This window comes from Jaculus jaculus, chromosome 17 (assembly GCF_020740685.1).
Source record: "Jaculus jaculus isolate mJacJac1 chromosome 17, mJacJac1.mat.Y.cur, whole genome shotgun sequence".
Classification (NCBI taxonomy): Eukaryota; Metazoa; Chordata; class Mammalia; order Rodentia; family Dipodidae; genus Jaculus; species Jaculus jaculus.
Genome location: NC_059118.1, coordinates 9,149,872 through 9,221,960, shown reverse-complemented (window position 1 = coordinate 9,221,960; position 72,089 = coordinate 9,149,872). Strand labels below are relative to the sequence as shown.

Genomic DNA, 72,089 nt, shown 5'->3' with positions numbered 1-72,089 from the left:
GTCTTCGCTCTTTAGTCCTGACTGAAACTGTTAACTAGTCAGGCTCTTGAATCCCCGAAGCCAGCGTCCCCTGCTCCTATTACATGCTGACTAGGCACTCTCTGATTGTCAACTGGTGGCCCTGGTGGTGTGAGGCCAAGGAGAAGTGCTGAATTAATAATCCCATCATCTTTGAAGCTAGAATTCAACTTTTAATCAAGCGCATATCTGTTCTACGTCCTAAGGTTCATTTTATAGGTTAATCTTGGTTAATTGAAATTGACCCTGAAATGAACTAAAACCTCTTATGGGTGTGCAGGGGAAAAAAAAAATTCTGTTTCCTAACTAGGCAAGGCTTGGAGCACATCTCTGAACATTAGGAACACTTAACACGGTCTTGCTTTCTGAGGTTGTCAATAGTGATTTACACACAGACACACACACACACACACACACACACACACACACAAAGGCAGTGGGCAATGGTGGCTCGGGTCTGTATGTCCAGCATGTAGAGGCAGAGGCGGGTAGATGACCAGAAAATTGAAACCCTCCTGGTCTATATTGCAAGTTCCAGGTCAGCCAGAGATGCAGAGTGAGACCATGTCTCAGTTTGCTTAAGGCAAAAGCAAAAGCAAAAGCAAAAAACCAAATCACAGTAGTGATAACCCCACTGAAAAGGGTTCTCAGTGAAATGGGAGGAGGAAAGAGGGAGTGTAAGAGTATCACCTGAGGGGAATAGATGAATATGAAATAACTTCATAAAGTTGTTAAATAAAAACCATAACAACACGCATATAAACATGCAAAAAAGAAGCAGACATAGGATTCCCCATGTTTCTTTCCTTATTATTATTATTTTTTGAGATAACTATTGTGCTATACAAGCCAGGCTGGCTTAGAAGTCAGCATTCTCAGGCCAGGTGCGGCACACAAGCCATTAATCCCAGCATTGGTTAGGAAGAGGTAGTAGCATTGCTGTCAATTCAAGACCACCCTGGGTCTACATAGTGAGTTCCAGGTCAGCCTGAGCTAGAGTGAGACCCTACCCTGAAAATAAATGAATAAATAAATAAATAAATAAGTCAGCATTCTTCCTAGCTCAGCCTCCCAAGTGCTGGGAGTACAGGAGTTGTGCCACCATACCTGGCTTAGTTGTTTTTAGGAATTAAGAATAAAATTGGGCTGGAGAGATGGCTTAGCGGTTAAGCGCTTGCCTGTGAAGCCTAAGGACCCCGGTTCGAGGCTCGGTTCCCCAGGTCCCACGTTAGCCAGATGCACAAGGGGGCGCATGCGTCTGGAGTTCGTTTGCAGAGGCTGGAAGCCCTGGCGCGCCCATTCTCTCTCTCTCCCTCTATCTGTCTTTCTCTCTGTGTCTGTCACTCTCAAATAAATAAATAAAAAAAATTAAAAAATATATTTTAAAAAAAAGAATAAAATTAATAAAATTAAACCCATAATAACATTAACCATTTTCTGTCAATATTATCCCACATGCCACACAGAACATTTTAACATGAAAAATCTCAAGAGTGGCCGGGCAAGTGTGAGGCATCTTATGCAGTGGTACAGCCACTGGGAGAACGCGTGTGCTCTGGTACCTAATCCCCGGCCAGCGCCCAGGCAGGCAAGCCTGACTAAACGCAGTGCGTCACAACCCCCACACAAGCAACAGACAGATATCGAAGTAGAAGAGGGACTATTTGGTAAGAAGGGGCTCCGCAGAAGGGAGATAGGAAGTGGGCAAGGAAGGGAATTATGACCAAAATGCATTATGTACATTTATAAAAATGTCAATAAAAGTGGCTTTTATGGCCTGGAGAGATGGCTTAGCAATTAAGGTGCATACCTATGATGCCTAAGTACCCTGGTTTGACTCTCCAGGTCTCATGTTATCCAGATGCATATGGTAGCACATGCATCTGGAGTTCATTTTCAGTGGCTAGAGGCCCTGGCACACCCATTCTCTCTCTCTCTCCCACTCTCTGTCTCTAATAACTAAATAAAAAAATAATAAAAAAATCTTAGAAAAATGGCTTTTATGAGTGGCTCAGCAGTTGTGAAGACTTATACCACCTAAGAGTGAGGGTCTTATGGGTAAGAGAATGCCAGGTTCTACTCCCTAGATCCCATGAAAAAAAGCTGGGCATTGCCACACCCATCTGTAACCCCTGTCTGCTTGGGTAGGATAAAGATCAGAGGATCTCCAGAGCTCCAGGACAGCAGCTCTGGAATGGGGGAGAGGCCTCTTCTCAAGGAAATACATGGAAGAGTTATAAAAGAAAATGTACATCTTGACATTCACCCCTGGTCTCTGCAGCACACGTGTGTGTATACTCCATATCACATACAACACACACACACACACACACACACACACACACACACACACACATCTCTGAAGAACAAAGAAGACTGATCACTATATAGAAAATGTAAGCAAAGAATGCTGACAGAACTTGAAGACAAAAAATATGTAAAAATGCATTCCTTGGCACGTCATACTGTATCATAATTTAATAAGTTTCATTTATTCACAGAAAGAGAAAGAATGGGCACACCAGAGCCTTCACCCACTGCAAAAATACTCCACACACATGTGCCAGTTTGTGAATCTGGCTTTTCATGGGTTTGGGGGAACCTAACCCAGGTTGTCAGGCTTTTGAGGCCAGCATCTTAACCACTGAGCCATCTCTCCAGCCCCTTGAATCATTTTTTTTTGACATGAAGTTATCAATATACATGCTTATATTGAACAAGAAAGTAAAGGTTGGCTATATAATTTACTCAAGGAATTTCTTATTACAAATATTACCAAGAATCTAATTTCAAAAATTGTCAACAAGATAAGTGACATGATGGTACTGAACTTGGCAAATCCGAATAAAGGAAGGGAAAGTTGGAAAGAATTTCCAAAACCTTTATCTTTTCCCAAGTCATTGCCTCCCAGCCTGGAAAGGATATGTGACCCTTAACCAAGTGATATGTTCAAAATATGGACAAAGGAAACTTCATTTCAGTAGGAAAATGCACTTCCGGTGGGGGGGGGGATGTGACTGGCAGGCAACCAGAGCAGAGATAGGGGAAGAGAGAGAGAGAGAGAGAGAGAGAGAGAGAGAGAGAGAGAGGGACAGAGAGAGAGAGAGCGAGAGAGAGGGAAGGAGAGAGAGAGAGAGAGAGAGAGGAAGAGAGAGAAGAGAAGAGAAGAGAGAGAGAGAGAGGGAGGGAGGGAGGGAGAGAGAGAGAGAGAGAGAGAGAGAGGGAAGGAGGGAGAGAGAGAGAGAGGAAGAGAGAGAAGAGAAGAGAAGAGAGAGAGAGAGGGAGGGAGGGAGGGAGAGAGAGAAAGAGAGAGAGAGAGAGAGAGGGAAGGAGGAAGAGGGAGGGAGGGAGGGAGGGAGAGAGAGAGAGAGAGAGGAAGAGAGAGAAGAGAAGAGAAGAGAGAGAGAGAGAGAGAGGGAGGGATGGAGGGAGGGAGAGAGAGAGAGAGAGGAAGAGAGAGAAGAGAAGAGAAGAGAGAGAGAGAGAGAGAGGGAGGGAGGGAGGGAGAGAGAGAGAGGGAGAGAGAGAGGGAGAGAGAGAGGAAGAGAGAGAAGAGAAGAGAAGAGAAGAGAGAGAGAGAGAGAGAGAGAGAGAGAGAGAGGGGGGGGGGATCCTATTAGATTTTAGGTAAGGTGCCGCTCTATATCCCCTTTTCCAGAGCTGTGACATGCATCCCATGAGCCTTTGTAATCTCCATGGTTAACCCCCCCTTCCCCAAAGTGACGGTTTCAAGGCTTTTGTAAGACACACTACCTCGCCCCAATAAGAGGGATGAAAGCCTGGTTTCCACCTGCAGCCCTGGGAGGGAATAGGACATTCCCAACCTCGCTTCTCAAAGGAAGTTTAGTCAGTGCCCTGGATGCCCAGCGCATGCGCACTGGGGCCACGCTTGCCCAACCTCCGCATCTGTCCCATGCAAGGCCCTCTCAGCGAATGGCCCTCCCTCCGCTCCCGGGATCCTTCCTGGGTATTCCCATGCTTCTTTTTCCTTTTGCTTTGAAACCTGCCATTCTCTCTCATGGCATTAAACAAATCCTGAGGCCCCAAGAAATAATTTGCCTCAGTGCCTCTGGAATCTGACCTTACAGATTCAAACTTCATGATTGGAGAAGGGAACCAAAAGCTTGGGTTTGGGGCTGGAGAGATTGTTCAGTGGTTAAGCTGCTTGCATGCAAAACCTAGTGACCCAGGTTAGATTCCCCAGTACCCACTTAAAGGCACATGCACAAAGTGGCCCATGCATCTGGATTTCCTTTGCAGTGGCTAGAGGCCCTGGCGTGCCTATTCTCTCTCTCTCTCTTTGTCTCTCTTTCCTGTGTCTCTCTTTCTCTGTGCAGATAAGCAACTAAATACATACACAAATAAATAATTGAAAATATTTTTAAAAGCTTGATTTGAGAGATGCTTTCTCATTAGGTTAAGTGCTTCTCTTGAGGACCCTAGTTCCATCACCAGAACCAAATGAGAACTAGCCGTGGGGTTTGGAGGAGACTCAGCAGTTAAAGATGCTTGCTACCAAAGTTTGCCATCCTGGGTTCAAGTTCCCCAGTATCTACATAAAAATAGATGCTCAAAGTGGTACACAAATCTGAAATTTGTTTGTAGTGGCAAGAGATCCTGGTGCCCATATTCTCTTTCTCTCTTTGTATCAAAGAAATAAGTAAAAATAGTTTTTAAAAACTCGTTGTGCGCACTGGCTTACACTCACTCCTGGGGAGGTTGGCTGGGAGGATTCCGGGCCTCACAGCTGGGAAATCTCCTTGACTTGCAAATCTACAGACCAAGGAGATATCCTACCTCAGAAAAGGTGGTCGGTGCCTGAAGAATCACACCCAAGGTTGTCCTCTGGCCACAAGTATATGGTATATGCACACACACACACACACACACACACACACACACACACACACTTGCTGTGATCTGTGATGTTACTCAGTACAGCAACTGGAATGCCCCCGAGTCACCTAATTGTCAAAAGGAGACGGGGGAAGCATTAGTGTTAATTAAGATCAACACAGATGAGAGATTGATGACAATCACAATTCTAAACATGTCATTTTAGAAAATGAATGCAGATCATTTCTATCACATGGATATCCAACAAAGGGTTTTTTCATCATGGTGCATATATTTCTTTTCTTTTCTTTTTCTTTTTTTTCATTAAAGAATAGGAAACCAAAGTCTGTCCTATTGTGTTCCAGACATGAATCGATTTTGTGGGTTTAACTTATAACTATTACTTCAATTTCTTCATTCAACGACTTTGCATTTATAGTCTCCCTTGAAGGAGCATGTGAAGGCACCTTCATTTCATCTTATGAATGAGTGCATGCTCATTTCATTTCTTCCTTCCCAGTGGTATATCTGGCTGGCTGACAGCTTTGAACTGGTTTCATCACCCTGCTGGCTCCCTCATTAATGGGCTAAAATAAAACTTCGGCATATGTTCAATATTGATTTGTATAATTGCATGAAGTTCTTTTATTAAACATTTTGAGAACTGAGCATTTTGGTGGCTACTCAGCACAGCTGTGGAAATTAGGGCTTTAATCAATATAGGAAGCACACATGTCTTTGATTAGGGAAATAGAAATTTTAAAAGCTGTCATCTTGGCCTGGAATTTGTGGACCAGTTTTCTACAAGATAGACAACAAGCTTTTATCCATATCGACCACTATTTTGTTTGCCCCCCCCCAATTACCGAGGCACTTAGGCTCTGAGTTATAATTGTCCCATATTCAACAAATCAACACACTGTCCTTTTAGGCTTAACTATTTTTCCTTCAATTCCTTTTTAAAATATATATTTTATTTTGACAATTTTACATATGTATATATTTTGATCATATTTACCACCTTCAGTCTTCTTAGCCCCCTCACTCTTGCTGAACCCCTTCTTCTTCCCAACTAGTCCCCCAACTACATTCAGGACTTTTTGGGGTATGCGTGGTGTGTGGTGAGTGTCTACACATGTGGGTGCACACGCACATTTTCTGTGTGCACGAGTGCAGAGCAGAGAAAAGGACTTCAGATCCCCTCCTCTTTTTACTTACCTGCCTCTTTTCTTAAGAGCAGTCAGTCTCTCACTCAACCCACAGCTTCTGTTTTTGCTGTTTTATTCTGTCAACAGGCCCTAGAGATTCTCCAGTTTCACCCATCCCTCATAGAACTGGGGTTACGGACTGTGTGGCCATGACCAGATGTTTATGTTGTGCTCGGGAATTCCACTCGGGTGGTCCCCGGCCCGCCTGAACCATCATGCTTGCACAGAGTGTGCTCGTAACTGCTGAGCCATCTCCCCAGACCTCGTGCCACACGCGTGTGTGTGAACCACTGCTTTTAACTTGGTTTGGGTCGCTTCTGTGAGCAGTGGTGGAAGGTTAGTTGCAGGAGTTTGTGCATCTTACCCGTGAGTACCGCACTGTAGATAATCTCTCCCTCTCTCCCCCAGAAACCATTACTCATTTAGTTTTAATTATCCTGGCAAGTTGCTTTCTGCTTAAACTTCCTTCTTACTACCTCTTTTAAGCTCAGTTCTTTCATAACTATCCATGAAGGCATACCTGGAATTAGGCCACAATTTCACTGAAAAAAAAAAAAAAAATCTTTGATGGTTCAACAACAATAACAACAACAACAAAAGCACGTGGTTCTTGGATATCCAATCTATCTTCCTAGATTACCTTTTATGTTTTTACTTGTTTTCAAGGCCTCAGGTGTCACCAGAGAGACACTCATATGTGTTTCAATAGTCTATGGTCTCTGGCACCTGTGTGCCCCTGGAGGTCTCTGTGCTTCTGCTGACGATGGACTTGGGCAGCACACTCCTCCAGCTCTGAGGGAACAGGCCTTGAGAAAGGCGTTCAGCCTGCCAAGGTCTTGCTTTCTAATTTATCAAGACGCAATGACGCTGCACAGCATTGTGATGGAGATAAGTGGTATCTCTGATGGATTTATGTGTTGACTCAGGCTGTTATTTATTCAATTGATTCAACTGGGTGAAAGGAATAGGCAGTCACTATACATCTGTCCACAAACCCTGGGATTATCAAGTCCAATTCATCAAAGTCTCATTAGCCAAGTTCCAGATATATGTCATTTGGGCTGGAGAGATGGCTTTGCGGTTAAGGAGTTTGCCTGAAAAGCTCAATGACCCAGGTTCAATTCCCCAGGACCCACATAGTGCTAGAAACACAGTGATGCATGCATGTGGAGTTTGTTTGCAGTGACTAGAAACCTTGCTGTACCCATTCTCTCTCTTTCTCTCTCTTCTGTCTCTGTGTACAAACAAAAGATATACATCACTTATAAAATAAGTGGGGGAATGGCTCAGTGGTTAAAGGTGATTGTTGAAAAAGCCTGTTTGCCAGGGTTTGACGATTCCGCAGTACCCACATAAAGCCAGATACACGAAGTGGCACATGCATCTGGAGTTTGTTTGCAGTGGCAGGAGGCCCTGATGTGCCCATACCCTACCCTCTCTTTGTCTAATATATAACCAAATAAAGTTTTTAAAATTATGTACTTTTGCAGCATCGAAAGAGTGATACACTGTGAATGCTGGTTAGACTAAGTTATGACCCAGAGGCAGACAGCCTTCTGCTGAAGAACACTTGCTCCAGCATTGTTCAGCCAACAGGTCCGCATAAGTTCGAGATCCCTGCATGTCAAGAGTGCAGTGACAATGCATTTCAAAGGTTTTATAATTAGTGTGCTATATCAGGTCTAGTGGTGCAGGACCAGCTACCCAAAGGCTGAAACAGGAAGATCACAAGTTCAAGGTCTGCCTGGACATGAGAGGGAGAGAAGAGAGAGAGAGGAAGAGAGTTCAAAGCTACTCTTGGCAACTTAGTAGAACCATGTGTTAAAATAAAAGGAGGGCAAGGGATGTAGTTCAGTAGTAGAACGTTTGTCTAATATGTGAGGCTTTAAGTTGGATTCTCACTATAGCAAACTGACAAGGAATGCCAGCATGGGGAATACGGAGTTATTTCTGACTCTATGGCATGGTGAATTTTAGAGGTGGGTCAGCCCTGGTGGAATCAAAAGTGGCAAGTGTCCGTGGGTAGAAAGAGTGTTCAGCGCTCCCTCTCAGGCTCAGGTGTGCATGCTGTATGTAGGAAGCAATGTGACCTACCATTTCTTCTTCAGACAGGATGTCTCAATGGACCCGGGCTCACCAAGAAAGTCAGGCTGGCTGAGCAGTGAGCCCCAGGGATCCTCCTGTCTCTGCCTTTTCAGGGTTTGGATTACACATGCATGTCACCACCCTGGATTTTCTGATTGTGAGTCCTGGTGATCGAATTCAAGCCCTCATTCTTGCAAGGCTAGCACTGTTAACAACTGAGCTGTCTCCTCAGCCTGAAGAGTAGATGTTATGTATAGAACTTCTTAAAAATTTGTTTGTTTGAGAGAGAATGAGAATGGGCATATCAGGGCCTCCAGCTACTGTAAAGGAACTCCAGACACACGTGCTACCTTGTACATCTGGTTTACATAGGTCCTGGGGAATCAAACCTGTCCATTGGTGTGGTAGGCAAATGCCTTAATCACTAAGCCCTCTCTCCAGCCCCTGAATAGAACTTTCAAGTCCCAACCATTGCCACTTTGTTCACCTGTCTAGCTGGCTATGCTATGAACTTCTGGCACATTCTTCTGCCTCTTTTTTTCCATTCTTAATATAGCTGTGGTAATATTGTATATGCCAGCTATACCATCCAGCTTTTATGTGAGTTATGGAGATTTGAACTCAGGTACTTTGCTTTCTCCGCAAATATTTTACATAGCGAACCATCTCCCAAGCCCAGGCTTATGTTTTGAACCTGGACCAGCAGGCTTTTCAAGCAAGCACCCTGAACCAATGAGCCATTTCCCTAGCACCCTCTTCTCATTTTTTTATGACATCAAAGGCATTCCCCCCACGTTAAACTAAAGGTCAAGAGTACTGTGAAAGTACCTTGTTGAAGGGCTGATATCATGGCAAAGCTCCCTCTTCCTTCTGACCAAAGGACTGAGGCACATACCATTTTAATGATTTACTGCCTTTAAAAAAGTGTCCCTCTGTGGCCAAAGTCCCATATCTTTATATTTAATTCAACCTTGGCTTTGACACAGCAAATCCCTCAAGATCTGGCTGGGATATGACAAGATTTCTCCTTAAAACCAGCCAGAGACCACTGGCTCATTTCACTGCTGTCAGCATCTGGAGAACTGACTTGTTCTGTCTGGGTCAGAGCATGAGTGAGCAGAGGTTGAGCCCTTTTCCTCCTCCTCCTCCTTCTCCTCTTCCTCCTCCTCCTCGCAAATTCCCTGAACCACTTGGCAGGTGAAATCACCACAAGAAATCAAAGGCAGGCTTTTGTTCCATTTATAAAACAATATAGGCTTCCTCCAGGGCTAAAACCACACCTGCATATTCACTTAATCCTAATAGCTTCTAAGCACATATCTCACAGTGCCAAAATAACCTCATTGTGATTTCATGTGTTTTCTCCATTACATTGAAAAGTAAGTAGAGAGAGACATAATTAGCCTGATAAAATGGTTTAAAAAAATAGGGGCCTGGAGAGATCAAGAGATTTGCAAAAGTCACTCAATGTATTCCAAGGAGATGATTAAAGTGCAAATATTCTACCCTCATCACTATGCTTTTATTATTTATGACCAGCCTTCATCATTTCTGCCAGTTTTCAAAACATATTTGAGAATCTTATAATAAAAGCACAAGGCAGATAAAGAAGATATATATGAAAATTTGAAATCCTGCAACATGGGGTAAAACACCCAAGGAACATGGGAAGTCATGGTTATCTGAGCTTGAAACTACAAATGGCTTCATGCTCCCTACTTTCTACCACCACCAGAAATCAACATGAATCTTAGGTCTGTAATTGTTGAAACCATACTTCTCTTCAGAAAACAGTAGGAATTGCTGGCCTAGAAGACAAAGAACAAATATTCTAAAGTGATAATGAAAAAGGAAACACGCACACGTGCGCGCGCACACACACACATACACACACACACACACACACACACACACACACCAAAAACCAGTCTTCCTGCGGCCATTTCTTCATGTCATCCTTTAGGAAACCTGGGTGTGCCAGTAAACAGTATCTTAGCATTGAGCCTTCTGTCAGACTGGATGATCTTTCCAAGACTTTATTTCCACATGTGCTATATAATTATTCCTCCAGAAGCGGACCTCCTCTTCTTTTTCTCTTGAGCTTGGGCTAAGTCATGGGCCTTTTCTTGGTTGAAGGGATGTTTTGTTACAGCTGGAAATCAAGCAGATTCTTGTCGCAGCATGCTGTGCTGAGTTCTACTCTGCCGTCTGCCACGACTCCACCACCAAGAGCACATCCCCAGTACACAGCAGCTGAAGGAATGGGAGCTGTGCACACCGACTGAGACCTGCTAACCGGTGTCAAGAAGCATGTCCATCACAACATGTGTCTGTGCAGGTCACTTACATGCCATCCACTGTTCACCCCAAGGTCTTGGGTAGTGAAGGGGTGCTTAAAGCCATCAAGTTTCAATGCGGCTTAATTTTCTGAATTTTTTTCAAATTGGGATTTATCAAAATACAATTGATAGGAAAAAGCTATTCGCTTTTTTTCACATATACCATATGTGAATGTAAAATGCCCCCCCCCCCCCCGGAAAAGCCTCATGTGTTTGAACACTTAATCCCTGGCTGGTGAAACTGACCTGGTTGGTTGTAGAAACTTTAGGAGGTAGAGCAATCCTGGAGGAAGTGCGTCACTGATGAGCGGCCCTGAGGGTTCTAGCTAGGCTCCGCGGGCTGCTCTCTCTCGGCTTCCTTCCTACCTGCCAGTGTGATGACATGCCACCAGCTTCCTGCTCCTGCCATGCTGACTCCCTAGTCTGATGGATTCTTCTCTCTGGAACTCTAAGCAAACCTAAACTCACTCCTTGCTTCTAGTTTGATCTTTGTCCCAGCAATGAGAAAGCCCCTGACACAACATATGGATTCTTAACAATGCATAGAAACATGTAACTACCACCAAAAGCATAGCATAATTTTTTTAAAATCCCTTTAAAAGTTTTTATCCCTCTTGGAAGCCATCACCCTAACCTGTTCCCCAGAATCTTCCAGCCCATGAGCCATACTCTGGAGTTCTCCCTTTACTACATTGTCATGTCAACCAGTGCATATATAAGATATGCTCAGCTGCGCCTGACTTCTCCCTGCATTGACTAGAAATCAATTCATAATGTTGCATGCATAGGTAATTTGTCATTATTGCTGAGACTCTTTCCACAGTGTGGCTCTACTTCAGATTCCATACACATTCCACAGCTTTGAGAACATTGCGGCCACAGGAATAAACATTTGTGCAGATGGAAATCTCAGCTGATGTCCCTATGTCAAAAGGTGGGATAACCAGAATAGAGCGCAACCAATTCCTTTAGTCAAAGTCATGCATGCCTGTGGAGGCTTGGGCATGAGAATCCAAAGACCAAGGGCTAAGTACTTATTTTTATGAATACGTTCGATGAATTCTAGAGAAAAGTGACTGGATACAAGGGTGTAACCCAGTCGCAGAAGGTGAATTCACTGCTTTTCTCACTGCTGTGAACAAATACCTTCCAAAAGTATCCTATAGAAGGATATATTCTGGCTTGTCATTTGAGGGGGCAGTCCATCAAGGCACAGAAGCCATGGTGGCCGAGTGTGAAATGGCTGTTCACATTGTGTTCATAGTCAAGAAGCAGAGAGATAAATGCTGGAACTCAGCTTGTTTTTCTCTTTTTTATTCAATCTGGAACCCCAGCCCCTCAACAGTACTGTCCCCGTTCGAGTGGGTCTTCCTACAGCAGTTCACACAGTCTAGAGACTCCCTTTCAGACATGCCCATTGGTTTGTCTCCTAGGTTATTACAGAACCTCTCAAATTGGTGATCAGGGTTAACTATCACACCAGGGCAACTCCACAAGATGTGTCTATTAAGATGCTCTATTTTCTGTGTGGAATTCCTGCTTTACTGATATAGGCTAGAAGCCATCTGGATTGGGACTCTTGTTATGAACTGCTGTGGGACAAAGGAATAGGATCTTCTTGGACAACTGGTAGACAGAATGGAAAGGACAGGCTAAAATGATTCTTAAAGTAACATTTTAAAATTTTGTAGCATGCTTTGATCTACAGAGTTTTGATTTCTATGGCTTTGTTTGGAGAAGAATTCTGACTTATATGATTAACTTAGAACAAGACTGGGAGGGCCTTAGTTGTACTTCCCATTGCTATAAGAGAATACCTGACAAAAGCAACTTAGGGAAGGACAGGTTTATTGTGGCTCATGCATTGAGGGGATAAAGGCATTATGGTAGACGGGTGAGGTAGCTGGTTAGATTGTGACTGCAGTCCAGAAGCAATGGTTATTGAATGTTCATTCTCAGCTCATTTACTAGCCCCCCATTTTTTTCATGTGTAATATGTGTGGTACGTGCATGTGTGTGTGTGTGCATGTGTGGTATGTGTAGATGTGTGAAACCTGTGTGTGGTGGCTTGATTCATGTGTTCCCCCATAAACTTAAGTGTTCTGGATATTAGGTTTCCCAGCTGATGGCAATTGGAAATTAAAGCTTCCTGGAGATGGTGTATTGTTGGGGGTGGGCTTATGGGTGTTATAGCCAATTTCCCCATGCCAGTGTTTGCCATATTCTCCTCTTCCTGATGTCCACCTTATGTGGGTCAGGGGTGATGTCCACCCTCTGCTCATGCCATCGTTTCCCCTTGCCATTGTGGAGCTTCCCCTCAAGTCTGTAAGCCAAAATCAACCTCTCTTCCCACAAGCTGCTCTTGGTTTGGTGATTTCTACCAGCAATGCGAACTGGACTGCAGCACTGTGCATGTGCATATGGAGCCCAGAGAAGAATGCCCAGTATCTCCCCCATCTCTCAACTCTATGTTTCCTTGAGATGGAGTCTCTCATTGATTCCAGAGCTGTTGTTTTCATGAGCCCCAGAAATTTTCTGGTCTCAGCTCCCTGCTGGGGCTAAGGGACTAGGATTATAGTTGTGCATAACCACACCCAGCTGCTTGCATGAGTGCTGGGTTACAGAACACACCCAACGTCACCAAAAATCTAGCCACCACACACATGTGCACACTCGCACCTATGAATAAGCACACACAGACTTTACACACACATGCACCTCTAAAAATGGCACCATAAAAGTAAGCTGAAAAGAAGAGACAAGTTGCTCTGTGTTGTGATAAATACTTTCTTCTCTCAGTCAGGGAAAGATTTCTAAAATATGTTCTCATTTAATACTGTTTCAAAGGTGAAGTCAGTCGCCTTCCAACAGACGCCCTGCCAAGTGAAATCATTTAAATGAAAATTCTATTTTCCAACTACAGGGTGCCATTTGCGTAATACATCTTAATTATTGTCAATCCTACAGGAAATCAAGCTAAGGAAAAAAAAAATTGGCTTTATGCATTGCCAATTGCCTCCTAGTTTAATTGCCAAAATAGGGTTGTTAACACTGGACCATTTGGGCAGTAACCTGTTCTTACTTCTACAGACTATAACATGTCCAGGATACAGGGAGTTATTTGTTCATGACATTTATTTGTTTATTATTTATTTGTTATCTTCCACAGGAAATTGGCTTCACATTTTGTTTTACATCCCAGACAGATGTGAAGCAAATATTTTACCAAAGCTGCCGCTGACTTTCAAATGTCCTAACTGTATCTTAGTAATATTTATCCAAGTCTTTTTTCAGGCATGTTTGCTTCAAGGAAGTAAAGATTTATGAGAAAAACTTAAAAAATCAGTTTTCAATGCTGTGGTCCTCTCATGAATAACAAAAAGGAACCTGTCCCTTTTTAAAATTAATTAATCAATTTATTTGAGAGAGAGAAGCAGAGAAAGAGAGACAGACAGACACACACATACACACAGAGAGAGAGAGAGAATGGGTGTGCCAGGGCCTCTAGCCACTGCAAATTAACTCCAGACGCATGTACCACCTTGTGCAACAGGCTTACATGGGTCTTCTGGAATTAAACTTAGGTCCCTTGGCTTTGCAGGCAAGCACCTTAACCACTAAGCCATTTCCCCAGCCTGAACTTGTTCCTTTTTGATTGTTGCTTTCTTTACAGAGAAAAAGGATAATGAAACCTGAGCAGACACTGAGGAGTCAGGCTTGTCCCAATAATATGAACAAGTGTCTTTACCATCACAGCTGGTGACACCCTGGGAGGAAAGTGATGCCTTGTGATCAGCATCATCCTGGCAATGTCTGAAACCTCCTCATTTGAATGGACTATGAGTTAACCTTCACCTCTGAGCTTTAGATCCATGATTTTCATGCTCGGTCTGTAGAATTAGCCCCAAGATAGATACTTCCTTGCTAAATGTTATTGTTATCTTCTCCTTGCTAAGACAAAACACCCATCTGAAAGCTGACATCTTCATATATCTGAAGCAGGACAGGGACAGTAAGAATGAGCTAGCTCTGACCACCTGTGGGCTGAACTAATAAACTTCAAAGTCAATTCCCAGTCACACACCTCCTCCAGCAAGGCTCCGCCTCCCAAAGGCCCCACCAGTCACACACCTCCTCCAGCAAGGCTCCGCCTCCCAAAGGCCCTACCAGCTGGAGGCCAACCATGAAGCTTAATGACAGACACATGAGGCAATGAGGGACATTTTACACTCAAACTACCACACATGGGGTATATCCTGGCTAGGTGTCCTTCTATAAATGGCCTTTTCTCTTCCTCATGCCTAACCTGTTTGTTTAGTCTGTCTTGAGGTAGGTAAAACATAGAAAGTTGCACTTTCTAATAAATTCTGATTGTTGTTCTCCAAGTAAGGTTTGTTCTCTTATTACAAATGTCATAAATCTTATCTAGCCTGATTTCAGTCTTGTTCCTCTGCCCCCACATTGCCCCCACATTGACTCACTGGTAAAGTTCAGCAAGAGAATAGGATATCTGCCTTAGAAATCAATGGCAGCTCTCTGGTGATATATCCAAGTGGTAGGTGGCTTGTCTAGTCTGTACAAGACCCTGAACTACCAAAACTATAATTATGCCAAGACCTAAGAGAATTATGATGGCTCACTTTGTGCTCCTCTCCTGTTCGCTCTGTATTAAAGACATCTTGTCTATTGCTTGTCACCTTTGTCCAGGTCACAAAGGGCAAGGACATGTTTGTTTGAGAGTCATTCACGTTTTCAACTGACAGGTATATTCTTTGTATGCAACGAAAAAAGAAGAAGGAGAAGAAGATGATGAAGGAGAAGAAGGAGAAAAACCCAAGAGAGAACTTGGGCTGACTAGGGTGCCAATTCCTGTAGGATGAGGGGCAAGAATGTGCTCCTGTTTGGAAGTCTGTGGCACCTAACAAAAAGACAGAGGCCTTCCTGTCTACTGATGGCTGGCGTCCCTTTACAAAACTTCCATCTGTGATGCCTGCTCTATGGCAGGCCTCACTGAGAAGGCATTACAAATATGGGTTCATTTCACAAGTCCTAAGATATCGTTATTCTTATTACTTAATTTGGATGAAGAAACTGAGGCGTGGAATTTCCCAGCACAGAATTGGCCAGAAGTCTTGTCACAGGGTATGACACAGTGCCACTACCTTCAGCGCTGACGCTTGGTCTTTTCCCCATCCCTCTTCTTCCCCCTCATGGGTTTTCATCTGTGCACCATAGACTTTTCACAAAATGTCTGGGATGGTTTTCAATGAAATATCCCCTGTAAGCTTAGGTATTTATTTTTTCACTCTGGGATCTTACCTGGAGGCAAATTTTTGAAATGTTATGGTGTCTTTGGAAGAGGAGGCCTTGGAGAAGGTTCAACTCTGGGGGAAGCCTTTGGGGTAACACAGCCAAGTTGCAATCTGAGACCCGTGTCTTCCCAGTGACGTGGAGATGTGACACGGGCTTGTTGCTCAGGACTGTCACGCGTCCCCTACCCTGAGAAGACTTCCCCTCAGAACCTGAAGCTGAAGCTGTGTCTGGTCAGGCATCTTGTCCCGGCAGGTAGGAGGAAACTGCTGCAAACTCTATGGTGCCAACCATCCTTCTGCCACAGTTGTCAGAGGGATGATCTCTGTCTGACCCAGATGCCAATAACTGGAACAAATTGTCATTCCTTGAAGGAGCCATTCATTTTACTTTTTCAAACATGTCATGGGAGTTAAGCAACCCTTCCTGGTGTCCCTCTGACCAGATTTGCCAAAGATGGCCTGTCAGAAGCCGGAGGATCTTTTGAGAAATAGGCGTCATCTCTATGGAGATATACCAGTTCCCATTTCTTGCACGCAACACAGTATAACCCTCTAGAGATCTGTGGCCATCAGGAAAAGCGCCTGATCTGAAGGGACATCCATCTCCTTTCCCAGTGGGGACACACCATTTTCTCTAACTCGCTCATCTGGAGCGATAGAAAACTCTAACTAAATATACAAAAAAATAAATAAATAACGGGCAGAAAATAATCCACAGTGACTTATGCATCTTTCTCCATCCATAAATAACTTTATATTTCATTTCTGGCAGCAAAGCTGAGCCAGAAGGTAATGAGCCATTGTGGAAACCCCATCTGTTGCTTATAAGGGGAAAGGCCAGATTTATGGTGGAAGAATTGGGAGTCTAAGCCCTGTTATTCTTAATGGAGGCTGCACATCTAATTGGTCATGCTGAAAATATGCTCTATTATATCCTTTCTGTGGCCAGATGGATGTGCTGGGCTACAGTGTTATGAAGAAAAATGGAAGTAAAGAATCTGAGAGCTGAAGTGGCATCAGAGCCTGCAGGGAAACGGCCGTTCTAATGAGGACAGGGAATGATTTTCCACAGGTCTGACTTAAAGATGTTTTCCAAAGAACCCTGTTCAATGAAGGTATGTCTAAATGCAATCACAGAACACAGTCCCCTGGATTGAAGAGTGGGTCATTTCAAGTGAAGCCCTCCAGTTCCATCATCAGAAACACTTCTGTTCCCCCCCACCCATTTCTTTATAACTGGCCCATTGATAATCACTGCTTTGAGATTCCCTCAAAATAATGTTAGGAAAAAAAGGCAATTGAAAACTATTCCTCCTGGAATTCTCATTGTCAGCACTACACAGGAAGGCCAGGATGTCAAAGGTAGGTGTGTCTTATGCACTGATTTCTCTCTAAGCAAATTTCATTGTAGATTTTGTGCTAGAAGGTTCTTGAAAGAAGTATTAGTGCATGTGGTGATGAAACAACTTAAGCACTGTAGAGTCTCAGTGAATGACAGAGAATCATGTAAGAGATCAGTGACTCAGAGATTTGGGGGACATTATGAATGCAATCTCAGAGACATTATTCAGGGTGTGCTAATATTCCTGCTACTCCCCAGCTCTCAGTTTACCAACAAAGGGTTAACAGTCTCTTGGAACTTTCCAAGGAAACACCAGAAAGTTACCTCTTAAGGGATGAAGGGTGTAGTTAGGCTCGTGGTTTGAGATCCAAGTCCAGCGTGCTGGGAAAGCATGGCTGGCAGCGTCACTGCTGGCTGAGGCAGCAGTTGCCCGAGGCTGTGGCTCATGCAGAGCAAGGAGCCAAGGTCAGACAGGAAGTAAGACTGGGCCATAAGATGTTAAGACCCTCCCCCAGCGGCCCACTTCCGTCAGGTAAATCCTACCTCTTACACGTCCCATAACCTCCCCCCCAAAACACCTCAAGCGGGTGAACAAGTGTTTAAACACATGAAGCTCTGGGGACATTAAGCCATGACAGAATGGAAGAAGGGGTGTCTGGTTGGGGTGAGGGGGGGTGCCGCATTTTATCATGTCATACTCTCCAAGGTTCCCTGTAAGAGAAGAACCAAGAGGACCCAGCAGAATGCATCGTGATCAAATCTCAGGTCATTCAAGGTATGTTACTTCCGCTCCATCCCACTGGCCAAAGGTCCCCAACAACAGAACACATGCTGCAAAATGTCATTTCACACACAGCCAGAAGGAAAAGCGCTGGGTTTGGTGAGGTCAGGAACTGTGGATGTCTGAGATTCTCATCAGATCACTCCCTTTCTCTCTCTCTCTCTCTCTCTCTCTCTCTCTCTCTCTCTCTCTCTCTCTCACTTTCTCTCTCTCTCCCCCCCTTCCCCTCCCCGACCTCAAGTGCACCAGCTACGGAGGTATGGGGTTTTTAGGGGCCTTAGAGGATGCTTCATTAACTGAAGTTGCTCTGCCCATGACTCTGCCCCCATGTCATATGCGAAAAAGAGGTTCCACTACCAAGAAGAGCCCGGCCCTTTTCTAGTCTCCCCTCTGCTTAGAGGGGAAAGGGATCACATTTTGAAATCAGCCTTTCCCACTGGCAGAACAAAGCGCTTTCTGTGGCAGTCTGGGGAGGAAATCCTGCAAGGAGCTTGACTGGAGTCTCACCTGAGGCTTTCCATCATTCATGGCTTTCTCTCGGATGCCAGATCTCCTCCCAGAACCGGGAGCAAAGCAGAAGCTGAGTGAGGAAGGGGTGCGGAACGGAGGGAGGTGCAGCTGCCTCCCGTCTCCTACCTGCACAGTCACTGCGAGCAGAAATAGGACACCATTGGCAATAATGGCTGTCATTTTGAAACACTTCCTAGGCCTGCAGAGGTACAAGATCTAGACTTATCGTTTTTGCTCTCCTGGCCCCTGCTGATGGGGTGTTGTGGATAGATCAATGGTTTCATATCTCCCAGGGTCACTTTGGTGTCACCTTTGGTTGGGTTAACATAGCAACATTTCCAGTCTTTATGAGAGGCCTGGAGAACATGACCTTCAGCCACAAACAGTCATATGGGTTGATTTGTGTAGAAAGATAAATCTTCAGCTGCAAAATCGGGTGGAATGGGAGGAATCACATTTCTTTTTCTCTGTTAATTTTTTACTTTTTTGTTTTTTCAAGGTAGGGTCTTGCTCTAGCCCAGGCTGACCTGGGATTCACTATGTAGTCTCAGGATGGCCTTGAACTCATGACGATCCTCTTATTCATAGATCATTAATTCGTCCTCACTACCTGTGGATGGTGGAAAGGTACTGCTGAACTTGGTCCCAGAATGCCAGAGCATTCTGACCTTGTTGTTTCCTCTCTGAGCCTGCTTTATGAAGGTTTGAATGCCAGAGTTTTAATCTAAACAATGAGCTCCAAAAATTTTGGTCACATATTTCTGCTCATTAAAACTCAAATTTTTGCTGGAAAGATGGCTACGTGGTTAAGACACTTGCTGGTAAAGCCAAAGGACCCAGGTTTTATTTTCTGGTACCCACATAAAACCTGATGCACAAGGTGGCACATGTGTCTGGATTTCGTTTGCAAGGGCTAGTAGGCCCTGGTGCACCCATTCTCTCTATTTGCCTCTCTCTCTCTCTCTCTCTCTCTTTCTCTCTCTCTCTCTCTCTCTCTCATTCTGTCCCTCCCTGTCCCAAATAAATAAATAGTTAGATAGATAAATAAATAAATTCAAGTTTGGGCCTGAGCATGGTGATATGCACATGTATCTCAACACTTGTGAGGTTCAGGCAGAAGAGTTACAAGTTCCAGGCTAGGCTGAGCTACATATGGAGGCCCTGTCTCTAAATAAATAAATAAATATCCTTATGAAGATATCTCAGTAATAATAGACACATGCTACTGAAATAATATAGTTAAAATACTATACAATTTATTTATATATTATAGCATTATCACTTCACCTACAGCTTTATTCCCCAGTCAGCTTTCTGAGGCCAACTATGGGTCAAAAATATTAAACAGAAAATTTCAGAAATGAATGATTCTGTTTTAAAAATTTTGTTTTCATTTATTTGTGTGTGTGTGTGTTTGTGTGTGTGAGAGAGAGAGAGAGAAAGAGAGAGATAAATGGGGGGGGTGAGAATGGGCATGCCAGGGGCCTCCAGCCACTGCAAACAACCTCAAATGCATGCACCACCTTGTGCATCTGGCTTACGTGGTTCCTGGGAAATTGAACGTGGTTCCTTTGGCTTTACAGACAAGCACCTTAACCACTAAGGAATCTCTTCAGCCCCAAGAGATGAACAATTTTTGTGAGACATGTCACCTGAAGGCCAGCGGAAGCATAGGGTTACATTTCAGCACAACACACCTGGCTTCACTGCATGCTGCACACCTTGAATCATTTCACATCCCATCAGGAAGAGTAAAGACAGAACAATACGGTATTTTGAAAGTTGCAAAGAGACCACGTTCACATTCCTTTTGTTACAATATATTTCTACAGCTGTTCTATTTTAGTACTAGTTCTTCTATAATTAAGATATTAGTGTGCCTTACTTACAAATTAACCTATTGTTGGTTTGTAACCATAGGGGGAAAACAGGTAAGCCTGTATTCTCATCACTCAAAAGGCTAAGACAAAAGGATCATGAGTTCCAGGCCAAGTGGGTCACTTAGCAAGACCTGTCTCAAAGTAAAAAAGAAAAGAAAAACTTAAAGGCTAGGAATGTAGCTCAATGGTAGAATGCTTGCCTAGTATCTGCAAGGCTTTCAGTTCCTAGTGCCACATTAAAAAAGATGGAGGAAGGAAGGAAGAAAGGGAGAAAGAGGGGGGAAGGAAAGAGGAAGGAATCTAGAGAGGAAGAGAAGGAGGGAGCGTAAGAAAAGAAGAAAAAGAACAATCATGGTTTACATAGGGTTCAACAGTTTAATAGCTTCAGCATTCTGCAGGTGTCTTTGGCATACGTTCATGGGTAAGGGGATGCTATTGTATATGTTTAAGTGTTCAGAGCCAGAGATAAAAAGTCATCTTAATGACAAATTGCGTTCTCTTAATTAGTAACTAGCTTTAGGGGGCCACTTTTCAAATTCAAGGTGCATAAAGTTGCCTTGGGACATTGATTGAATGCAGGCTGATCCAGTGAGGTAGAGATGTGGCCAGAGACAATGCATTTTTAACGAGCAAGCAAGTGAAGCTGGTATTGTTGGCCTATTGGCCATATTTACAGAATACCAAGAATCAAGTGGCACATTTCATAAATTATTTAGCACACTTCAAATGTGGATTGCAAGTTCAAGGCCAGCCTGGGCTACACAGTGAGACCTTGTCTCAAAAAAAGAAAAATAGAAGGAAAGATGGTGGGCATCTTAGTAGATCTCTTCATGGAACTGGACCTGCACCAGATGCCATCACCCCAGACTGGCAGAACAGGGCAGTTTCCACAGGGACCACCATCATGGCTGTGCAATTTGACAGCCACGTGGTTTGGGAAGTAGGCAGACTCTGGATCAAACACTGGGTCTGAAATTGCCATCAAGTGATTGACAAGCCTTCACCTGTTCCCGGTCACACTTTCTGTTGCCTCTCAGGGTTGGCATCTCATACCCAAGCAGTAGCTGATGCTGTCACTTACCAGCTTGGTTCCCACCGCATTGGGCTGAATGGTACACACTGAAGCCAGTCTCTCCAAGGAGAGGTGTTTCCTTCAGGAAGACCTGAAGGCAGGAGTCATTATTGCTGGCTGGGACCCTCAGAAAAAGAGGATGCTGTACTCAATCCCCATGGGGGGCATAATGATAAGGCAGTCCTTTGCCATCAGAGGCTCCCGGAGATCATATATCAGTGGCTATGTTGACACTGCATACTGAGGTGGCATGACCAAGGAAGAGTGGGGTTCACTGCTAACGCTCTTGCTTTAGGCTTGGAATGGGGAGGAGTGATCCACTAGATGGATATTGAAAAGTCAGGGATAGAAAGGCAGGTACTTTTGAGAGATCAGATACTCAAATTCAACACTGCCACTTTCCCAGCACCCTGAACCTTGAAATTCTAGGATGCAACAGGAGACACTCATACTGACTTTTTAGAAAAGTTCATGAACAGTTTGTCAAAGGCAAAAAAAAAAAAAAAAACAAAAAAAAACAAGCAAGGAAACAAAGCCCACCAAACAAACAAAAACTGGGAAATTCTGTAGCACTGTATTTAGACAAGTTTTTGTTTGGTTAATTATTTATTTATTAGTTGGAATACAGAGATTTAGGTATCATTTATTCTGGCACTTGAAATACAATTTGGATTTGTGATTCTCATCTCTCCCTCCTGTACCCTAATCTGCTCTCTTCCACCCCAATTTCTCTCTCTTCCCAAGAGCCCCCTCCTTCTGTTTACACCACAGGGGATAAAATAAATTGATGAGGTTGTCAAAAGATCACATCATCATGATAAATAATAATATGATTTAATGTATTTTTTAAAAATATTGACTAACTATGAATAAAGTTTTATTGCTCCTGGTGACTTTCTCTGGCCCTCTGTAGGGCACCGCACACTCCAGCTAGAGGCTGAGCCAGGCTTCTCCTAGAGTCCTCTTGCAGGTAGCTGTTACAGGCTGTCTTTCATAAACTAACATTTTGAAAATCTTTAAACAACAGCATATGATGTTTATAGAAAAAAAATAAAATATTTGTAATACCCACACTTTCAATGACTTTTTTTTTTAGACAAATTAGCTTAAAAGATGGAATAAATAGCTGGGCGTGATGGCACATGTCTTTAATCCCAACATTGGGGAGGCAGAGGTAGGAGGATCACCATGAGTTCAAGGCCACCCTGAGACTGCATAGTGAATTCTGGGTCAGCCTGGACTAGACTGAAACCCTACCTTGAAAAAACAAACAAGCAAACAAACAAACAAAAAGATGGAATAAATAATCCTCCCATATTAAAAAATAAGGAGGACTAACTTAGGTCCTTTTTAAGTGTCATGTAAGGCATAAGCGATTCTAAGATGGCTCTGCCAGGAATGGATGGGACGGAAGAGGTAGCAGATGTGGGAAGATGTTTAATTGGAAGGTTGAAGGGTTTCCTCAAAACACCTAGGAAGTAAGAACACACTCAAGGTCCATTGTCCCCTGGAGATGTCAATATAGCCCTGACTGCTCCTCATTTGGCCCCCATCCATCTATTGGGTGCTTCATTAGTTCATGCTTTTTGAACTTTTTTTTCTAACCATTTTAATTCTTTTAAAAATACTTTATTTGCAAGCAGAAGGGTGGGGGTAGAGAGAGAGAGAGAGCACACACATGGATGCAACATGGCCTCTTGGCTCTGCAGATGAACTCCCAATGCATGTGCTGCATTGTGCATCGGGCTTATGTGAGTGTTAAGGAACTAAACCTGGGTCCTTAGACTCTGCAGCAAAGCGCCTTAACCACTGAGCCATCCCTCCCACCCATTGCCTTTCTGATTCTTTCACCACTAAACCCTCACTGTGCCATGCCTGTACTCGTCAGCATTTCTACTCTTCATGGTCCATCAGAGGAATCCTTATAAAGCAGATTTCCGTGCCTCATTTCATAGCATTAGCACTTTATAAAGTTCATCATTACAGGACTGACACATGACATGTGGTCTGGGTCCCATCAAGGAGACTCGCCTTGTCTCCCACATTTCCCTGATACACAGTTCAGCGCGTTGCACTATTTGCTGGCATCCCTGAGAAAGAGGTGCTCTCGTGATCTCAGAAGTCATGGATGCCGAGGAGCAAGCAGGGCTGTTCCCTCATAGCTGAGGATAGCATCAAAAGGAGAAAAATGGAATCGAGACACAAGTTGGCCAAGATAGAGATGGATGCAGAGTTAGGAAGAAGGAAAGGCACAGAAACTAGGAGAAGTGGGCCGGGGAGATGGATTAACCAGTAAAGTGCTTCCTGTGCCGACACAAGGACCCGAGTGAGGTCCATCTGCAGACAGAACCCACATATGAAATGAAAGCCAGTGTGCGGGTGTACGCCTCAAACCCATCTCCAGGGAGGCAGAGAAGGGAGGATCCCTGGGTTTGCTGGCCAGACAGCCTTGCCTGTCTGAAGAACTCCGGTCCAGGGATACATCCCATCTCACTGGACAAAGGTGGACAGTTCCAGAGGAATGTCATCCAGGCTCATCTTTTGGCCTCTGCACGCACATACTCATATGCACATACATTTTGCACACAAGTGCACCCAAAGGTGTAACATGCACGCGAATAGTAAGGTTACAGGACTGATATAGTCCTCTGCCAGAGAAAGCTGTCTCAATTTTAATGTGAATCCATTTTTCATAATCGACTCTTTCTTTTGCAAAGACTAGATTGAGTCCCTAACGTTTCCAATGGAAAGATTTCTGATCCAATGAGAATAATGAAAATAGGGTTGTAGGGCTATTCATTGTTACAAAATCCATGCACCTGTCTAATTTCTACTTAAGCCTGACCGAAGGGGACAGAATAGACAAAGATTCCTGGTAAGCAGGAGATGGACAGGAGGAGATAATTAAAGAAGAGCAGAATCGTATTGATTTCGATGAAGGTTTTTCATCATCTGATCAATACGCATTTTAGATTTGTCCCAAACCAACTAGGTCTGTACACTTATAAATGCATAGAGTGCAGTCTGTGTGCATTGTATGGACTCAATACAATTAAGAAAACAAAAGATGTGCTTCTCAAAGCTGGTGACTTGCTCTCTGGTTCCTGTTGTTGTTCGGAGACAGGAAAGAGCACAGCCTCCCTGCTGTTCTTTTCACATGACAGCTCGGTGGCTCGGTGACCTGGCCACAGATGTTCCTGAGCAGCCAGCTTCCCAGCATCCGGTATGGTTGTTGTTTCAAAAATTCTGAGACTCTTGCATATAGCTGGACCTTGCATTGTTGGGGTCCCCATGAGATCTCTAAATTTGGTAAGGTTGTGTATCGCAAGTGATTCAACACAAGCATCCACCCTGTGGCCATGTGCTCCAACCTGAGCTACTAGGGAAACGAAGCTAACTTTTAAAAGGAATTAGTTATTTATTTGAGACTGAGAGAACGTGGCTTACGAGAGAGAGAGAGACAGACAGACAGACAGACAGACAGACAGACAGAGAAAGAGCGAGGAAGTATAGGTGTTCCAGGGCTTGCACTGTAAATGAACTCTGGATGTTACGCGCCACCTTGTATATCTGGCTTTATGTGGATACTACAGAATTGAACCCTGGCTGACAGTCTTTGCAAACAAGTGCCTTTAACTGCTGAGCCATCTCTGCAGACCCTGGGCTAGCTTTTGACCTTGGAAGTTCTCCAACTTGCTGGTCATGGCAGGCAAACCTGTGCGAAGTAACGGGAAAGTTTTACACTACACGTCTGGCTTTATATTTGTTTTTCTGGATCTTTCTTCTTATTAAAGTTATTCTACAAAGCAGAGGGCTTCACTATGGCATTTCCATACACGTGTACTGTCATGCCTTGTTCTTATGGCCCCTCTTGCCCTGCGCTCCCCAGTCCCTCCCCCTCCTGGTTTCCCCTTATTCACTTCCTTTCTGTTTTCATATCAGAGGAATTATACACCCAGGTCTTTTTCCCTCTCTACCCTCTTTTTTTTTAAATTAATTAATTTATTTATTTGAGAGCGACAGACACAGAAAGATAGATAGAGAGAGAGAGAGAGAGAATGGGCACACCAGGGCCTCCAGCCACTGCAAACGAACTCCAGACATGTGCACCCCCTTGTGCATCTGGCTAACGTGGGACCTGGGGAACCGAGCCTCGAACCGGGGTCCTTAGGCTTCACAGGCAAGCGCTTAACCGCTAAGCCATCTCTCCAGCCCTCTACCCTCTTTTTTTTTTTTTAAATATTTTATTTATCTATTTGAGAGAGAAAGAGAGAGAGAGAGAGAATGGGCATGCCAGGCCCTACACCCACTACAAACAAATTGTAGATGCATGCGCCTTCTTGTGCATCTAGCTTACTTGGGTCCTGGAGAATTGAACCAGGATCCTTTGGCATTGCCGACAAATGCCTTAACTGCTAAGCCATCTATCCAGCCCCCACTCTCTTTAAGATAACTTCCTCTTCTCTCTTGGCCACAATTCTACTTTAATAACACACACACACACACACACACACACACACACACACAATTAAATCTACAATCCACAAATGACAGAAAATGTAGCATTTGTTTTTCTGAATATTATTTCTCTTAATAGTGATTTCTAGTTCCATTCATTTTTGCTGCAAATGTAATGATTTTATTTTTCCTTATGGCTGGCTGAAAACAAAATCAATGAAACTGAAACTCCATTGTAGGAGCTGGGCAGATAGCTCAGTTGGTAAAGTGCTAGTTTGCCTTATAAATGTGAAGACCAGTGCTCAATCTCTAGTACTCACCTGACAGTACTAGGTACTAGGCCTGGAGTGATGCATGCCTGTCGTCCTGGCCCCGGGAAAGCAGAGTGAGAAGCGTCCCTGTGGCGTGCTGGGCTACTTGGTAAGCTCCAGGCCAATGAGAGACTGTGTCTCAAAACCACATAGATGGAATTCCTGAACATGACACCCAAACGTGTCCTCTGGCTTCCATAGGCACATGCTGGCGTGTGCACGCCTATGGGCACACATATATGCATGCTGACGAAGGCAGAGACCTGAACACAGGCACACAAAGTTAAGACATCTGGTTTGTACAAGTACAGTGTTTTCCTCCATTTATCGGTTATCTAGGCTGGTTCTATTTCTCAGCTGAAATGACTAATGCAACAATAAGCACGAATGGGCAGTTGTCTGACTTACATTTACTTAGAGTCCCTCGGTCATGTACCCATGAGTGGTTGTCTTATCTTAATGACTTCACCTCTTCATGAATCGTCATTAACGGCTTGGGTTTTGTGCAGCTCTTACTGTCTGAGAAGGGCAGATTTGCTTCCTGACAAAATCTGCACTCTACTCTTCAAATAGTCATATCTTCCAAAAGCGAGCCTGTAGGAGTGATTTGATCAAAAACTATTATTGATGACTTTGTTATATGGACAGTATTTTTTTCCATGACTATTAATTTATCAAGAAAAGAAACAAATGCTTGGGCTGGAGAGATTGCTTAGTGGTTAAGGCATTTGCCTGCGAAGCCAAAGGGCCCAGGTTTGATTCCCCAGGACCCACGTAAGCCACATGCACATGGGACACATGTGTCTGGAGTTCATTTGCAGTGGCTAGAGGCCCTGGCGTACCCATTCTCTCTCTGTCTATCTCTCTTCTCTCTATCTCTCCCTCTGCTTGCAAATAAATAATTTCAAAAAAGGTCCACTTTAATGAAAAGAAAAGAAATAAATGTTTGTGGCTCAGATATCCATAGCTCATACCAGCTTTCCCTAAAATAAATAATAATAATAAAATGCATGAACAGAGAACATGAGTCTCTGGTCACAAATTGCCAGTTCACAAGCATGCTGTCTGTCTGGTGTTACTGGGGCACAAGCTGGTTTTGCTGACAGCAGAGAGCACATGGACACACTGAGGGTCACCCTTTCCATGGTCTCTCACCCTTCATTCCACTCCCATATCTCCCGGTCTTATGAGTAGCCTCCCCTCCCTGATGTGTGGTTTTCTCAGCAGCTTGCTGGCCTGTTCACTAGTTGAGTTGATTTACAAGTTAATTTTATGGATGATATCACACAATTATCTCCAGATGGAATAATCAGGATGAGAAGCTGCCAACCAACATTAGGAAGGAAGCAGGTTCACCCAGCATCAGCCATTTCTACACTGTAATTATTTCTTGTTTTGACTCCATAAATTTGTGGACACTGTCTTCTCAGAAGGTCCTCATTTGTCTGATTCAAATGAGATGATCTAACCCTTTTCTCCCCGTTTCCCTATATTTCTCCATCACTCTGTATTCAATGGGGAGGACTCATAAATTATGAGTTGTGAAGCTAAAATATATAAAATCTAATCTGCCACATTTACGACATACTTTGGGAGTCATCCTGATGAATTGGTGATCCTAACATCCTGGCTTGAGCCAGCCCAGTGGTGAGGAAGACAGGCAGAATGGATGTAGTGTTTGTGATCTGTGGGGAACCTCCTCACCGAGGTCACCTAAATAAACCTACCAAACCAAAGTTGGTGGCACCAGGCTCGCTGTCATCACTACACTTATTACATTCATGAGGTTCAGTCATTATGCGATCCCATAGTCCGAAGGACATTTGTTGTTCTATTTTTTTTTCTTTATTTTGCAATCCTGCACTGTAGAATTCTGAAGTGTCCATCTTGTCTGCTGTCCTTCACCTTCTTCCTTCTTCCAATCATGATTCTACATCTCATTCCTCTTAGCTTATTTTCATATATTATTTCCATCTACTCTGTGACTGGGGTTCACAGAGACAAACTCAAGGCAGAGCTTATTGTGTAAGGTGTTTATTAGAAATTGACACTTATACTAGTTACTTTGTTTGTTGCTGTGACCAAATACCTGACAAGAAGCAGCAGAAAGAAGGAAGGGTTTCTTTCAGCTCACAGCTCCAGGCAGTCTTTCCCATCGTTACATATTAGGTGGGGCTGCTGGAGCATGAAGCTGAGCTGTGCACATTCAGTAGTCAGGAAGCAGAGGGCAAAGAGGAAGTGAGCCAGGCTATGAAACTTCAAGGCCTGCCTTCAGTAAGCCACTTCCTCCTCAAGGCTCCATGATGACCCGCTGGGAACCAAGTGTTCCAACACATGAGCCTATGGGTGGCGGAGGGAGGGACCTTCACATTCAAACCACAACAGCCTGTAAGGAAGGCAGACGGAGCAGAGTTGGGAAGAGGGAAAAAGTGGACCTTTTATGAAAGTCAAGGAAGCCGTCGCCAACCTAGCAAGATGCAAGGAAGCCAATCTATCTCACCAAAATTATCCTGTGGTCAAAATGGTGAGAGTTTTGTGTCTGTACCTCACCTATCCCCTGAGCCAGGGAGGGACCTTGTGCATTTGGCTTATGTGGGTACTGAGGAATTGAACCTGGGTCCTTAGGTTTTGCAGGCAAGTGCCTTAGCCATCACTCTAACCCTAATTATTAGATTTTTAAAAATATTTTAATTTATTTATTTGACAGAGAAAGAGGGAGAGTGAGAGAATGGGCGCGCCAGGGCCTCCAGGCACTGCAGATGAACTCCAGATGCGTGCGCCCCCTTGCGCATCTGGCTAACGTGGGTCCTGGGGAATTGAACCTGGGTCTTTTGGCTTTGTAGGCAAACAATTCCTTAACCACTAAGCCATCCCTCCAGCCCAATTATGGGATTTTTGAGACAGGATCTCATATAGAATATGCTGGCCCTGAACTCACTATGGAGCCAAGACTGGCCTTGGAGTCCTGATTCTTCTGTCTCTACCTCCTGAGTTTTACAAGTGTGTACTACCATGATCAGTTAACTTAAAGTCATGCATTATGTAAGTATGCTCCCTACTGCATTCTTGTGTCCATAATTTCTGACATAAAATCCTCTGTCCATCTTTTGATCTCTCTTTTGTGGGCTGAATTAATCCCTTCTTGCCATTTTCAAGATTGTCTCTTTATCCTTGAATTCCAGCAATTTATTTTGGTGGATGTTTTAAGTATCAATCTCTTTGAGTATTTTTCTGCTTCATATCAGTTAGAGAACCATTATATTACATCTAAATAAAAATAGCCATGTGCTGTCTTCCTCCAGGGTTATTATTTTTATTACTATTATTTTAGTTATGTGCACTGAGAAAACAAACTCAGTGTAGGTTACTCAGCACAGAAATCTCTGGGTGCTTTCTCATGTGATACCAAGGAGAAAGTCCTTTCTGAGTCATTATGGCCATGGACCCTTATTTTCCATATGTAGCAAGAAGACCCTTTGGTGGGGTAAAGAACTAAAGTTTTTTTTTTCTTTTTTTTAAGTGCATCTAAAAGAAAAACGATTAGCAAGCAAAGGTCACATTTTATAATTTGTCACACCACAATAGGCCTAAGTGGGCAGTTGTAATGTTCTCATTTTTCCAGAAATTAGAAAAAAAATAAAGGTAGTAAAGAAATATCTAGTTAAAGATTTGTCAGCTTCTGACTAATACTTTGCTGTGTGGATGGGTAATTAACTCCCCAGAAGGGATATTCATCTCATTAATGTCTATTAGAAACTTTTTAAAGAGGTTTCCCTGGAAGTCTTCTTCCCAGAAGGGGTAAATCGTGGTAGTTGAAATACTTCTACCAATTCCACTTAAAATCTTTCTTTTTTTTTTACTTTCTGAAGTGCAAAATTAACTTCTTGCTTCCTTAAGCTGTGACTTCTCTGTGGGAAGGCAAGCAGAGCCTGGGGCAGGCCGCCCTCCTTTCCTTTCATTGCTAAATCAAGTCAGTGGTCAGCCCCGCCGCTCAAGATCCAGGAGTCATAACTCACGCTGCTCAATTTTAGGGAGAATTTGGCCAAATTAGTGTTATGTCACTGGTAAAGATGCAACTTTTTAAATTGGGAGCAGATGACACATGGCGGCTTCACAGCTTTCTAGCTCGAGGCTGCTTTCTAGCTACAATTAAAGTTATGAGCATGTGTCTTCCTGCTGGTTCCTTGCTGCTCCTGGTTACGGAGATCAGACTTCATCTAGAGGGTGCAGAGTACCCTTGAATAGACTCCGCATCTCCTATTCTCTTTAGTGTTGTTCCTTATTGACTGGCTACAGATGATGGTGAATGGCGAAGGGAAAAGGAAAATAAGACAAGATATAATGTTGGATGAAGGGGCTCTGGGAATACGGCTCAGTGGGGAAGAGCATTGGCCATGCAAGGATGAGGACCTTAGGGGCTCTGCATTCAATCCCCAGAAGCTACATAAAATACTGCTCATGCACTTTGAATATTTGTCACATAGAGAGAGTCACGTCACCTGATCTTTTCCCTCAGCATTTTGAATGAATACACATGCTAACAGGAAGTAAGTTAAACTACAGAAGTGTCAATGATGTGTTGGCTTCTTAGTTTAATGAACCTTTTCTTAGGATATAATGTATTAGAGCCTTTTATGACCAACTGATGAGTGAAAATTTCCTATGTAAGTGTGTTTGCTCCTCCGTCCAAGTTGCTTAATATCTCATGGGAGTGGGATAGGATGGGTTTACCCTTTTTTTGAAAAAATATTTAAAATCAACTGTCAGATTTTATATTCATTAGTTACAATAAACATATTTTCAAAGTAAAAAAAAACAAAAAAAAAAACTGCTCATGGCCACAACACCCCGATCCTATAGTGAGCAGAGGTGAGAGGGTTTCTAATCTTGCTTATTGGCTAGTCCCACTGAAAACAAACAACAAAAAAATGAAAGTTCCATGTTCACTGAGAGACTTGATCTCAAGGAAGCCATGTGGAGTTACCACAGACCAGGGCACCCAATGTTCTTTTCTTGTCTTCACACACGCACCTATGGGGTTTGCACAACTGCACACACACACACACATGAATACACACTGTTCACACACACCCTACATATATTACTCACACATTTGCAAAAATAACTAATGTATGGTGAAATTAAGAACTCAACTAAATTCACTGCCCCAAGTCCCAGCCTAACTCATTATCAAAAGCTATTTATTATTAAATAAATGTTTAAAAGTCTTTTCAGTGATTAATTGTTGTAATCGACTCACATTGTAGGAAAAAAGTAATGAGTCAATTTGTTTATCTTGAAGCAGAGATACATCTGGAATTAGGATCCGCCGTCTGTGTTTGGTGAGGTCAGGAGTAACAATAGTTTCCCTTAGGCTAGTGTCTCCCGTATTCTGTGGCCATTACAAGGGAGGCTAACTGGCCTGAAAGAGGTCATTAAGGAAAGCCTTCGCCAACTGTCAAAAGTTTCTGGAAATAGATAACTAACTCTTGAAGAAACGACTTTGTGGGCCTGACCAGCAAGAGGAAAAGTCCAAGCTTCCCGCTCACACCTCAGAAAACTGTGTGGCACATTCAGACCACTTTAGCACCATCCGTTCATCTCAGCTCCGCTAGCATTTAGGGTGAGTAATTTTTGGTTACTGAGAAAGGAGACTGCGCAGCTGACGCTGTCTCACTCATGGCATGGGGTTTAACAGCCTAGACTTCTGCTCTACTTGACAATCAAATCCCTCCTCTCCCCAGTGTGTCAATTAAAATGTCCCCAAACATTTCCTAGCCATCAAAGAGGATCCACCTGCTGACACCAAAAGAAGCCTCAGAAGTATTTACTGAAAACAAATTTCACTCTTTCTTGCATTATTTCTCTAGGCTTTCATGACAAGATGCCACACACTGCGTGACATGCACTTTCTCACAGTTCTGGAGGCTAGAAGTCTTGGATCAAGATAGGGGCAAACTTTGTTTCTTCCAAGAGCTCTCTGAGAGGCAGCTGATCTTGGCAACAGGCCAGATGCATCTGTCCTTGCAAAATTCATGGGCTGAAGGCCAAGTCTGGTATATGACCTTGTGTGAATGTGGGGAGGGGTCTTGGAGACATATTGGTTCATGAGTGTGGAGCTCTCGTGAGTGGAGGTGGAGTCTCTGAGGGGTCATAAGCATAGAGTCCTCATGAAAGGAGTTAGTTTACATCTGAGAAGACACACAAAAAAGACCACCAATCTCTCTCGGTGATGTGAGGGCACAGTGGCCATCTCCAAACCAGGAAAAGGCTCTCACTAGACTCCAGATCTACCAATGCCTCGGCCATGTCCTCAAGAGCTGTGTGACACAAATTCCTATGGTTTGGCCCACACTTCAGTTACAGCCACTGAATTGATTTTGTGCACCATTATGCAGCTCTTCTCTGTGTCTGGTGACTTCCCATGCGACAGTTAAGTTCTGTGGTCAACGTGATGAGATTCAGAATCCACACACGTTCCTCTGCAGTTGCTTCTAGGAAGGACTGACTGAAGAAAGTCCTTCCTCCGGGTTGGGCCGCACTCTCGGTGGTGGGCTTTTTTTTTTTTTTTCTTTCGAGGTAGGGTCTCACTCTAGCCCAGGCTGACCTGGAATTCACTATGAAGACTCAGGGTGGCCTCGAACTCACAGCGATCCTCCTACCTCTGTCTCCCGAGTGCTGGGATTAAAGGCGTGCGCCACCACGCCCGGCTTAGGTGGTGGGCTTTATGTGAGGAAGCTTTGAGGGGAAATAGCTCCTCATTCCCACCTGGCTGCCCGTGAGCTCGCTGGTGAGCTCGCTCCTCCATTCACATGCGCATGTGTCCTCCTCAGCTCTCCTTGCTGGCACTGGAATCAAGGTTCCTCAGCCTCCCGCCATGGTGGACTGAAGACCAGCGGCTCTCCAGGGAGCCTTCAGCGCTGGATTGGGCCTGCTGAGGACCCCAGCCACTGTGGATGGAGCAGCCACTGGGTTCCTTGATTCTCTGGCCAGCAAACAGCCAATGTTGGACTGCTGCAAACTAATCCAATACATTTCTCTTTCTTTTCTTTGTTTCTTTTTGTTTTTGGAAGCAAGCCCAACAGATTGGCCTGTGTGTGTGTGAGAGAGAGATAGAGAGAGAGGGAGAGAGAGAAAATTGGTGTGCGAGGGCCTCCAGCCACTGCAATTGAACTCCATATGCGTGTGCTACCTTGTGTGCATTTGTGACCTTGTGCACTTATGGCACCTTGTGTGTCTGGCTTACACGGGACCTGGAGACTTGAACATGGGTCCTTAGCTTCGCAGGCAAGCGCCTTAGCTGCTAAGCCATCTCACCAGCCAAAATTCCTATTTAATGCCAATTCATTCTCTTCCTCCAGAGAACCCTGACTATTATTCCCAATGTATCTTAGCGTGACCTAGTACACACCTCTAAGAACACCATTCAGATTGCACTCAGGACTACCCATAACACCTCACTTTAAATTCCTCATCTAAAACCCTATCCCTACATGTAAGCACGTGGCCAGGTACCTAACCTAGGAACTCTAACCTTTGAATTTTGGAGGTCATAATTCTTCATTATCCTTACTGCTTCTCTATATTGGGCATCTAAGCTGCTTTGGTGATGCTGGGAAAAGCATTTCAGTTTCTGAGAAAGGCCACAGAGATGTTTTTTTAAAGGCAAATGTCATAGGCTATATGTGTGCGGAAGGGAAACCTCAGGAAAGCTTCAATGTCTCTCTCCTTCAAATGTACACAAGAGTGCAGTGCTCACATTAGTTGTGATAGAATAATGGAGTATCAATTATGCACAGACATTTATTCATGTCAGCTTCTTCAAATGTGTTCTTTACCTTGTCATTTATATTAGTGGAAAAAAAGGTGCTGCTTAAAAATATATTTGCACGGTTAAGGATGTCAAGAGAACAGGAGATTGCATTTGGTTATGGTGTATTTAAACTCTGTTTTTTATAATTTTATTTTGTTTTAATTTTTTTAAGACAGGATCTCATGTTACCCAGGTTAGCTTCTAATTCTCAATGCTCTTGAAGATGACCTTGAACTTCTGAAACTCTTCCTTCTACCTCCTGAGTGTTGGGCATAACAGGTATACATCACAAACAGCAATTCTCCTTTAGGCAGCACTTAAGTATATTAACTTTTCAAAACACATTCTCTCTATATATGCTTATTTAATTATATTATAGGGCTGGAGAGATGACTTAGCGGTTAAGTGCTTGCCTGTGAAGCCTACAGACCCCAGTTAGAGGCTCCATTCCCCAGGACCTACCTTAGCCAGAGGCACAAGGGGGCACATGTGTCTGGAGTTAGTTTGCAGCAGCTGGAGGCCCTGGTGCGCCCATTCTCTCTCTCTTTATCTGCCTCTTTCTCTCTCTCTGTCAGCCTCAAATAAATAAATTAAAATAAACAAAAAAATTATTAATTATATTATAGTGCCTAGGTCACTTAATATACTTTATTTCGCAGCACTTTGCAAAGCTAAACAAAAGAAGTTTAAGAATTTTAGTCTACAAAAGAACCACTGCAGATAACCATCTGGTTATTGTTATATCTGGTTATGGTTACATCTGGAAACTCAGATGAATTGAAAATTAGAATTTTCTGCTAAGTGACATTTTGAAGCATGATGGAGATTGACTAGTAAGGGGCACCAAAATTGTTTTTCCATCTCAATCACAAATCTCATGATAGAAAAGTTCTTAGAAAATATCAAATCACTTATGATCCCTTGATGCCAAAGTTCTCCAATAATCCAGAGATGGAAAAATATATACATTAAAAGGTTCTCAATATAATTAGAGGTTTGTAAACTTTCTTCTTTATACTTTTACCACTGTATCATTTTTCAGTTATGAGACTACTAATTTTAGGATTAGAAAGACACATTGCATATCCTTCATAAATATTGGTGGTGAGGAAAGTGGACTGACTCGATTTCAACAACAAACCCATGAACCTTCTTCAGCCTATCTCAGTGCACTGAGATCCTGACCAGCCAAAATTACCTTTTCTGGCTTCTTTAAAGCTCCAGTGCTACTTTCTGCCCCCCCAGTCAGATTTACTTTCTTTATTTTTGTTTGTTTGTTTTTGTTGTTGTTGTTTTTCAGACTTACTTTCATGAGATTTGGCCCACAAAAGCAGGAACGTGGACAGCTGACACTGAGTTTTCCTGTAGACGTATTGAAACCCACGATGTCCCAGGTGAGGTATGCCATTTAATTTTTTTTTTTTGTTGTTATTTTTATTTATTTATTGGAGAGCAACAGCCAGAGAGAGAAAGAGGCAGAGAGAGATAGAGGCAGAGAGAGAGAGAGAGAGATAGAGAGAAAGATAATGGGCACGCCAGGGCCTCCAGCCACTGCAAACGAACTCCAGACACCTGCGCCCCCTTGTGCATCTAACGTGGGTCTGGGGAATTGAGCCTCCTAGTGGGGTCCTTAGGCTTCACGGGCAAGAGCTTAACCACTAAGCCATTTCTCCAGCCCGAGGTATGCCATTTAGTGATCAAACAATTGGCAGTTGGAAGGCCTTGAGTTCAATCCTCAGTACTACAAAGAATAGATGTCTATGAATATCACAAGATGAGGCCTCAGGTGTCTGCTTTCCCAGAAGATGTGTATTTAGCATGACATGGCTGTATACATGCCAGAGGCCTCCTGACTCCTGGAGATTGCATCAAATAATCTGCTTAAATTAAATGAGTTGATCACACTATGTTGTTTTAGGAGGTGTTCATGGCACCCTTATGATCCAAATCCCCTGTTGGTTTTGAGTTTCATTGAGTTACTTTCTGCTGAACAGTTAGAGAAGCTACAGCCTATGCGGTTGGGGCTCAATGCACCTAAAACTACAGGCTTTACTATTAAGCAAATGAGTTATAACTTGTTGGGTGTCTCTTTCATAAGTGGTACTGAAGAGAGAATGAGGTAGGAGTCCCTAGTTTTCATTTCACTGGGTTGATTTACTGACTGTCTTATGTAATGCTAAATGCAGGGAACAATGAGCATTTGTGTTTAGAATAAACCATATTCTGGCATCTGTTATCAAGAAGGCTACATTGGAATGATAAGAATATGACACCAGTATATAGGATTTTCATAGCTAGAAGTGGGGAAAAAAGATACACACCTGGGGACAGAAAAAAAAAATAGAATTCGTCTAATTGAATGGGAATAACAGGTGAAAGAAGGGGGGCATTTCAAGATGAATTGTGCATTTGAAAGACTGGGAAAGTGTTGGTTCCATGGAGGGAATGGTATGTGCCAGTGTGCGGTGGTCTTTGAGTTGAAGATAAAAGGCCAGGCTCAGGGCCTGGGAAGATGTCTCAGCTGGTAAAGTGCTTGCTGCGCAGTTCGAATCTCCAGCAGCCATCGCGTGAGATGGAGACCAAGGGAGAAGAAGAGTTTGATGGGAGAGGGAGGGGTAAGATAAGGAAAGTAGGGGGAATAAGATCAGAACACTCTATGTGCAAGTACGTAAGTGTCAAAACTTGAAAAATAAATAAAAGTTAAACACAAAAAAAGGCATGTGAGGTGTCATACACCTATATAATCTGGGGAAGAATCCCTGGGTCTTACCGGCTAGCTAGTCCAGCAAAATGAGTAAACTTCAGGTAGATTGGGAGAACCTGTCTCCAAGAATAAGGTGGGGTGCAATTGATGAAAACCCCAGTTTCTACCACCAACCAGCCTCCATATGCATGTGCATACACACACACATGAACACATGTATAGGCATAGGCATGGACATATGAATGCATACCCACCCTCCACTCATAAACACGTGAAAAAAATATGTATACTTACTAGTTAAAGATCAATTTTTTTTTTTGTTAAAAGTGGTGCATGTTCCTACATAGGGAGCTGAAAGAACTGAGCTAGTTGGAGGTGTTATCAAGAGACTATTAGAAATTATCCTTCTAAGAAAAGAGATAAAACAGTACTTGAGTTCTAGAAGATGAGGGTAGGGGAGATAGTTACATATTTGAGAATCAAACAGAAGCACTCACTGAAGTACAGAGGAGAGCAAATGACACGAGTTCTCTTAAGGAAAGGGGGATATTAGAAACCCAAGTGTGGGATAGCAAGCTTTGAACCAGTGCATTTATTTCACATGAATGCTGGTGTTTTTTTTTTTTTCTTCCATTTATTTCATATATTAGAGAGAGAGAGAGAGAGAGAGAGAGAGAGAGAGAGAGAGAGAGAGAAAGAGAATTGACATGTCAGGGCCTTCAGCCACTGCATATGAACTCTAGGTGCATGTGCCGCCTTGTGCACCTGGCTTACATGGGTCCTGGGGAATAAAAACTGGGTCCTTTGGCTTTGTAGGCAAGCACTTTCACTGCTGTATTAGTCAGTGCTCTCTAGAGGAACAGAACTACTGGAATGAATTATATTAAAAAGGGAATTTATTGGATTAGCTTATGGTAGTCCAATAGCAGTCGCAGGCCTGAGAGTCAAGGAACCTGGTAGCTGCTCAGTCCTTGTGGCCAGATGTCTCAGCAGTCCCCATCTGGCACTGAAGGCCTGCAGGCTTCCTGAGGAGCTCCTGGGTTTCCATCCATGCGGGTCTTCAGTTGACACTGGTCTTCAGCCCGTGCTGGTCTTCAATCCACTGGAAGGCAGAAAGCAGCTCTGGCAGCCAAGTGGAAGGAAGGAAGGGACTCTTTTCACCCAGAGCTTCCTTATATAAAGTCCCCCTCTGAGAAGGGCTGCCCACTCTGGAGAAAGAGCTCACCCTGGGGGAAGGACTTCCTCCTTCAGTTAATCCTTCCTGGAAGCAACCTCAGAGACCCACCTGAAAGAGATTTCTGTGGATTACTAAACAGATCAAGTTGACAGCACCTTAACCATCACAACTGCTAAGCCATTTCTCCAGCCAAAATGGTGGTGTTTTGACCAGTCTGGGAGTTTAAGTAACAAGATTAAGAATATATAAAGTGCAAGTAAAATGTTTAGGGTCATTGCAGAAGACCCCACTATTGACCACTGGGTAGACTCCACATGCATGTACATTACACACTCACACACACACACGAACATACATGCATAGGAATAGACATATACACACAAACACATACCTTCCCCCCACATATACATGTGAAAAAAGATTTATACATGACAAAATGTCAGAAAAATTTGTTAATATGGAGTTGAAAATAGCCAGGGTGAGGAGTACTGGGGAGTTAGCTCGGTGGTTAAATTTCTTGCCTGCAAGCATGAGGAAAGGAGTTCAGGTCACCAGCAGCCACCAAAAGCTGGGCATGGCTGCAGGTACATATAATCCCAATACTGGGGATGCAGAGACAGGAGTACCTTGGGGCTCATTTTTCTAGCTTTTCAAGTGTTAGCCTCAGTGTAAAACCAGTCTCAAAAAAGGAAGGTACAGAGTGTATCTCTACATACACCTGTTCCCACACATATACAGTCACACAAACATAGTCACTCACGTAAACTCACCTGACACATGCATCTGCACAACAAAAATAAATAAAATGAAAATCTGTAGGCTGTGTGTAAAGGCTTTGAGGCCATTCCCATGGAAATTAGAATTTACTCCACCCATAGTGAGATACAGAGAGAAAAAAAAATGTAGTATCATGGTCATGGGGTGATAAAAAATCATCAAGAGTAACATCAATGAAAGACTTGGGGATAAGAAATAATGGGTCATGTGACTTACTACATGAAGAGAAACATAACTGGGAAGTGGATGATTTCACTGTTGGCTGACCAACCTTCAAACATGGCCAAATGCTATTGCTGACAGGACTGTCTGATGCTTATTTGTCATTGCTAATGAAAGAGATCTTGTCACCAATGATGTTTAGGGGTTAAATTTGAGTAGTGTGAATGAGAAAAAAAAAAAAGAAGCTAAAGGATTAATGAGGACCCTGTGAGGTTACTTGAGGCTATACCTTAATAAGCAGGCCAAGAGGAAAACTCTATGATCTTTCAGTTCATGTTTCTTGGAGATAGATGCTCCAGACTCCAGCATTTTCCTGCAAGATTTCTTTGTCATTAACTAATTGCCTTTACTTTCCTCCTGGTAAAAGGTAAAATCAATGCATTTTAAAGATAACATTTAGTCTATTGAAGCTGGAAAGATGATAGTAGACACAGGAATATCATTCTTTCTAGATAAGAAGTAAATTGGCCCTTTCAGTTACTTATGGATTACATATTATAAGATATCGCTGTCTTGAAAGGCAAGAACAGAAGGGTGTCTCTGGGGGTAACAGAGTGAAGACGCAGTTTAGACAGATTTTTCTTTCCTGTAAAGGTCCTTCATTTCTCTCTCCAATCATATAAATTTTCATTATTGGGAATTCGGGGAGGATGTAGTTGTCAAGTTATTATCAATTTTGGAGTTAGAGGGGGTTTCATAGTTCTCATACAGTCTTGTTTACAACATCCATTTGTACCCCAGCCAGTGACATACATAACCCCATTCCCATGGGCATCCCATGGGCAGTATAAATAAGACAAATTCCAAGATGATATAAACCAGACTGATCTTTGTCTTAAGTTACCATGGAGACACATTAAGAGGACAAGGAAGAAAAGGATGTTCTTTAAGAGGAAATATGGGGAATTCATGATCAAAATAAAAGAGATTATAGAAATTATATAAATATGCACATGTTCTTCTCAGAGCATCTTTCATCCAAATATCTACAACTTGGGCTGCTTTCCTTCAGTCAGGGGTCAGGCCAGATGCCTGCTCTTCAGTCAGTTTGCTCAAATCCAGCCTAGACCATTTTCACTGGCCCAGTCTGATATTCTCATGCCTTATTTTCTTCAAAGGATTTATCATCTTCTGAAGTTATCTTGTTCATCTTTGTGTTATTCATATTGTTTCTCTGACATTTCCAGTCTTTTAGCAGAATGTGGAACACAATATATAACATTTATGTGCATGAATGATGGTAGAAATTATGTCTGTGAGGCACTCAGATGAAGTTAATTGACATGGGAAGACCCACTCACCCTGTAGGCTGAGGATGATGGACTGGCACTGAGGAACAGTAAGGGAACATTCTTTCCATGGAAAATAATGGAGTTTGTTAGAGGTGAAAAATGTGACACTGAAGGCAAAAGAAAGAGAATGGAGGCATGGGGGCACCTGTCAGAGTAAAAACCAGACATATTTCAACTTCAGAAGAAGAAAGCAACTTTCTGCAGTTGGAGGGATCAGTGAGGAGGGTGAAATAAGGACAGTTTAAGATGAAACACAGAAAGGGGTGAATTCTTGGAGAAATGCACCGTCAGCTGCTGGCATCTGAAAACCAGCTAGGAAACAGAGCTAAAGAGGCCTGGGCGTCTGCACCATCCACGCGGGCCTCTGGAGACATTTGACAAGATGGAGAATGGTGAGGAGCAGATCTTGGTGTGGTGTTTGGAAATGCATTGCACAATCACCATGATAGATTGTTTATCTTATCAGCTTGACAGGAGACAAAGCTCTGAGCATGTTTGTAAGGGAGGTTCCAGGTTAAGTGAAGTGAGGCAGGCAGACCTTCTCTACCTGCGGCCAGCACTGTTTTATGGTTTGGGGGTCTGGGCTGAATAAAAAGAGGTAAAATTAGCTGAGCTCCAGCATTCATCTCTCTCCGGTTCCTGACTGCAGAAGCCATGTGATCAGACGCCTCAAGGCCTCAAGATTCTGCCGCCGTGCCGTGGCCACCACAGTGGAACTGTAAGCTGAACTAAACTCCTCCCCGAGCCCTTTGAGCTGCTTCGTGTCAGTCATTTTGTTTCAGGGACAAGCGAGGTAATTAATACATTCTTGCACCATTAGCTGGTGCTTGTGTATGTCCTGAAGGGGACAGGAAGATGTCAGAGAACTGAGAAGATCAACATGGGCAGACTGATGTCTGAGAGGTGGTGCTGACTTATCAATGGTGACTGAGCATCTTCTCAGGAAGGCACTGGGGCTTAGTGAACTTCCGGCAGCCTTCTTTTTTCTTTTCTTTTCTTTTCTTTTCTTTTCTTTTCTTTTCTTTTCTTTTCTTTTCTTTTCTTTTCTTTTCTTTTCTTTTCTTTTCTTTTTCTTTTTATTATTTTTATTGTGGCAGCCTTCTTGTGTCAGGCTGCCCTGGAGGAGACTCTGAAGTTCTGTCTCATGCTCCCTTCTCTCCTTAAACATCTTTTCACTCATCTTGAATGCAAAGCAAGCTTGCGTCTGAATTCTTCTGTCCTCCACTTTGGCCAATAGTCTGTGTTTCCATAGTTGATACATCTTGGCCTGTGTTTAAATTTCACACCGAAGCCGAGCGTGGTGGTGCACGCCTATAATCCCAGCACTCGGGAGGCAGATGTAGGAAGATCACAAAGAGTTCAAGGCCACCGTGGGACTACATAGTGAATTCCAGGTCAGCCTGGGCTACAGCGAAAGCTTAGCTAAAAAATCCAAAATAAATAATAAATAAATAAATAAATAAATCCCACACCTAGAATTCAGTCCAGGTTCAGAGTCTGTGGAATGGTCACGCCCACAGTTAGGGTGGATGTGGTGGTTTGGATCAGGTGTCCCCCATAAATTTAGGTGTTCTGAATGCTAGGTTCCCAGCTGATAGAGATTGGGGAATTGGTGCCTCCCGGAGGCAGTGCATTGCTGGGGGTGGGCTTATAGCTATTATCGCCAGTGTCCCCTTGCCAATGTTTTGCACACTTTACTGTTGCTCTTGTCCACCTTATGTTGGCCAGGGGGTGATGTCCACCCTCTGCTCATCCCATCGGTTTTCTCCTTTTCTCCTGCGATTGTGGAGCTTCCCCTTGAGTCTGTAAGCCAAAATAACCCTCCTTTTTTCCCCCAAGGGCTGCTCTTGGTCAGGTGATTTCTAGCAATGTGAACCACCCTGCAGAAGTGGATCTTCCTGCTTCAACTCACTTAGTCTAGAGAGCCCCTCACTGGCATGCTCCGGAGATTTACCTCTTAGGTGATTCATGATTCTGTCAAGTGGACAATCAATGCCACCTATGGTTTAGGAGTGAAAAAATATACTGCAGCATACTGCCATGTGTTTGTTTGTAGTGGTAGAAACAAAAATGTATATATTTATGCCACTGAATATAGAAGAGATAGGGAAACATTCATGATAAATGTATGTGTAATCATGTGGTTGGTACTCTTTAACTGTGACATTAAAAGATGGCTCTCACCACACATGTCTATTAATGATTTTACATGAAAGTAAGGAGTGGAGAACATTTTGAATGACCTTTAGAATGGACATATGCTTCAAATTAATGTTAAGAACAAATACAATATTTAATAATGAAATTTAATACTGAAAAAATTCTCCATCTTTACAAATGTCTGACATAGTTAGAAAAACATTTCTCTTGTTATTGCATTATCAGTGTGGATGACAAATACATTCCTTGTTTTACATTCTGTTAGCCCAGGGCCAAGGAGTAACCAAAAGTCCACATCTGGGTTTAGTCAGATTTTCCTGCATGACTTTCCCTCAAGAAAGTCTAAGCTATTTTTTCCACCCATTTTCCTAATTATTTATTCCATTGGTTGAAATTATTTTCCTCTTCCTATACATCTTATGTCATTTTTGTTTTTTGAGGCAGGGTATTACTCTGTAGCCAGGCCTGGTTTGTAACTCTCTATGTAACCAATATATTCTTGAACTTCTAGAAATCCTCATGATTTAATATCTCCAGTGTTGGGGTTATAGGTATGCATCACCGCACCTGCATTCCTTTTTTAAAAATATTTATTTTATTTTATTTTACTTATATGGAGAGAGAACAGGCCTCAGGGCCTCCAGCCACTGCAATGGAACTCCAGATGCATGCACCACTGTGCATCTGGTTTTACATGGGTACTGGGGAATTGAACCTGGGTCACTAGGCTTCGAAGGCAAGTGCCTTAACAGCTACAACATCTCTGTAGCTTGGGCATTTCTTACACTTATTTCTTCACTGACAGTATTCTTCTTTTTTTAATTTTTTGTTTTATTTTTATTTATTTATTTGAGAGCAACAGACAGAGAGAAAGAGGCAGTTAGAGAGAGATAAATAGAGAATGGGCATGCCAGGGCTTCCAGCCACTGCAAAGGAACTCCAGACGCGTGCGCCCCCTTGTGCATCTGGCTACCGTGGGCCCTGGAGAATTGAGCCTTGAACCCAGGTCCTTAGGCTTCACAGGCAAGAGCCCACTGACAGTATTCTGAATTATGCTTGTGACAAACCAAGGGAGAACAATGACTTCCACCTCTTAAAATATTTTTAAATTTAATTTTAATTTATTTACTTATTACAGAGAGATGGAGAGAGAGAGAGAGAGAGAGAGAGAGGGAGCATGCCAGGGCCTGTAGCCACTGTAATTGAACTCCAGATGCATGTACCACCATGTGCATCTGGCTTATGTGGGTTCTGGGGAGTTGAACCTGGGCCTTTAGGCTTCATAGGCAAGTGCCTTAACCACTAAGCCATCTCTCCAAGCCTAGCTTCTATCTTTATATTCAGAGTCTTGTTTGATGGAGTTAAAATCTTTCCACTCCTTCTTTCCCAATGTTCCCTGAGCCTTGGTGGGCAAGTGAGAGATCTGATTTAGTGTTGAGTTCTCTGCAGCCTCTGAATCTCTGTTTTGATGAGGTTTCAGTTTTTTTTGAATTTTTATGAGTTTTTTTTAAAGAAGGTTATTATTTTTTATTTATTTATTTGAGTGTGACAGAGAAAGAGACACACACACACACACACACAGAGAGAGAGAGAGAGAGAGAGAGAGAGAGAGAGAGAGAGAGAATGGAGAGAATGGACACGCCAGGGCCTCCAGCCACTGCAAACGAACTCCAGATGCATGCGCCCCTTGTGCATCTGGCTAACGTGGGTCCTGGGGAATCGAGCCTCGAACTGGGGTCCTTAGGCTTCGCAGGCAAGCGCTTAACCGCTAAGCTATCTGTTCAGCCCTGTTTTGAATTTTTAATGAAACTACCTTTGCCTGGAAATTTCACTTGTGGGAGTTGTATATTCATTTTCAGTGTGGAATGTGACATAAGTGTAGAGATTGATGTATGGACTGTGAGCGAGAAGTACTAGTTTAGCCCTGGACGATGGCTTAGATGAGTGTCAGTGCCCACATTGTCTGTTGTTCTACTCAACAGAGGCGCATCCAACTGCTCAGTGTAAGGCAGAGCTATTTTAGCTGTGGTCCAGCCAACGCCAGCATCTCCATCACCCAGGAGCTGATAAGAGAGTAAAATTCACAGTTCTTTAGAAGAATTGAGAATGACTTGTTTCCATCAATTTTCAAACCCCACTTAACTCAGAGGACATTAACAAGTGAGGGACTGACTTTATATTTTTATCATGCTTAGAATTTACTCTCAGAATTTAATACCCAGCCAGCATTTCAGCAAAAGGGTGAGTAGCTTCAGTGTGACTTGAATTGGTGCTGGATGACAGTAGTCTGGCTTCATTTTTTAAAAAAAAATATTTTATTTATTTGAGAGAGAAAGATATACAGAAATAAGCAGGTAGACAGAGAGAATGGGCACGTCCAGGCTTCTAGCCACTGAAAACGAACTCCAGACGCGTGTGCCCCCTTGTGCATCTGGCTAACGTGGGACCTGGGGAACCGAGCCTCGAACCGGGGTCCTTAGGTTTCACAGGCAATTGCTTAACCACTAAGGCATCTCTCCAGCCCTAGTCTGGCTTCTTATTTCCCAATTGTTGTTTTTCAATTTGATCAAAATCATAATTGATAATGAAAAGGTGCATGGATCCTAAGCATGGTAAGTTAGAGGAGCTATAGAATTTCCTCGTAGAGGGCTGAAGAGATGGCTTAGTGCTTAGGGCGCTTGCCTGTGAAGCCCAAGGACCCATGTTCAATCTCTCTCCAGGTCCCACGTAAGCCAGATGCACAAAGGTAAGGCAAGCACAAGTTCGCACAGGCACCCCAGGTGGTGCGTCTGGAGTTTAACTGCAATGGCTGGAGGCCCTGGTGTGCTAATTCTCTCTATTGCTCTCACTGTCACTCTCAGTCTCTCTAAAAGAGGAAACTTTCCTTGTGGGGATTTGGAAATACTCATGACAAAAGTTCTTACTGAAGTCACTGAGTGGGAACACTATAGTATGTCAGTACTATGATCTATCCATGTCACAGGTAAAACACTGTTGTTGACAATCATGTGTTCAAGGGGGTTCTGGGAATATGTTTCCCAGCCTTAGATACAAGATATTATCTTGACTTTACAACTGGGGCAAGAACCAATGAAGTACCTAGTCACTGTTACTTGATGCTAATTCTAAAATGTGTGAAAGAAACTCATGGAGAAGAAACAAAGACAACAGTTGAAAGATAAAATAGCCTTATTCTTTTTTTTTTTTTAATTATTTATTTATTTGAGAGCGACAGACACAGAGAGAAAGACAGATAGAGGGACAGAAAGAGAATGGGCGCGCCAGGGCTTCCAGCCTCTGCAAACGAACTCCAGACGCGTGCGCCCCCTTGTGCATCTGGCTTACGTGGGACCTGGGGAACTGAGCCTCGAACCGGGGTCCTTAGGCTTCACAGGCAAGCGCTTAACCGCTAAGCCATCTCCCCAGCCCCAAATAGCCTTATTCTTAACTGATAATGACAGCAGCAATGAAGGGTTGGGTTAAAAATTATGAGTAGAGGGATGGAGAGATGGCTTAGTGGTTAAACGCTTGCCTGTGAAGCCTAAGGACCCCAAGTCAAGGCTCAATTCCCCAGGACTCATGTTAGCCAGATGCACAAGGGGGCGCACGTCTGAAGTTTTATGCAGTGGCTGGAAGCACTGGCATGCTCTCTCTCTCTCTCTCTCTCTCTCTCTCTGCCTCTTTCTCTCTCTCTCTTTGTCACTCTTAAATAAATAAGATGGAACAAAAATAAATTTAAAAAATATGAGTAGAGTACAGGTAGAGATCATTTCAAAACTGATAAGCAATTTTAGAGAAATGGATACAATGCAGATGCCAAGAAAATCATAAAGGTATTGGAGGATTATGCATATTGTAGAAGAATTTTAGGCTTAACCTATAGAAGATGCACAGAGTCAATGTATACATTGATGCCAAAATAAAATCACAAATGGACTCCAGATGCATGTGCCACTTTGTGTATTTGGCTTCATGTGGATGCTGGGAAATCAGACCCAGGCCATTGGCTTTGCAAACAAACACCCCCAACCACTTAGCGATCCCTCCAGTCCCTGTTCTTTGGCTTTAAACAGAGTTTCATGCAATTCAGATGACGGAAATTAGACACTTTTTAAAGTATACACTTAAGTGTTTCATATGCAGAGGGATGAATATAAATGGTATGGTATTTAAATTTCTTTCTATAGCTTTATTATTAGTGTACAAAAAATGTGATGATTTATTTTCCTGTTGACCTTATATTTGGAAACATTGCTGAGTTCATTTATTGGTACTAACATTTGGGAGGATAAATGTATATATATATTTCTACATTATCATATATTGTTAAGAATAGGGACAAAGCCGGGCGTGGTGGCGCACGCCTTTAATCCCAGCACTTGGGAGGCAGAGGTAGGAGGATCTCCTAGAGTTCGAGGCCACCCTGAGACTACAGAGTTAATTCCAGGTCAGCCTGGACCAGAGTGAGACCCTACCTCGAAAAACCAAAAAAAAAAAAAAAAATAGGGACAGACTTATTTATTTATATTTCACATGACCTTAGGTTTATTTATTTTTTATTTCCTTACTGCAGAGATTCCAACTTATGGTCCTATTTTGAATAAAAGATAAGGCAATTATGTCTTGGTCCTGACCTTTGGGGAAAACAGCCTTTCATTATTAAGTCTGAGGCTTGCTGTAGGGTCTATGACTATCTCGTTATCAAGGTGAGGTAATTCTCTTTGATTCCATGCTTGCTGAGGGTTTTTGTCATGGGTTGAACTTACATTTTTTCAATATTTTATATTTATTTATTTATTTATTTGAGAGAAATATGGAGAGAGAGACAGAGAGAATGGGCATGCCAGGGCCTCTAGCCACTGTAAACAAACTTCAGATCTGTTCATCCTGTTATGCATCTGGCTTCTGTGGGTACTGGGGAATTGAACTTGGGTCCTTTAACTTTGCAGGCAAGTGCCCCAACTGTTGAGCCATCTCTCCAGCCCTTATATTTTGCCAAATACTTTCTCTGCATCAGTTGATATGGATATATGATTTTCTGGATTGCCTATGGAAATGACTAATTACATTAGATAATTTCAAATGTTGCGGCAGTCTTATGCATCTGGGGGATACTCCACCCAAAACTTCCGTGTTACTCGTTATAACACTTGGTTTCCTAGCATTTTTGAAGATGTTTATAAATAAATAAATAAAATCTTTTTTTATTAAAAACATTTATATCATCCGTTACCACCACCCTCCTTCCCTCTTCTCTACTCCTTTTTCTCTGAACCTCTACTTCTTTCACAGCATCTCCTCTTTTATGTAGATATCTTTTGCCCTTCATTTTTGAGGATTCTTTTTTATGCATAGTAATTTTTATTTATTGAGAGAAACAATTCCTTAACCCACATATTCACAGTTCAGGAACACAGGTCAGTGATGAAACTTCTATGGAATTCAATGCAAAGAAACTCTTTATATTCCGAAATCATTTTGTACTCTGGAAGATACCAGCTCTCCTCATCTCCTCAAAATCTTTCATGGAATCATCATTCCTGTAGAAATCTGCATATGCTTCCTTTCTTTGTTCAGCCACACCAAACTTACAGGCACATGCAACTCCCACGGCGACAAAGAATGCTCCAACGATATGAAACCGCAGACGCCTGGCCAGAAGACCTCGCATCTGAGGTTTTGCCAAAGCACAGGAAGCCATGGTGATAAATGTCCCCAACACCAACGTCCTTCCTGGAGGATGCAGAAACCGATCTTGAGGATTCTTAAATGTAACTTCTGTAGAGATATTTGGTTTGTATTGTTTTCATTGTCATATTCTTTGCCTAGTTTGATGTTAGGATCCCAAGGAGTGTTCTCACTCCTCTTTTCTGTATGATATTATATAAAACTATTGTTAATATTTCAAATATTTTGCATAATTTCTTTTTAACTTATTTATTGATTTTTTTTTAAATATGAAAGTTGTATTCCTACGTTACCCCTCCATCCCCATTCTGTTTAGGGTCCTACCTGGTGCGGTTACTGGTATTCATTTTGGGGTCCTGAAGGCCTCAGCCAATCTCTGCATGGGGGGTGGGGGAGAAGGTGCCGCAGGCTATTCCCACACACACTGGGTGTCATACAGTCTTTCCCTGTCTTCTTCCCTAGTGTTACCTAAATCTTGGTGGGCAAGTTAGAGAACTGGTTTAGTGTTGTCTTCTCTTTACCCACAGGGTCTCTCTCTCTCCTCTCTCTATTTTTTTTTTTTTTTGGAAGGGTCTCTCTCTAGTCCAGCTTGACCTGGAATTCACTATGTAGTCTCAGGGTGGCCCCAAACTCACGGGCCATCCTCCTACCTCTGCCTCCCAAGTGCTGGGATTAAAGGCGTGCGCCACCATGCCCGGCTTGGATCTCTGTTTTGATGAGGTTTGAGTTTGGTAGAAATCTGAATGAAACTATCCAGACCTGGAAATTTCTTTCGGGGGCGTTGTGTGTTCATTTTTAGTTTGGGACTTGATATAAACGTGGACATCAGTATGGACTGTGAGTGAAGACTCTTAGTTTTGCCCTTGGTGATAGCTGAGATGGGTGGCAGTGCCCACATTGTCCTTCGTACTTGCTCATAGCCCTGTGTATTCTGAAGATGAGTATCCCACACCATGGTTGGCAGGATGCCCTGGAGTGCTGGAATCTAAGATCACGCCCAAGTGATGATAGTAGGGGCTGGGAATTAACATAAGTCTCCCCTGGCAGTTTTTATCTTGCTACTAGGCAACTACAAGAATAAAAACACTGAAATCCTCCCTGCTTCCCACAGATAGCACCAAATCCTATATAGGTTACACTTTCCCACGCAGCTACTCCCGTGAAAATGTTTATTAACTAGGCACCGCATATTCATCACTTTCCTTGTCTCTGACAAAAACAATTTGAGGAAGGAAAGATTGGTTTGGGCTCATAGTTTTAGGGCATTCTAGTCCATCATGGAAAGATGTGTGGGGAGAGTTCTACGGATGACTGGGAGTAAGGCAGCTGTTTCATCCTCAGGGACCAGGAAGCCAAGAGCTGGACTAGAATCAGAGATGGGTGTAACTCCCAATGACTGATTTCAACCATCTGGTCCTGTCCTCCCCTCCAAAGGGTCCGGAGCAGTCTTCAGAATAACCGAACAAAGTGAGGACCAAGTGTACAAAGCACAAGCCTTTAGGTGGACATGTCAGATTCAAACCACATCATAGAGTAAGAGATTAATACCAACTAACAACCAAACAGAGCAAGCATAGCATGCTATAATAAAATTTCATTGAAACGTTTGAATTCTTTGTTTCTGGAATTTTCCATTTACTGTTCTCAGACTGTGGCTGGCTGCACGCAGCTGAATGGGAGGAACAGTGTACGCCAGTGTCTGTCTTTCTCCAGACTACACTGAAGTGCACATCTTGCATCATTGCTAGGGTTATTCCACAGGAGGTTCCCAGGAGCAGCTTTCTGATATGACCCTCACTGTTGGACTTGCCTCCCCTTGTCTCTCTGGCTTTTATCTCCCCTTTCTTATGTTTTCCAGTAAACTGACTATTTTCAAGTATTTGTCTCAGAGTCTGCTTTGGGACAAGCCCAATATCAGACAGTTAATATCATCCATGCATGTCTTAAGATTATGGGATATGATGATTAAAACTTGACCCTCGGCACTAAGAATCAGGAAATGTAAGAAAGAAAAATGGAATTCACATTTAGATCTTGGGTTTAGATCTCAGATGCTTTTGTGTATATGGGGATTATGCATAAATGATCATTCAATTGGATGCATTAGAAGTAAATTTAGTGGAAATAAGTGTGCTATTTCAAGCCACATTTAGACAGAATTGCATTCCGGGGCTCCAGTCATGCTCTTGGCTGCCTATTGAGGTCCTAGAGTGGAAATTTACCCAACAGAAACTAAAATTTCTCCATGGTCTTTCCTCTCCTTAAATAACATAGGAAAACCAAAACAACAACAAAATATGTCCACAAATAGCACTGGAAGGAGGCAAACAGAACTTCTATTTTACAAGCAGGAGATTATTATACCGTTTGTGGCAAAACCACATTAACCTCAGACTGAAAATTTGGTATGCAGCTTGAATGCCTTACATCACAGACAGCAGAAAATCTGGGGCTTATAATTGAAAGTATAGATGCATTAGTTACCATTCTTGTTCCCGTGACAGAATACCTGGAAATATTAGCTGAAGGGAAGAAGGCGGTGAAAGCTTCTGTTCAGGAGCTCTCATCTTCTTAATCCTGTCCAGGACATCAGCCCAGGGAATGGTGCTGCCCACAACGATGGTGGGTCTTCCTATCTTAATTAACTTATCAAGGCCAACCCTCACAGACATGCCCAGAGGCTCGCTTTCTAAGCGATTCTGTCAAGTTGGTGCCCAATAGAAATCATGACAATGGTTGTAGAACTAAAAAATATCTACGGTGCTTCTTGTAGCAGTATGAAGGGTAAAATGACCCCCACAACCTCATTTATCTGGATATTTATTCCCCAGTTGGTGGCACTGCTCAGGAAGGTTGTGACGCCTACGGGCGATGGAGTCTTCGTGTAGGAAGTGTGTCACTGGGGGATGAACCTGCCAGTGTAAAGCCCAGTCCCATTTGCCACACCCTGCTCACAATTCCTGCCTCCTTCATGCTCCTGAGAAGACGTGATGTCAGCTGTCTGCTCCTGCCTTGCTTCCCGTACCATGGTAGACTTGTTCTCCAACAGCAAGGTGAACATACACCCTGGCTTTCCTTAAACTGATTGTGGTCATAGTGATGAGTAAGTAACTGACACGGTACCCTTCCGAGTGCCTTCTGTGCAAAGGAATCGTGAGATACGCTCCAGAGTTAATTTTATATGAGGAATGAAGGTGGTGGCTGCAATATTTGATTGGAAAAATTTGAATATTTGAATTGAGTTCATCTTGGAGACAAGCTAAAGCGTAGATTAGGTTAGAATCGCATGTAATTTTGTGGTGGAAGCACCAATGATTTTAAGGTAGGGACAGGCATGAAAGAAAACACTGGAAGTATGAGGAGCCTGAGGCAAGGAATCATGGAGCTCAGAGCAGGAGCCACAGTGGCTGAATCTGTGCGTCTTCCTTCACACTCTGGATTTTGAGGCAGGGATTGCAGTAGTGGTGATGCCATCAATGGCCACCATTTTCTTTCTTTCTTTCTTTCTTTCTTTCTTTCTTTCTTTCTTTCTTTCTTTCTTTCTTTCTTTCCTTCTTTCCTTCTTTCCTTCTTTCCTTCTTTCCTTCCTTCCTTCCTTCCTTCCTTCCTTCCTTCCTTCCTTCCTTCCTTCCTTCCTTCCTTCCTTCCTTCCTTCCTTTCTTTCTTTCTTTCTTTCTTTCTTTCTTTCTTTCTTTCTTTCTTTCTCCTTTCTTCCCTCCTTCATTCCTTCCTTCCTTTCTTCCTTCCTTCCGTTTTTTATATTTTATTTTTAGAGGGAAAGAATGGAGGCACCAGGACCTTCAGCTGCTGCGAATAAACTCTAGACACGTGCACCCCCTTATGCCTGTACATGACGTTGCATTGTTGCTTCACTGTGCATCTGGCTTATGTGGGATCTGGGGAGTCTAACATGAGTTCTTAGACTTCACTGGCAAGCTCCTCAACTGCTAAACCATCTCTCCAGCCCGGTTTTTTTTTTGAAATTCATGTAAAGCTCTAAAAATGAAAACTCATTTCCTCCTACCGTATAGATATAGATATGATGGAGGTCAGGGGTGGGTACAGCCACTTTTTGGTTCCATGTTGCAGAATGGAATCTGCATGTGCATTTCATTAATAATTTAGCACACACCCACTGGGAATGTTTTGTTATTTAGAGTTAATGCTCAAGCACAGATACTCCTGGAGGAGTACAGCTATGATGCCTTGATACTGACAGACACTCACTGGACTCGATGTTCCAAGCCCTGCCACAGACTGGAAGTTCAGGGGATGATAATGAGAGAGACACAGACATTGCAAGCCTCAGAAGTGTGGCTGGCCACCTGAGGAATTCGGACATGACTGCACTCTGGAATGATTGCCTGTCTTTGTTCCCTGTACTGACCTTTACCCCTTTAAATATGACTCGCTGGATATAGAAGGAAGGTTGCTATTTTATTTATTTGTTTGTTTTTGGTTGTTGACCAGTCACCTTCTCAAGTCATTGGCCCTATGAAAAAGCCTAACTTCAATATACAATTCCTGTTCATTGACTTCTTTGGTGACAGGTATCCAGAACTCTGCTTTTTTGGTTACAGATGTAGATTTATCTACCACTTAGGTATCTGCTCTATCCCTTCAGTATTGGGGATTAAATCCAAGGCCTTGAGATTGTGAAGCAAGCACTATACCACAGAGCTAACCCCCCAGTCACTTTTTTCTTGTGTGTGTGTGTGTGTGTGTTTGTGTGTCCTTCTGTATGTGGGGTGCACGTTTATGTGTGCAAACATGCTTGTGGAGCCAGAGGTTGATGTGGGGTGGCTTCTCTATAACACTTGACATTATTTTTGAGGAAAAGTTTCTCGCTTAATCCAGAGCTCATGGATTTAGCTCAACTAGCTACTCAGTCGTCCCCAGGGATGCTCTTGTCTCTGCCTCTCCTGTGCTGGCATCACAGGTATGGGATGGCACGCCTGGTGTTTACATGGGTGATGGGGCACTGAACTGCGATCCTCATGCCTGTGTGGCAAGCGCTTCATTGACTGAGCCATCTTTCTGTCCCTCTTTTTTTTCACATTTTGAGGCAAGATCTTCCTCAGTGGCTTAGGCTAAACTTGAACTTGCTCTGTAGCTCAGGCAAGCCTTGGACTCAAGATCCTTCTGCCTTAGCATGACTTCTTTTATGTTTTTTTTTTCATTGCATATTATTAAAAGATAACTCATCAAACAATTTCAACGTAGAAAGCAAATACTGCTAGGAATTGGTAGCCCTGTGGTACCTCAGGAAGAAAAGAACTCTGGATTACTGTCTGCTTGGAATGCAGGTGAGAAGACACTGGGGCATGAACGATGAGAAGGAGCTAGAAAGCAGAGTTTTTGAACTGCATAAATTTCCCTAGGACCATCCATCCCTCAGGGAGGCCTGTGGCCTCAAGGCATGATCACGCTTAAAACTCAAAGCACTTTCATTGTGGACTGTTGAGGAATTCCCTGACCACCACTGCTGATTGCTTGCTCACACCATCTAAAGTTCTGAAGATGGGAAAATCACTTTTCCTCTTGCTTAAATGTCTATAGTATTTAGGTCAGGGTGATTTGGCCTTGGATTTAATTCAATTACTATAGAAGGCTTGCTTTCTCCACCTAGTGGCCAGGAAAGGATTTCTCTCCTTAGGTAGTGTAAAGACGTGGGAAGGAAAGGGCAACAGAAACCCCAGAGTGGACACAAGCAACTTGGTGAGCTGAGTTCTTGTAGCTCTTAGGCCACGTGCTTTGCTGCTGTGACAAAGCCGCTCCTGGTGACTGGGAGACGGGATGACCCTCGACCTACGGAGGCAGAGAAAGGCTAAGTGACTTGTTCAAGTTCATGTAGTCTGAGTGTGACAGAGCCAGAAATTTAGTTCAAATAAGTGACTCCAAAACCAACACTTTGCTTTTCAGATGTCATGGATGCCCGACATTCTGAGATTATTTGTGAAAGAAAATCTTATAACACATGACAATCACCAAGCTTACCAATGAGACCAAAACGAGTGAGAAACCCTACATGGAGCACCAAGGAATGCTAACCTGTGGTATGTGTGCATGCGGTGTGTGTGCCCGTGCAGTGTGTGTGAGTGTGCGGTATGTTTGCAGTGTGTGTAAGTGTGCATGTCTGTGCAGTGTGCGTGCAGTGTGTGTGTGACGTGTGAGTGTGCGGGTACAGTGTGTGAGTACCTGTTCATCTAGGAAGTTGAGCTGGATTCGTTATTCAAAGGACCTTTGGCCAATTTTCATGATTAGTCAATTACATCATCATTTTCTCTTTATTTCCCCTAACAAAACACTTCAGAGAAAAATACATTTTAAGCTAGTAAACCCTAACAATACAAATAGAAGACAGCACAGAAACCTTACTGAGGATCTAAGTGAGATGTGCAGAAGGAAATATGAAATTATAATACATAGATGAGGAGAGAGGGGGAAAGCAGGAAGAGGAGAGAGAGAGAAGAAGAGAACACATGATAAAGCAAATGGAAAAGAAAACAGGTGGGCAAGAAAGATGAAAGGGAAGAAAGAGCGAAGAGAGAGGAGAAAGAAGAGAAGAGAGAAAGAGAACAGAGATGGGAGAGAGAGAGAGAAGTTACAAGTAAAGGCAACGGCCAATATTTCACACCTTCACAGGAAGGTCCCACAGTTATATATGAATATTAAGAACATCTTATGACTGTTGATGATTTCCCTGAAATGGAGCAGAATGAGGAAGAACATTTGGAGGCCATAGTTTCAGATTCATGGTGAGGAGGTGAATTTCATTTGTTCTGTCTCTGGCAAAAATTTAGATCTTTTCTAAAGGGACATGGAGAATGTGATCCATTCTCTAGGTAGGAGGAGACATGGAGAGAGAATAAAGGTTTTCTATCTACCTTGCTTGGTAGCTCATGAAACTAGCCAGTTACCTGAGAAATTACAAAAAGAAAAAAAAAAAAAAGCACACGAGGGCTGGAGAGATTGCTTAGTGGTCAAGGTGCCTGCCTATGAAGCCTAAGAACCCAGGTTGGATTCCCCAGTACCAATGTAAGCCAGATGCTCATGGTGGCACATGCATCTAGAGTTCACTTGCAGTGGTTGGAAGCCCTTGTATGCCCATTCTCTCTCTCTCTCATAAATAAACAAAAATAAAATTACAAAAGGAAAATAAATTAGAAGCATGACTGTGGCTTTGTGAAAGCTCCTCCCTTCCTTCGACTGCAGACTGCCTTTCTTACTTGGTTAGTTTTAGCACAGAATAACAATGCTTCTTGTAAAGAAACTTTCCTGAAGTGACGTGATGCTCTGGTAAAATAGACAGTCCCAGCTTTTCATCTTAAGACTAGTGGTCCTCCAGTCTGGTCTGTAGTACGTACACCACGGTGCCTGGCATTGTTTTAAATAAGTCTTGCAAACCCAGATTCGGGTCCTCTTGTGTGCAGAGCAAGCATTTGTATGCACAGAGCCATCTAGTTTGGATGTTATCATTGAAAATATGATGGAGAATGGAATTTCAAAGGGGAAAGTGCGGGAGGGGAGGGTATTACCATGGGATATTTTTTATAATCATGGAAAATGTTAATAAAAATTGTGAAAAGAAAAAAAATTAGCAAAAGAAAATATTGAATACAATTAATCATGAAGATGTTATTTGGATAGCGTAAACAAAAGCAACCTGTCTTGCCCTAAATTCTGGATGCTGAACAGAAGTGGCTGTGACTGAGTGTTTGAAAACTACACAGAGAAGTGACTCACAGGAAGTGATTTTCATGATAACGCCTTAAAAGTAACTCCTTTATGTTGAAATGTCGTGGCATCTATACGTTCCCGCCTGCGTTTCCTCATTTCATGCTCACAACAGCTCTGCTCACAAAGCATCGCCAACATTTCTCGAAGTAGAAAACCATGACTTGCAGAATTTGTCAGTGCCTTCCCTAAGGCCGCCGAGCTAAAGGAGGGAGGCGGATGTCAGGCACTCCTTGGAGCACATAGATTGCTGTGGTGATGTGTCATGCTTTGCCAACTGAGCACTTGACTCAGCACTCTATATTCTGGTGACTGCCCCCTGTGCAAGCCTGCTAATAGAAAGCACAGGGCAGGGCTGGAGAGATGGTTTAGTGGTTAAGCGCTTGCCTGTGAAGCCTAAGGACCCTGGTTTTGAGGCTCGATTCCCCAGGACCCATGTTAGCCAGATGCACAAGGGGGCTCATGAGTCTGGAGTTCGTTTGCAGTAGCTAGAGGCCCTGGTGTGCCCATTCTCTTTCTCTATCTGCCTCTTTCTCTCTATGCCTGTTGCTCTCAAATAAATAAAAATAAACAAAAAAATTTTAAAAAAAGGAAGCATGGGGCAGTACTTGTCAGTGTCATTTCCCGAAGTTCTGCAAGCTGACTGGAGCCAAGTAGGAAGCTGTCACTCCGGGATTGTTACCACACGGTGACTGACCCCGTAATTTCTCAGGTTTCCTCCCTTACCTGTCTGACCAGTGAGCTAGGAAGATTTGAACAGATGGAAAGCAGAATAGCTGAGGCTGGTCTCTCCCCATTCTGATGAGGCGTCTCCTCACTCGCATGGTGGCTTCACGATGGCCAAGACTTCTCTCAAGCTGGCGCTGCACTTGAAAGGGCATGTCTCAGGGAGAAAAAGCCAGCTGAAGAGAGCTAGACGACGCCGTTATAAGCTGGCCTCTGAAGTCATCAAGGGTCACTGACTCTAGCTTGTGTGGGTTTGAGGTATGTTGATCCTAGCACCCCATATTTAAGAGAAATAAAATGAAATTTCTCCTCTTAAAAAAATGAAATTAGGTGTTGGGGAAATGGCTCTGTGGAAAAAGTACGTACCGTGTAATCATGAGAACCTGAGGCCGGGTCCCCTTCAGTCACGTAACCCCACGTGTTGTGGGGCGCCCCTGTAAACTGGTGCCGGGAAGGCAGAAACAGAAGGATTGCTGGGTCTTACTGGCTATACGTTCTAGCCAGATTGGTGAGCCAGGTGTTCAGCGCAAACCCTATCTCAAAAATAAGAGGGAGAGCAATGGAAAAAGACCTCTGACGTCAACTTCTAGCCTCCACTTTCATATTTTAATCCCAGCACCCTGGAGGCAGAGATAGGAGGATCGCTGTGAGTTTGAGGCCACCATGAGACTATGTAGTGAATTTCAGGTCAGCCTGGGCTGGAGTGAGACCCTAAATGACCCCTATAGCATCATGTTTTGAAAACTTGGTGGCAATTCGGGAAAGTTGGTGGAGTTTGGGAGGTGCAGTGTCGCTAGAGGAGGCGTGCTGCTGGGAACAGGGTGTGGGGTAACATTGCCCAGCCCCCAGCCCAGAACTTGGCTACTTCCCTCCTCTGCTGCTGTGAATATCCCGCACCCACCTAGCTGTCTGCACTTGTCCTTAACGCACGTGAATACACGCAAAGATTTCAAGAATTCATAAAGGGAGAGATTACTTCGTGGTTCAGGTGCTTTCCTGCAAAGCCAAAGTGCCCAGGTTTGAGTTCCCAGACCTCACACGACACCAGACACCGTACATGGCTCATGCATCTGGAGTTCTTTGGCAGTGGCTAGGGACCATGAAGTGTGTGTGCCTATCCCCTCTCTCTCTCTTCCTTGCTGCCTCTTTCTCTTTCTCAAAATAAATAAATAAGAAAATAAAATATTTTTTAAAAATTTAATAAAATAGGGCTGGAGAGATGGCTTAGCGGTTAAGCGCTTGCCTGTGAAGCCTAAGGACCCTGGTTTGAGGCTCTGTTCCCCAGGTCCCACGTTAGCCAGATGCACAAGGGGGCGCACGCGCCTGGAGTTCGTTTGCAGAGGCTGGAAGCCCTGGCGTGCCCATTCTCTCTCTCTCCCTCTATCTGTCTTTCTCTCTGTGTCTGACGCTCTCAAATAAATAAAAAAATCTTAAAAAAAATTTAATAAAATAAAAGGAAGCCTCTGGTGGAGGACATAAAAAAAATACATAAACAGAAATGGGCCACAAGCACCCTGGAGCTCAGATGTGTTGGGTGCTAGAATGCCAGGCTGTCTTAAAGGTACATCACAAGCTGCATTTCTTCATCATGTGCTAAACTTGGAAATAGTTGTGGTAACATCCCCAATTCGTAATGACACCAAAGAGCAGCAGCGTTTAACTCATTCTCGCACGTGGTTAGGACCTTTAAGTCACTCCTCATAGTCACAGTTCTCCCTCCTCACAAGTTCCGTGGACACCTACGGTTTTCCCATGCCCATCCCTCTTCTTGTGTGTGTGTGTGTGTGTGTATCTGCAAGTGTGTGCATGTGCACACGTTCCCATGCATAGTATGTGTGGTTATGGCACGAGTGTATGACATGGTGTTGTTTGTGCACGCATGTGTGAAGATGCATGTGCCCTATGTGTACATGAGCTTCTCAGGATTGGGGAACAGACAGCTTCCCTGCCGGCCCACAGCTCCAAGTCTCCCAGTGAACCCAGAGCTGCTGTTTTCAGTTGGACTGGCCGATCAGCGAGCCCCAGCGATACTCCAACCTCTGCACTACCCCCAGGGGGGGGGGTCCAGGCATAAGTGGGCACACCCAGATATTTACATGGATGCTAGGGAGTTGAACTCTGCAAATCAGATCCCCATACTTGGGTGGTAAGTGCTCTTACCTCATCTGCCATCTTCCAGTCCTTCCTTCTTCTTTTTTTTTCTAATCTAGCTTCTTGCAGTGACTATTTTTTTGATATATTAATAGAGTCTGTAGAGACATTTCCCGCTTTGTCATGACTGTATACAATGTTGAGGGCAAGTGGAATTTTTCATTGCGGTTTGCAATTCTCTTGCTACGGAGTCTATCAATTTATCTCTCCAGTGGAGTCATATTAAAGAAGGGGAATAAAAGTAGTAAGGTTTTCAGGACTGGGGGGTTGGCTCCGTGGGGAAGAGCACTTTCTTTGCAAGCATGAGGACCTGAATTCAATGCCCAGCACCCACCCAAATACCAGGTATAACCAAGCATGCTGATTGTCAGCACCATGGGGGATGAAGACAGCAGAATTGCGGGGGATCCCTCCTTAGATAATCTAGAGCCAAAGGAGGGGAGCTCCAGGTTCAGTGAGAAACTTTGCCTCAGGGAAAGAAGGTTGAAGCATGAGCGACGTGGACACCTGAGGTCTGCCTCTGGCCTCCACACGCATGCACGTGGGCCATGCAAATCCACCCACACGTGAGTGTGTGCTATACACACCCAAGCAAAAGAAAACAGTTACTATTTTACCAACCTTTTAGAGACATTTGACCCAAAGTTTTAATTAGCTTTGGCAATTATAATACGGATAATAATAAGACAAGGTCCTTTGGGGTTTTAATGAGATGGAAAGAGGTAAAATAGTTGCCTTTTTCCTTCTAGCAGAAAATAGTCCTTATTCTTACCAGCTAGAAGAAGAAGAAAAAAAAAGAAACATAAAAGACAGAGAAAGGCCTTTGTGGCTGGAAGCACCATTTCAGTTCAGCAGCGAGCAGACATCTGTCTTTTGGAGAGTGTCAAGGACGGAAGAAGAGGCCCCTGCAGGAGGTAATGGAACTTGGCAGTGGGGACATCAGCAGACTTTTAAAACTCCGAACCTGACCCTTAGCCAAATCATTTGGAAACATTTTGAGATGAAGCTTAAAACTCTCCCTCTTTTGCAGACAACACTGGATTCAATTGTCCCTCGGACACCATATATGTGTATCTTTGAGAAGTAACGACTATTTTATTGTCTCCAAGGAAACCGTCATCTCTGTTATGCTATTACAGAATTATTTTAAATTACACTCATGTATGGAGGAGAAGCTTAGCTGGGGGTCCCTGGGACGAGGCCCTGAGATCACACACAGCCCAAACACTGCTACTCCCCGGTGAGCCAACCTAAAGCCTAAGCACCCGGACACCGCTGACGCAGAAAACGAGCCAATGATAAAGGGACAACACATTGCCAAGCAACGAAAGGACCAATGGGAAGCGGGGAAGGGGTACATCGAGATGTCAGCTTTCCTCAATAAATGACTCTGCTTTCAGCTGCTCACCTGACTCCTGGGGTCTGTGTCCTTGACTCGGTGCCTTCTTACCCCCCACCCCCAAGGGTTGTTTTGGGGGATCCAGCAACAAATGTAAGCTGTATTATTAATTTCCTTAATTGTCTAGGATCTTCCAGCCTAGAATCCTGAGTATGCTGCTTTATGGCAGCACCATGATTGAAATGAAGTTTTAGGAAGAAAACTCAGAAAAAAATAGCTTTTCAATACATATCTCTATACCACTGTATAATTTGCAAGTTTCTTTTACCACTATGATGTCAACTGATGCTCAAAACGATGTCATAAGCTTTATTACTAAAAATTTCAAATTAGGTTGGATCAATGAAGAAATCTTTAAGTAGGTTTTAGAACCCTAAAACCTCAGCTTAAAGTGACTATCTTGGGCTGGAAGGATTGCTAAGTGGTTAAGGCATTTGCCTGAAAAGCCAAAGGACCCAGGTTTGATTCCCTAGGACCCATGCTAGCTACACAAGAGTGTGCACACATCTGAAGTTCATTTGTAGTGGCTGGAGGGCCTGGCACGCCCATTCTCTCTCTCCCCCTCTTTCTCTGTTAAATAAGAAATAAATCAAATGACTATTTGATAAACAATGGGAAACTTTTTATTTAGGACCCATTCTCATCACTATGAATTCATGCTTAATGTTCATATAATTCAGTTCTAATTAGGCTTACTTATCTTGTACATCTGAATTGGTACTAGTAGGCAGATATGCTAAACATATCTAAAAGAGAACATTAACTCAGCATGTTTTTAGTGAAGGGATCTTTTTTCCTTTTCATTCTTACCAGTGTGATAAAATAGAAGTCCTCAAGACCTATAGATCCGAGGATCTTCACCAGTGATGATCGACTCCCACTAGCTTCCCTGGACTTTGTATGGAGTCCTGAAAACAAGATGACCGTTTTCTCGCGGGCTTGGTAAAAGTCAGGTCAGTGCGAGTTTAGGGTTGTTTTGAGGGCTTCTGAGAGTAAAGCCAGCTCAAAGTGACACAGGAGAGAAACTGAATGTCTGGGAAATGCTTGGCGGTTCTGAGATCACCTTCTCTTGAAGCCGGGCACACTGTGATGTATCTAAGCAGGCTTGGATCACTTTTGACCAAGACATTACTGAGTTTTGAGATAGGTAATCCTCCTAAAGTACACCAGGTCTTTCTACCATTAGGCTTATGGCTATGACCTGCCATGCCTCCATCTAACCTCCTCTCCATCCTTCTGTTATGGAGATAATAAGCCTCTTAGGGCACAAAACATTCAGAAATTTCCAAAATGATGGAAGTTATTTGCTCCCAAGCCAGACTAGCTGGCAGGCCTTCTGTGATATCCTAACATAGTTTATCTGAGACAGGATAAGAAAACATTGACTGTAAAGCGCTAGTGAATAAATGATTTTAGATTCTATAGACCACACACCTGCAATTGAGCCAGGCAAGCATAGGGAATGGTTTAGTCACTCGGGAAATTTCTTAACCTGAGCGGTGAACACATCGTCCTTTCCACAATGCATTTACCAATATGATGAAAACCTGGGCCTCCATCTACACCCAACTGCACATACCCCCCACTTCACACCATGAAATAGTTTTCTTCTCTTGGAGAGCATGATTTGGGATCAGCACTTATTCAAATATGTTTAGATGGATCTGAGATGGGAACAGTCAGGGGCCACTCAGCCTGTATTGGTTTTGGGTGTATACACATTAAGATAAACTGTGTCTTTCAAATGAACTCTGGTGGAGAGCCCCCTTTTTAACTATCTTATGTCTATGCATATTATATATGATTAAAAACAGATTCATCATGGGAAGGAACATGTGCAGTGGAGGAAACTTAATATATTCTAAACTTGTCAGTCAAATCAGAGGATCACCCAAACTGTGCTGGTGACAATGGATTCCATTCTCCTCTAAAACCCTTTCCAGGAGAAACCCCAGATTGCTTCCTGGGGACTTTAAGTACTTTTTTCCAAGTAGATGCTAAACCCTTAGGCAGGGTATCCAAACTTTCCCTATTGATATTGATTTCCTCTCAATAGAGTTTTTTTTTTTTTTTTTTCCTTCTGCATAAGTACCTGTGCGTGCCTTTCTTCAGTTCTATAGATAAGATAACAAGAGGCTGCCAACCCTCAGTGACACTGTTGTGATCTTCCTACAAGAGCAGTCACAGCCAATCAGGAAAAAGCAAACGTCCCAACACAACAGCACTGGTGATTTGGCCTGAGCTACACCTGCACACAGACCACAGTTTTCTGACCCAAAAGTTTCCCCGTAGGGTGATAGCAGACATCACGTCATATGTCCTCACCACCGAAGCATTCCACTGCCAGAGGCCAGCCGACTCTGAGACTGGCAGGAGGGTCCAGTGCTTAGCTTCGTCTTTTGGCCCAGGCGCAAATACAGATGCATCCCAGTGGGCAAATGTTGCCTTGTAACTTGTGTATTTTTTTTTTAAATTTTTATTTATTTATTTGAGAGTGACAGACACAGAGAGAAAGACAGATAGAGGGAGAGAGAGAGAGTGAATGGGCGCGCCAGGGCTTCCAGCCTCTGCAAACGAACTCCAGACGCGTGCGCCCCCTTGTGCATCTGGCTAACGTGGGACCTGGGGAACCGAGCCTCGAACCGGGGTCCTTAGGCTTCACAGGCAAGCGCTTAACTGCTAAGCCATCTCTCCAGCCCGTAACTTGTGTATTTGAAATATGTGGGTGCTTCAAGTTTCTGCAGGAATTACTTTTTTCGCACTATATTTGAATAACAAAAATAAGTTTTTGAGATAGGGTCTTATGTAGTCCAAGCGGGCCTCAGACTCTCTGGGAAGAAAAAGATGACCTTGAACTTCTCCTTTTCTTGCCTCTGACATCCAAGTACAGGGGTTAGAGGTGAGAGGCAGCGAGCCCTGTGGGTGTGCTGAGAATGGAACCCGGGGCTCAGTCAGCTCAGCAAGCACTGTACTGGTTATTGATCCCTTTAGCTTCAATGCACTTTACAAAATTACATTTTCTTCCTAACATAGTTTTAGATGGGATAAAAGTGAACGTCATAAAGTCCTGACAATGTGCACGTCTTGAGTTTGAGGTTAGCCCAGTCTACATAGCAAGACCCTTTCTCAAGTGACAAAAACAAGCAAAAACCAAATCGGGACAGCTTTCAGTATTTCTTACAGGTAGGCCTGAGAATTCCTACCTTATTAATGGTATGGGTTAGTGTTTTATTAAATTTTGCTGAATCGTGTGTGTGTGTGTGTGTGTGTGTGTGTGTGTGTGTGTGTGTGTGTGTGTCTGTTGTGCAGGCTAGAGATTGACACCAAGATTGATATCAAGTATCTTCCTCAATTTCCCTCCCTCCACTTTATTTATTGAAATAGGGTCTTACTTGAACCCAGAGCTCATTGATCTGTCTAGTCTAGCTTACCAGCGAGGCTCCAAGATCCCATGCCTCCAACTCCTCAACCCAGGAAGGAGAGACACTCTGCCACACCACCTGGCGTTTATGTGGGTCCTGGGTATCCAAATTCAAGTCCTTATACCTTACCAACTGAATGATCTCCTCGGCCCTCTAGTAATAACTTATGTGACTCAAATTCCAATATAGGCTTGTTAAATGTTTTTTTGTGAAATATCCATAATGGATTTAGAATTTTCTTGTTTATTTTCAGCATGAACCCTGCTATTGTCACTGAACAATTTATCAAAATTTTGGCAACCTATTATTCCTGGAGAAGGCTGTAGAACATCAGAGGATTCCAATTTGATTGAGTTTTGTGATAAATTAGAGATGACTATTTTAAGTACAGAAAAGGAAGTTTGAATTCTGCTTCCTAGGGGTCTGGTAGCTCCTACTGGAGATACGGTTCCTTTTCCTGAAATTGATGATGGCAAGGGCTTCTCTGCTCACTTTGGGCACCATGCCCTGGCATCTGTCCCCAATCATAGGAAGTGAAATGCCAGCTTTGAGGACAACATGGAGCACTGAAAAATTTCTAGAAGCCCAGTGTCAGATGCCAAGCAATATGGCTACTGATTCTCATTGCATCCAACAGAGAACAAAAGTCCTGGGAAGCCTGTGCTTCCCCCTCTCCACTCTGTTTTCCCATAATTTCTATCCTGTTATAATTAAAGAAAAAAAGTTCAGTCTAACCTCAAAAGCATCCTGTTTGGCAACTGATACATCTGGAACTCTCTCATAAGAACATGGGTAATACGTTGCCTGGGAGAGCCAGAGCGTGGATCTTTGATTCACATGTTGCCTTATGAGGGCTGCATCCAGTCAGCTCAAGACTGTGGTCGGTTGCAGATCAGCCAGTTGCCCTATGAAGACCCAGAATTACCTGTAGCCCATGGGGCACTGAAAGGAAGACTAGGAACTAGTTGGCTATCCCCTCCCACCACCTTCACGGCTTTCAAGTTCTCTTCCTAAGTCTGTCTTGAGTAGATACACTTTCAGCCTTTTCTTCTCCTTGTTTTTTTTTAAATATTTCATTTTTTATTTATTTACTTGAGAGAGATGCAGAAATAGGGAGAGAAAGAGAATAGGTGCACCAGGGCCTCCAGCCACTGCAAAAGAACCCCAGATGTGCACACCCCCTTGTGAATCTGGCTTACATAGGTCCTGGGGAATAGAACCTGGGTCCTTTGGCTTTGCAGATAAGTGCCTTAACCGCTAAGCTATCCCTCCAGCTCTCTCCCCCTTGTTTTTAACTTTTATGACTCCTGGTCCTGAAGGAACAAGAGCAGATGGAGAGCCCGCCACCAGAAGTGGGTCGAGGAACTACACGCTAACAGGGAGTGTTCAGCCTCAGAGCGGAGCATCCCTCCTAGGAAGTGCTCTGAGCACATCCAGAGATGCTCTCCCCTACTGTGACCTGGCGTAGAGATTTGGACGTGGCTAGGGCGATGTCTCAGTAGCTCAAGTGTTTGGGCTATAATCAAAAAGATCTGAACTTGATCCCCAGAACCATTGCAAACATGCCAGTTATGATGGTGGCTCGTGTGATCCCAGTGCCGGGGAGGCAGAGACAGTCAGCTCTTTGGGGATCATTGGATGGCCAGTGTGGCCTGCTTGGTGAGTTCCAGATCAGTAAGAGAACCTGTGTCAAGTCAAGGTGGTGGCACCTGATCAACAACCCCACAAACTGGTAAGAGAAACTGGTGCGGCTTCTCCTAGTGTTTGTTAGCATTCATATCCCTCTGAGCCCTGCTGAGATGTATGTAATACCCAAAGTTCCTTTGGAATCACAGACCCAGTTCCTTTGGGCTCAGGCAGGGCTGAGATACAGGGGATAGAACATCCCAGAATAGGTTTACGTCATTGAATTTGGTGGGGTTTCAATCAGTAACCCTGACTATAGTATCCTAGCCAATGGAAATCAATATAAAGGGCACAAACTGTTTAGAGATGGTAGTATAAAACAGTCAGGCTCCTCCCCCACCCACCACCCATCAATAGCAATCAAGCTTTCTTGTCCCTTAAAAAGAGCACCATCTCCTTGGATGTGCCTCCTTGGAGGACACTCATCAATGTACCAGTTCTATAGTGTGCTAATATTTAGTTTTAAAGATAGTGAGAGGGAGGGAGGGAGGGAGGGAGAGGAAGAGAGGGAGAGAGAGAATTGGTGGGTCAGGGCCTCAGCCATTGCGATCACACTCCAGAAGCTTGATCCACCTGGGCACACGTGTGACCTTGCCCTTGTGTCCCCTTTGTGAGTCTGGCTTATGTGGGATCTGGAGAGAGATTGAGCATGGGTCCTCAGGCTTCATAAGCAAGTGCCTTAACTGCTAAGACATTTCTCCAGCCTTAGTTGTATTTTTTTTTTAATAGCCAGCCTAAAGTTATGATTAAATGACAGTAGCACATCATAATCACTCATGCATTGCCAAAGATAAAAGAAAGTAGAAGAAAGAGAAAGTAAAAGAAAAATGTTATGGGCAGGACGTGTGCACAGCCTAAGTAGGAAATCAACGGCTGTATGATTGGATGTGGGGCCTGCTCAGTGGGAAGGGCTCATTTCTAATATAGAGAACCAAGTCGTAATTCTATGGACAGGAAGGTCACAGACTGTAGAGAGAAGATCCCAATGGTCTTTGGCTAAGAGGAATACTTATTAAAAGATACTTATTAAAATGTCTCTTAAATAGCTATGCTCATTACCATGACCCAACGATATAATAAGAAAGTAGCCAAATGCCTAGCAGGAGAGGACCCACCTCCACCATATTTGCCAGGAGCGAGGAGACATTACTGAAGAAGCAGTCATTTAAGCCTGAGTGCTGCTCTCACTGGTAGCCTGACAACCAGCTCCATAATGAAGGCAACAGACACTGAGGACATTCAAAATTCACCAAGGCAGAAATTCAAAGGATGCAGAGAGCTCAAGGCTAAAGTAGATGTGTAAAACTGTGGTAGAGAGTTCAGTCAAACTAAAGCGACTCTCCCCTTTGCTGTACCAGCAGTGTTTCCCAAAGACCCCATATTTTAAGCTGAAAATAATGTCAAAAACCTTGCTTATTTTTATCATAACCTAACCCTAGCATACCACAACCCTTTGTCACTCACTGAGTTCCCATCCTGGGTCAGTCAGTTATCCTATAAGACGAAACCGTGGGAAAAAATTACCTCTGAATCAACTACTTTCTGGTATATGTTTGTACTTCCTTATCACTGACTGACTGCTATGGAATTTTATGTTTGTGTCCCCAAATCATGTAACCTTAGAAAATGTCAAACCCACTCACAGTGTAAAGAAGTCAAGGTGATGTCTGCCTGCCATACTGTCTAGAAAATGCTGAGCCATCAGAGCTCAGGACTCAGGCTTTGGAAGTTATTCCTCTGAGTTCATGTCGACATGAATAAATTTTCTGATTCTCCGCTGCTCTACCTCTTGTGAGGTCTCTGTGTGATGCTCTTTCCCATAACAACACACCTTCCATGGCTTGGAGAACAGTGCAGAAAGACTGCAGGCGCCGCAGGGTGGGAAAGAGTATTTTGAAGCATTGTTTGCACCCCAAAGAGAATAACTGATGCATTCCTGACCCCCACAGTGAATAACAATAACCCCACTGAGGAGTGTCCTCCGCACAGCAGGGTGAGGGCAGGTGAGATATGTGAGCATAACTTGAAGGGGATATGACTGTTGCAGTCAGGTTCGCATTTCTGGCAGAAATCATCTGACCAAGCACAGCTTTGGGGTAAAAAGGGCTTTATTTTGGCTTATAGACTCCAGAGGAAGCTCCATGATGGCAGGAGAAAATGATGGCATGAGCAGAGGGTGGACATCACCCCCTGGCCAACATAAGGTGCTCAATAACAACAGGACAGTGTGCCAAACCCTGGCAAGGTAACACTGGCTCTAACACCCATGAGCCCGCCCACAACAATACACTGCCTCCAGCAGGTGTTAATTTCCAAATCTCCATTAGCTGGGAACCTAGCATTCAGAACACATAGGTTTATAGGGGACATCTGGATCAAATGATATTGTCATACAGTAAAGTTCATAATAATTTACAAAAAAAAAAAAAAAGCAAAACACACACACACACAAAAAAAAAAAACAGTTTTCTAGTGGTTGGCAGAAGGTATGGCAGCTGAGAAAGGAGAAGCTACCACCAGGAGGCAGAACAAAAGCCAGACCCGTTTGCATACTTTAAGGGCCAGCATGGAAGGAGAGAGACAGAGGTCCTCACAGATTAGCACTGACAAGAACCACTCTGGATCCAAGGAAGAATTTCAAATCACTTAGGCTTGAACTCTCATGAGCTATTTACACAGAAAGGATAAGTGGACAATGAAAGAAAGGAAGCTTGCTCAAGACTCATGGGTTGGGTGGGTTGTGGGTTCAAGGTGAGCTTGGACTACCTAGTGAAACCCTGTCTCAAAAAAAAAAAAAAAAAAAAGTCAATGAATGAAGCCATGGATCAAATGGAGTGTTGAAGAATTATTCTATGCTTGTTGTTACCATAGCTCATTTCAGGGTACCTGTAAGTAAAAATAATGATCCTGGTAACCATTCTGTTTCTTAAATTTTTCAGTGGTGTGCTATTTTTATATTTATTTATTTATGAATATGAGAGAGAGTGAATGGGCATGCCAGGGCCCCTAGGCACTGCAAACTAGCTCCAGACACATGTGCCCCCTTGTGTATCTGGCTTTACCTGCGTCCTGGGGAATTAAAACCAGGTCACTGGGCTTTGCAGACAAGTGTCTTGACCATGGAGCAATCTCTCCAGCCCGTGTGCTCTGTTTTTAACCCCAAGACTGTCTTTAGCTCCTCACATATCGGAGTTGTTTCAGCTTAAAGGATTATGCTGTTATGAACATTGTGCAGCAGTATTTATAGAGACACATGCTTTCATTTCTTTTGGAAAAATCTTCAGGAGAGAATTTGCTGGATTCTAATAGGGCATGTGTATTTTACCTGTGTAAGAAGGGACTGATTTTCCAAACCTATACTACTGGCTTCGGAGTTCCCAGTCTGCAGTTTCTGCAGACTTGTTCCTTTCTAGAATGTAAGACGGCACAACTATTCTTCCTCTAGTCTGAGGCTCTTAGGTAGAAAATCAGGAATATTCATATATAACTAATGTAAAATACTCAGTGTAATTCCTCCCCCACCTCAAGTGTCAGGTAGAGCTATCTGAGAAGGCAGGAACCACAGTTCATATCTTCTTTGTTACTTTACTCTAGGCACAGTGCATGGTTTATAGCAGATCTGAAGAAAATAACAAAACAAAGCCTAATAAGAAGAAAGAGAGAGAGGAAAAAAAAAGTGGGGCTGGGAAGATGGCTCAGCAATTAAATATGCTTACTTGCAAAGCCTGCGGACCTAGGTCCAATCAAGTGACCCACATAAGCCAGGAACAAAAACGCGGTGCATGTGTAACAACAGGACCTGGTAACCCCTCCATGCACGTACACACACAAAGAAGAAAGAAGGAAAGAAAGAGAGGGGGTGGGAGAAAGAGAAAGAAAAGAAGGAATAAAAGCCCATCAGTTGAACTAACACTTAGTACCACTGAAAGCTTCCATGACCAATAAAAATATAATTATTTTAGTTATTTCTCTGGATGTCTATGGCTGGGTCATATGCACTACAAGTTAGCAAAATCCATAAGGCAGATGAAAACCGGTAGAATCCTCTATTCTCCTCCTCTTCTCTAGCTAGAAGTAAGAATTCTCAGCTCCCAAGCAGAATCAAATAAGGCAATATGGAAAGTGGTCATCAAAGATCTATTTTTTCCCCTTTCTTCCTAACTGCAGGACCTCTGAGGCCATGCTGTGAATTTGAACATGTGTCACACTTGGCACAAAGTCCTCCTCCTCCAGAGCCGTCCTTTCTGAGAGCCTCCTCTGGGACAGCGGTGACCTTCCAGCTCCTTGGACGCAGCACCTCCCCGCCGGCCCAAGACGTCATGGCTGCCCCTGGAGACTGCCGCTGAGCTCTCAGTTAAGAAGATGACTCCCGAAGTGGCTTCTCATCTTGTCGCCTCGGGCTTTGTGAGGGTGACCTCTGTGGCCAGAGGGAGGATTCCGTCCACATGGGGGTCAAAGCTAGTGAGAGCCTGCAGATGAACAGAAAGATGAAGAGAATGCCACTAGTGGAGGACACTTTCTGAATAGGAAGTGGAGGAGCCCAGCATGCACCCCGAGGACCCCCAGAGCTGCACACAGGGAAAAGCGGTTTGTTCTCTACTTCCAAGACGTGTCCCTGCAGGTCTCTGATCCAGAAAACGTCTTTAAGATGGCAGGTATTCTTGGAAAATGCTTTTGTTCATTCCTCAGCCTCTTGCCTCATTCATTGCTGCCTGATGGTTTTCAGTGTGTCCCTCTGATGCCTCCACTGGGTTTTGGAGCAAAGTTAAGAGAGGTGTCAGGGGCTATGGAGATGGTTCAGTGGGCAGCCAGCATGTGAGGATCAGAGCAGCATCCCTGAATCCACATCAGTGCTAGGTGGGCATGGTGGCCTGCCTGTAACCTCAGCATTCGGGAAGCCATGACAGGGGAACCCTTTGCAAGATGGCTGCATCGCTGAGTTCTGGGTTCCGTTGACAGACTCTGTCTCAGTAAATGAAGTGGAGAGGGGTTGAAAATGATATCTGATGTCATCCTATGGCATACACATACATACACCCTTATGTGCATCTACACCCATACATACGTGCACACACACTACACACATTCATACATACATATATGTACACATATAGCTCGCTATATATATATAACAGACGTTTCCTGGTGAAGCAGGAAGTCTTGTCACAATTTGATCTGTGCAGAGAAAGCATCCATTGTCCCATTTTGATAATGGAGTAGTTAATTTTCATTGTCAACCTAACTGAATTCAGAATCACCTAGAGACATACCTAGGGGGATGTCTGCGAGCGTGTTTCCAAGGAGGCTTAGCTGAGGACAGAGCCACTGTGAGTGTACGCAGCACCATCTCATGGGCCAGGGTCCTGGACTGAATAAGAAGGAGCACCCCGTCCCTGCTTCCTGACAGTTCACAATGGCTATGAAGGGACCAGCAGCCCCAGGTTCCTGTCGCCACAAGCACTTTAGCTGACATTGCTGTCAGCCATGATGGACTATTCCCTCCGACCGTGAACCAAAATAAAACCTTCCTTTCTTAAGTTGCCTTTCTTTAAGGCAATTTGTAGCAGCAATGGAAAAACATAACTAATACAGAAAATTCTAGAGAGATGTAGCTATCTGGTGTCAGTTCACAAGAAGGGCAGAGATATAGCCTTCATGGGTCTTTTTATAAGGAAAGAAGAAAGGAAGGAAGGAAGGAAGGAAGGAAGGAAGGAAGGAAGGAAGGAAGGAAGGAAGGAAGGTGGGAGGGAAGAAGCGAGGAGGGGGAGGGAGGAAGGAAGGAAGAAAAGAGAGGGGAAGGGAGAAGAAGGAAAAAGGAAGGGATAAGTGAAGGAATGGAGAAAGGGAGGGAGTAAGGAGAAAGAAAAAGAGAAACAGTGAGAAAGAAAGGGAGGGAAGGAGGTAGGTAGGCTGGTTTTGATCATAGAAAGATAGGGTGAAGAACCCTATCCCACAAGCCTTAGGCCCCTTCACTCTGGACGGTGATATACTCTACTAAGTTTCTGATTACCTGAATTATCGCTCATTTAACATATGCCCTTGGTAGGCACCTTTCATTCAATGAACTGTACAAGAAAAGCTAGATAACATTGTAATGTAAGCAAACAGCTAAATATAAGCCTGGCGTCACACTCTATAGTCAAAAAGTATAAAAAAAAAAGATTAAGGCTCAAAAAAGAGTAAATCATCTTTAGAGGAGTTGGAAAATACAAAGCAAAGGAAACACATAAAAGTAAACTAGATAAGACCACCAGCCAGCCCCTGCAAAGGGCTGTAAGAAATGGCAGAGCCTTGTTACCGAAATACTTCCCTCATGCGAAAGTTGTGAAGTGGAAGAGCAACTTATTTGATTTTAGAAAACATATGGCATACCGAGTGAATCTATGGCTTAAAATTGACATATAAGCATTCATACACGTGTGTGTGTGTGTGTGTGTGTGTGTATTTGTAGGTTACAGGCATTACTGGTTCTGTAAAACACTAATATCCTGGTGTCATGTCAACATGACCCAATTAGTTGCAACCTCATTTAATGCATGTGTCTGTATGTGTGAGAGATTCTAGAAAATTTCAAGTGAAATAATAACTTAGCAAAAGTATGCGTTAAGCATTTTATAATTCTTTTTGTTATCGTCATTACTATCGCTGCTTGGGTGCACGTGTTGTGTATGTAGTGCAGTGTGGTGGGTGTGGTGGGTGTGGTGGGTGTGCCCTCACAGCACCCCATGCTCTTGCCTGTGGAAGGGGATGCTTGCCTGTGGTAGCTGGAACGGAACTTTAGGCGTCCCATTTCATTGCCTTTCTGCCCATTCTTATTTGGAGCTGCAGTGGAGTTTTACTGACATTGAAGCTTGCTCTTCATCCTGAGCCTGCGTGAGTCCCTGGCCTCTCTCCTATCGCAAGGCTGGGCTTAGAGACCCATGTGGTCAAACCCGGCTATTTGTGTGGGGCTGGGAGATTCAGGCTTGGCTAGCTTCCCGTCC

At 43.5% G+C, this 72,089-nt stretch overlaps 1 protein-coding gene and 1 pseudogene across 1 annotated transcript; one reads left to right on the top strand and one right to left on the bottom strand.

Annotated features, from left to right (window-relative positions):
* Positions 1-18,600: 18,600 nt before the first annotated feature.
* LOC101602815 lies at positions 18,601-21,797 on the top strand (annotated as a pseudogene).
* Positions 21,798-47,649: 25,852 nt separating this feature from the next.
* Positions 47,650-48,024, bottom strand: LOC101603115 (cytochrome c oxidase subunit 6C-like). Its single transcript, XM_004661986.2, has one exon. The coding sequence runs from the start codon at positions 47,996-47,998 to the stop codon at positions 47,771-47,773; it is 228 nt and encodes a 75-aa protein (XP_004662043.2). The 5' UTR covers positions 47,999-48,024; the 3' UTR covers positions 47,650-47,770.
* Positions 48,025-72,089: the final 24,065 nt, after the last annotated feature.

Coding starts and splice junctions, on each gene's coding strand:
- LOC101603115 (XM_004661986.2), bottom strand. CDS start 47,998: ATGGCTTCCTGTGCTTTGGCAAAACCTCAGATGCGAGGTCTTCTGGCC.